Source organism: Triticum aestivum, chromosome 6D, assembly GCF_018294505.1.
Source record: "Triticum aestivum cultivar Chinese Spring chromosome 6D, IWGSC CS RefSeq v2.1, whole genome shotgun sequence".
NCBI lineage: Eukaryota > Viridiplantae > Streptophyta > Magnoliopsida > Poales > Poaceae > Triticum > Triticum aestivum.
Window position 1 is genome coordinate 359,307,411 of NC_057811.1, and position 72,089 is coordinate 359,379,499.

Consider the following 72,089-nt stretch of genomic DNA (forward strand, 5'->3'; position numbering starts at 1 on the left):
AGGGAAGAGAGATTTCACATATAAATATACTATCTTGGACATCTTTTATGGTTGTGAGCACTCATTAAAATATGACATGCTAAAAGGTTGATGTTGGACAAGGAAGACAACGCAATGGGTTATGTTTTCTTATGTCCGAAATAAAGTATATTGTCATGGATCATTCAACATGCTGAGCTTGCCTTTCCCCCTCATGCTAGCCAAATTCTTTGCACCAAGTAGAGATACTACTTGTGCTTCCAAACATCCCTTAAACCAGTATTTCCATGAGAGTCCACCATACCTACCTATGGATTGAGTAAGATCCTTCAAGTAAGTTGTCATCGGTGCATGCAATAAAAATTGCTCTCTAAATATGTATGATCTATTAGTGTGGAGAAAATAAGCTTTATACGATCTTGTGATGTGGAAGCAATAAAAGTGACGGACTGCATAATAAAGGTCCCTATCACAAGTGGCAATATAAAGTGACGTTCTTCCGCATTAAGATTTTGTGCATCCAACTATAAAAGCGCATGACAACCTCTGCTTCCCTCTGCGAAGGGTCTATCTTTTATTCTTGTCTTATACCTTATGCAAGAGTCATGGTGATCTTCACCTTTCCTTTTTACATTTTATCCTTTGGCAAGCACATTGTGTTGGAAAGATCCTGATATATATATATCCAATTGGATGTAAGGCATCATGAACTATTATTGTTGACATTACCCTTGAGGTAAAAGGTTGGGAGGCGAATCTATAAGCCCCTATCTTTCTTTGTGTCTGATTAAAACTTTGAACCCATAAATATCGCGTGAGTGTTAGCAATTGTGAAAGACTAAATGATAGTTGAGTATGTGAAGTTTGCTGAATCAAAGCTCTGACATAGACTCTTCCTGAAAATAAGATGAATTGTAATTGTTTGATGACTAATAACACGGTTTGTTAGTTTTCAAGAAAGTTTATGATCTATACTTTAACATGTGAATAGTTTGTTACTTGATCATGAAAAGTTTTATGAGATGAGCTACTGTTATGACATATGATGATGCTAGAAAAGGTGATTGAAATTATCATTGATCAAACTTGTGCACCTGCTAGCATTCACACTTCATAAATTATTTCTTTTATCATTTACCTACTCGAGGACGAGCAGGAATTAAGCTTGGGGATGCTTATACGTCTCCAACGTATCTATAATTTATGAAGTATTCATGCTATTATACTATCTGTTTTGGATGTTTATGGGCTTTACTAAACACTTTTATATTATTTTTGGGACTAACCTATTAACCGGAGGCCCAGCCCAAATTGTTGTTTTCTTGCCTATTTCAGTGTTTCGAAGAAAAGGAATATCAAACGGAGTCCAAACGGAATGAAACCTTCGGGAGAGTTATTTTTGGAATGGAAGCAATCCAGGAGACTTGGAGTAGACGTCAGGGAAGTTTCGAGGAAGCCACGAGGCAGGGAGGCGCGCCCTACCACCCTGGGCATGCCCCCCACCCTCGTGGGCCCCTCGTGGCTCCCCTGGCCGACTTCTTTTGCCTATATATGTCCATATACCCTAAAAACATCAGAGAACAGAATAGATCGGGAGTTCCGCCACCGCAAGCCTCTGTAGCCACCAAAAACCAATCGGGACCCTATTCCGGCACCCTGCCGGAGGAGGGGATCCCTCTCCGGTGGCCATCTTCATCATCCGGGCGCTCTCCATGACGAGGAGGGAGTAGTTCACCCTCGGGGATGAGGGTATGTACCAGTAGCTATGTGTTTGATCTCTCTCTCTCTCGTGTTCTTGAGGTGGTACGATCTTGATGTATCGCGAGCTTTGCTATTATAGTTGCATCTTATGATGTTTCTCCCCCTATACTCTCTTGTAATGGATTGAGTTTTCCCTTTGAAGTTATCTTATCGGATTGAGTCTTCAAGGATTTGAGAACACTTGATGTATGTCTTGCATGTGCTTATCCGTGGTGACAATGGGATGTTCACGTGATCTACGTGATGTATGTTTTGGTGATCAACTTGCGGGTTCCATAACATTGTGAACTTATTCATAGGGGTTGGCACACGTTTTCGTCTTGACTCTCCGGTAGAAACTTTGGGGCACTCTTTGAAGTACTTTGTGTTGGTTTGAATAGATGAATCTGAGATTGTGTGTGCATATCGTATAATCATACCCATGGATACTTGAGGTGACATTGGAGTATCTAGGTGACATTAGGGTTTTGGTTGACTTGTGTCTTAAGGTGTTATTCTAGTACGAACTCTTGAATAGATCGATTAGAAAGAATAACTTTGAGGTGGTTTCGTACCCTACCATAATCTCTTCGTTTGTTCTCCGCTATTAGTGACTTTGGAGTGACTCTTTGTTGCATGTTGAGGGATAGTTATATGATCCAATTATGTTATTATTGTTGAGAGAACTTGCACTAGTGAAAGTATGAACCCTAGGCCTTGTTTCAACGCATTGCAATACCGTTTACGCTCACTTTTATTACTTGTTACCTTGTTGTTTTTATATTTTCAGATTACAAAAACCTATATCTACCATCCATATTGCACTTGTATCACCATCTCTTCGCCGAAATAGTGCACCTATACAATTTACCATTGTATTGGGTTTGTTGGGGACACAAGAGACTCTTTGTTATTTGGTTGCAGGGTTGCTTGAGAGGGACCATCTTCATCCTACACCTCCCACGGATTGATAAACCTTAGGCCATCCACTTCAGGGAAATTTGCTGCTATCCTACAAACCTGCATTTGGAGGCCCAACAACGTCTACAAGAAGAAGGTTGCGTAGTAGACATCAGTGTCCAGTGACCCAGATGGCCAGTTGGGCCTACGTGCATCATGATGCTGCCAAACTCGAAGAGTTGTTCGGGGACAAAGAAGTCCCTGGATCTGATGCCTTCTCCAGTAATCAGGCGAGCCATCGATCCGTTGCGTGATCCTGCAGCAGAACTCTCAATGAAAGCACCAATGTCGGTGTCAAAACCGACCGACCTTGGGTAGGGGGTCCCGAGCTGTGGATCTAGGATCGATGGGGAACAAGGGACGACGAACATAGTGTTTACCCAGGTTCGGGCCCTCTCGAAGAGGTAAAACCCTATGTCCTGCTTGATTGTGTTGGATGTATGTTATGGTTTATAGAGTAGATCTACCTCGAGATCAATATGAGCTAAACCCTAAGGCGATGAGGTGATGAACGTAGCTCTAGCCCTAAAGACTAAAAAACCGTTGGTTTATACAGACACCGGTAGGGTTAGGGTTGTTGGGGAACGTAGTATTTCAAAAAAAATCCTATGATCATGCAAGATCTATCTAGGAGAAGCAAAGCAACAAGCGGGGAGAGTGTGTCCATGTACCCTCATAGACCGAAAGCGGAAGCGTTTAGTAACGCGGTTGATGTAGTCGAACGTCTTCGCGATCCAACCGATCCAAGTACCGAACGCACGGCACATCCGCGATCTCACACGTTCAGCTCGGTGACGTCCCTCGAACTCTTGATCCACTTGAGGACGAGGGAGAGTTTTGTCAGCACGACGGCGTGGTGACGGTGATGATGAAGTTACCGGCGCAGGGCTTCGCCTAAGCACTACGACGATATGACCGAGGTGTGTTTCTATGGAGGGGTGCACCGCACACGGCTAAAAGATCAACGTGTGTGTTCTAGGGTGCCCCCCTCCCCACGTATATAAAGGAGGGAGGGAGGAGGCTGGCCGGCCCTAGGGAGCGCGCCCAAGGAGGGGAGTCCTACTAGGACTCCAAGTCCTAGTAGGATTCCACCAAGAGGGAGAGAGGGGAAGGAAGGAGAGGGAGAGGGAGTAGGAAAGGGGGGCGCCGCCCCCCTTCCCGTTCGGACTCCAGGGGGTGGCGCAGCTTGCCCTGGCTGCCCTCCTCTCTCTCCAATAGGGCCCATGGTGGCCCATTAGTTCCCCGGGGGGGTTCCGGTAACCCCTCCGGCACTCCGGTTATACCCGAAACTATCCGGAACACTTCCGGTGTCCGAATAACATGGTCCAATATGTCAATCTTTATGTATCGGCCATTTCGAGACTCCCCGTCATGTCCGTGATCTCATTCAGGACTCTAAACAACCTTCGGTCATCAAATCACATAAACTCGTAATACAAATTGTCCTCGAACTTTAAGCGTGTGGACCCTACGGGTTCGAGAACTATGTAGACATGACCGAGACACATCTATGGTCAATAACCAATAGCGGAACCTGGATTCTCATATTGGCTCCTACATATTCTACGAAGATCTTTATCGGTCAAACCGCATAACAACATACGTTGTTCCCTTTGTCATCGGTATGTTACTTGCCCGAGATTCGATCGTCGGTATCACCATACCTAGTTCAATCTCGTTACCGGCAAGTCTCTTTACTCGTTCCGTAATGCATCATCCCGCAACTAACTCATTAGTCACATTGCTTGCAAGGCTTATAGTGATGTGTATTACCGAGAGGGCCTAGAGATACCTCTCCGACAATCGGAGTGACAAATCCTAATCTTGATCTATGCCAACTCAACAAACACCATCGGAGACACCTGTAGAGAATCTTTATAATCACCCAGTTACATTGTGACGTTTGATAGCACACTAAGTGTTCCTCCGGTATTCGGGAGTTGCATAATCTCATAGTCATAGGAACATGTATAAGTCATGAAGAAAGCAATAGCAATAAACTAAACGATCATAGTGCTAAGCTAACGGATGGGTCTTGTCCATCACATCATTCTCTAATGATGTGATCCCGTTCATCAAATGACAACACATGTCTATGGCTAGGAAAGATAACCATCTTTGATTAACGAGCTAGTCTAGTAGAGGCATACTAGGGACACTCTGTTTGTCTATGTATTCACACATGTACTAAGTTTCCGGTTAATACAATTCTAGCATGAATAATAAAGATTTATCATGATATAAGGAGATATAAATAACAACTTTATTATTGCCTCTAGGGCATATTTAGATTACATAGTAATGATTCTAACAACCATGGAGTCTTGGTGCTGACCATGTTTTGCTCGCGAGAGGGGCTTAGTCAATGGGTCTGCAACATTCAGATCCGTATGTATTTTGCAAACTTCTATGTCACCCTCCTTGACTAGATCGCGGATGGAATTGAAGTGTCTCTTGATGTGCTTGGTACTCTTGTGAAATCTGGATTCCTTCGCCAAGGCAATTGCTCCAGTATTGTCACAAAAGATTTTCATTGGACACGATGCACTAGGTATGACACCTAGATCGGATATGAACTCCTTCATCCAGACTCCTTCATTTGCTGCTTCCGAAGCAGCTATGTACTCCGCTTCACACGTAGATCCCGCCACGACGCTCTGTTTGGAACTGCACCAACTGACAGCTCCACCATTCAATATAAATACGTATCCGGTTTGTGACTTAGAGTCATCCGGATCAGTGTCAAAGCTTGCATCGATGTAACCATTTACGACGAGCTCTTTGTCACCTCCATAAACGAGAAACATATCCTTAGTCCTTTTCAGGTAATTCAGGATGTTCTTGACCGCTGTCCAATGATCCACTCCTGGATTACTTTGGTACCTCCCTACTATACTTATAGAAAGGCACACATCAGGTCTGGTACACAACATTGCATACATGATAGAACCTATGGCTGAGGCATAGGGAATGACTTTCATTTTCTCTCTATCTTCTGCAGTGGTCGAGCATTGAGTCTCACTCAACTTCACACCTTGTAACACAGGCAAGAACCCTTTCTTTGACTGATCCATTTTGAACTTCTTCAAAATCTTATCAAGGTATGTGCTTTGTGAAAGTCCAATTAAGTGTCTTGATCTATCTCTATAGATCTTGATGCCCAATATGTAAGCAGCTTCACCGAGGTCTTTCATAGAAAAACTCTTATTCAAGTATCATTTTATGCTATCCAGAAATTCTATATCATTTCCAATCAACAATATGTCATCCACATATAATATTAGAAATGCTACAGAGCTCCCACTCACTTTCTTGTAAATACAGGCTTCTCCAAAAGTCTGTATAAAACCATATGCTTTGATCACACTATCAAAATGTTTATTCCAACTCCGAGAGGCTTACACCAGTCCATAAATGGATCGCTGGAGCTTGCACACTTTGTTAGCACCCTTTGGATCGACAAAACCTTCTGGTTGCATCATATACAACTCTTCTTCTAGAAATCCATTCAGGAATGCAGTTTTGACGTCCATTTGCCAAATTTCATAATCATAAAATGCGGCAATTGCTAACATGATTCGGACAGACTTAAGCATCGCTACGGGTGAGAAAGTCTCATCGTAGTCAACTCCTTGAACTTGTCGAAAACCTTTTGCAACAAGTCGAGCTTTGTAGACAGTAACATTACCGTCAGCGTCGGTCTTCTTCTTGAAGATCCATTTATTTTCTATGGCTTGCCGATCATCGGGCAAGTCAACCAAAGTCCACACTTTGTTCTCATACATGGATCCCATCTCAGATTTCATGGCCTCAAGCCATTTCGCGGAATCTGGGCTCATCATCGCTTCCTCATAGTTCGTAGGTTCGTCATGGTCAAGTAACATGACGTCCAGAACAGGATTACCGTACCACTCTGGTGCGGATCTTACTCTGGTTGACCTACGAGGTTCGGTAGTAACTTGATCAGAAGCTTCATGATCATCATCATTAGCTTCCTCACTAATTGGTGTAGGAATCACTGGAACTGGTTTCTATGATGAACTACTTTCCAATAAGGGAGCACGTACAATTACCTCATCAAGTTCTACTTTCCTCCCACTCACTTCTTTCGAGAGAAACTCCCTCTCTAGAAAGGATCCATTCTTAGCAACGAATATTTTGCCTTCGGATCTGTGATAGAAGGTGTACCCAACAGTCTCCTTTGGGTATCCTATGAAGACACATTTCTCCGATTTGGGTTCGAGCTTATCAGGTTGAAGCTTTTTCACATAAGCATCGCAGCCCCAAAATTTAAGAAACGACAACTTCGGTTTCTTGCCAAACCACAATTCATATGGTGTCGTCTCAACGGATTTAGATGGTGCCCTATTTAATGTGAATGCAGCCGTCTCTAAAGCATAACCCCAAAACGATAGAAGTAAATCAGTAAGAGACATCATAGATCGCACCATATCTAATAAAGTGCGGTTACGACGTTCGGACACACCATTACGCTGTGGTGTTCCGGGTGGCGTGAGTTGCGAAACTATTCCGCATTGTTTCAAATGAAGACCAAACTCGTAACTCAAATATTCACCTCCACGATCAGATCGTAGAAACTTTATTTTCTTGTTACGATGATTTTCCACTTCACTCTGAAATTCTTTGAACTTTTCAAATGTTTCAGACTTATGTTTCATCAAGTAGATATACCCATATCTGCTCAAATCATCTGTGAAGGTCAGAAAATAACGATACCCGCCGCGAGCCTCAACACTCATCGGACCGCATACATCAGTATGTATTATTTCCAACAAGTCTGTTGCTCGCTCCATTGTTCCGGAGAACGGAGTCTTAGTCATCTTGCCCATGAGGCATGGTTCGCAAGCATCAAGTGATTCATAATCAAGTGATTCCAAAAGCCCATCAGCATGGAGTTTCTTCATGCGCTTTACACCAATATGACCTAAACGGCAGTGCCACAAATAAGTTGCACTATCATTATTAAACTTATATCTTTTGGCTTCAATACTATGAATATGTGTATCACTACTATCGAGATTCAATAAAAATAGACCACTCATCAAGGGTGCATGACCATAAAAGATATTACTCATATAAATAGAACAACCATTATTCTCTGATTTAAATGAATAACCGTCTCGCATCAAACAAGATCCAGATATAATGTTCATGCTTAACGCTGGCACCAAATAACAATTATTCAGGTCTAAAACTAATCCCGAAGGTAGATGTAGAGGTAGCGTGCCGACGGCGATCACATCGACTTTGGAACCATTTCCCACGCGCATCGTCACCTCGTCCTTAGCCAATCTTCGCTTAATCCGTAGCCCCTGTTTCGAGTTGCAAATATGAGCAACAGAACCAGTATCAAATACCCAGGCGCTACTACGAGCATTAGTAAGGTACACATCAATAACATGTATATCAAATATACCTTTCACTTTGCCATCCTTCTTATCCGCCAAATACTTGGGGCAGTTCCGCTTCCAGTGACCAGTCCCTTTGCAGTAGAAGCACTCAGTCTCAGGCTTAGGTCCAGACTTGGGCTTTTTCACTTGAGCAGCAACTTGCTTGCCGTTCTTCTTGAAGTTCCCCTTCTTCCCTTTGCCCTTCTTCTTGAAACTAGTGGTCTTGTTAACCATCAACACTTGATGCTCCTTCTTGATTTCTACCTCCGCAGCCTTTAGCATCGCGAAGAGCTCGGGAATTGTCTTATCCATCCCTTGCATATTATAGTTCATCATGAAGCTTTTGTAGCTTGGTGGTAGTGATTGAAGAACTCTGTCAATGACACTATCAACCGGAAGATTAACTCCCAGTTGAGTCAAGTGATTGTGGTACCCAGACATTTTGAGTATATGTTCACTGACAGAACTATTCTCCTCCATTTTGCAGCTGCAGAACTTCTTGGAGACTTCATATCTCTCAATCCGGGCATTTGCTTGAAATATTAACTTCAACTCCTGGAACATCTCATATGCTCCATGACGTTCAAAACATAGTTGAAGTCCCGGTTCTAAGCCGTAAAGCATGGCACACTGAACTATCGAGTAGTCATCAGCTTTGCTCTGCCAGGCGTTCGTAACATCCGGCGTTTCTCCTGGAGCGGGTCTTGCACCTAGCGGTGCTTCCAGGACGTAATTCTTCTGTGCAGCAATGAGGATAATCCTCAAGTTACGGACCCAGTCCGTGTAGTTGCTACCATCATCTTTCAACTTAGCTTTCTCTAGGAACGCATTAAAATTCAACGGAACAGTAGCACGGGCCATTTATCTACAACAACATAGACATGCAAAATACTATCAGGTACTAAGTTCATGATAAATTAAAGTTCAATTAATCATATTACTTAAGAACTCCCACTTAGATAGACATCCCTCTAATCATCTAAGTGATCACGTGATCCATATCAACTAAACCATGTCCGATCATCACGTGAGATGGAGTAGTTTTCAATGGTGAACATCACTATGTTGATCATATCTACTATATGATTCACGCTCGACCTTTCGGTCTCAGTGTTCCGAGGCCATATCTGCATATGCTAGGCTCGTCAAGTTTAACCCGAGTATTCTGCGTGTGCAAAACTGGCTTGCACCCGTTGTATGTGAACGTAGAGCTTATCACACCCGATCATCACGTGGTGTCCCGGCACGACGAACTGTCGCAACGGTGCATACTCAGGGAGAACACTTGTACCTTGAAATTTAGTGAGAGATCATCTTATAATGCTACCGCCGTACTAAGCAAAATAAGATGCATAAAAGATAAACATCACATGCAATCAAAATAAGTGATATGATATGGCCATCATCATCTTGTGCCTTTGATCTCCATCTCCAAAGCACCGTCATGATCACCATCGTCACCGGCTTGACACCTTGATCTCCATCGAAGCATCGTTGTCGTCTCGCCAACTATTGCTTCTACGACTATCGCTACCGCTTAGTGATAAAGTAAAGCAATTACATGGCGATTGCATTTCATACAATAAAGCGACAACCATATGGCTCCTGCCAGTTGCCGATAACTGTTACAAAACATGATCATCTCATACAACAATTTATATATCATCACGTCTTGACCATATCACATCACAGCAAGCCCTGCAAAAACAAGTTAGACGTCCTCTACTTTGTTGTTGCAAGTTTTACGTGGCTGCTACGGGCTTCTAGCAAGAACCGTTCTTACCTACGCATCAAAACCACAACGATTTTTCGTCAAGTGTGCTGTTTTAACCTTCAACAAGGACCGGGCGTAGTCAAACTCGATTCAACTAAAGTTGGAGAAACAGACACCCACTAGCCACCTGTGTGCGAAGCACGGCGGTAGAACCAGTCTCATGAACGCGGTCATGTAATGTCGGTCTGGGCCGCTTCATCCAACAATACCGCCGAATCAAAGTATGACATGTTGGTAAGCAGTATGACTATTATCGCCCACAACTCTTTGTGTTCTACTCGTGCATATAACATCTACGCATAGACCTGGCTCGGATGCCACTGTTGGGGAACGTAGTATTTCAAAAAAAATCATACGATCACGCAAGATCTATCTAGGAGAAGCATAGCAACAAGCGAGGAGAGTGTGCCCACGTACCCTCGTAGACCGAAAGCGGAAGCGTTTAGTAACGCGGTTGATGTAGTCGAACGTCTTCGCGATCCAACCGGTCCAAGTACCGAATGCATGGCACCTCCGCGATCTACACACGTTCATCTCGGTGACGTCCCTCGAACTCTTGATCCAGTTGAGGCCGAGGGAGAGTTTCGTCAGCACGACGGCGTGGTGACGGTGATGATGAAGTTACCGGCGCAGGGCTTCGCCTAAGCACTATGACGATATGATCGAGGTGTGTTTCTGTGGAGGGGGGCACCACACACGGCTAAAAGATCAACGTGTGTGTTCTAGGGTGCCCCCCTCCCCACGTATATAAAGGAGGGAGGGAGGAGGCCGGCCGGCCCTAGGGGGCACGCCCAAGGAGGGGAGTCCTAATAGGACTCCAAGTCCTAGTAGGATTCCACCAAGAGGGAGAGAGGGGAAGGAAGGAGAGGGAGAGGGAGTAGGAAAGGGGGGCGCCGCCCCCCTTCCCGTTCGGACTCCAGGGGGTGGCGCGGCTTGCCCTGGCTGCCCTCCTCTCTCTCCAATAGGGCCCATGGTGGCCCATTAGTTCCCCCGGGGGGTTTCGGTAACCCCTCCGGCACTCCGATTTTACCCGAAACTATCCGGAACACTTCCGGTGTCCGAATAACATGGTCCAATATATCAATCTTTATGTCTCAACCATTTCGAGACTCCTCGTCATGTCCGTGATCTCATCCGGGACTCTGAACAACCTTAGGTCATCAAATCACATAAACTCATAATACAAATCGTCATCGAACTTTAAGCTTGCGGACCCTACGGGTTCGAGAACTATGTAGACATGACCGAGACACATCTCTAGTCAATAACCAATAGCGGAAGTTGGATGCTCATATTGGCTCCTACATATTCTACAAAGATCTTTATCGGTCAAACCGCATAACAACATACGTTGTTCCCTTGGCATCGGTATGTTACTTGCCCGAGATTCGATCGTCGATATCACCATACCTAGTTCAATCTCGTTACCGGCAAGTCTCTTTACTCGCTCCGTAATGCATCATCCCACAACTAACTCATTAGTCACATTGCTTGCAAGGCTTATAGTGATGTGTATTACCGACAGGGCCTAGAGATACCTCTCCGACAATCGGAGTGACAAATCCTAATCTCGATCTATGCCAACTCAACAAACACCATCAGAGACACCTGTAGAGCATCTTTATAATCACCCAATTACGTTGTGACGTTTGATAGCACACTAAGTGTTCCTCCGGTATTCAGGAGTTGCATAATCTCATAGTCATAGGAACATGTATAAGTCATGAAGAAAGCAATAGCAATAAACTAAACGATCATAGTGCTAAGCTAATGGATGGGTCTTGTCCATCACATCATTCTCTAATGATGTGATCCTGTTCATCAAATGACAACACATGTCTATGGCTAGGAAACTTAACCATCTTTGATTAACGAGCTAGTCTAGTAGGGGCATACTAGGGACACTCTATTTGTCTATGTATTCACACATGTACTAAGTTTCCGGTTAATACAATTCTAGCATGAATAATAAACATTTATCATGATATAAGGAAATATAAATAACAACTTTATTATTGCCTCTAGGGCATATTTCCTTCAAGGGTTACCGAAGATAGATTACAATAAGGGTTTAAAGAGATCCTCCGCCTTCTTGACTTGGAGGGCACACCACGGCTTCATAGATCTCCTATCACTATACGGCTCCACCAGTCCAGCCCATGTACAATGGGCCATCACCCCGAGGATCCCTTAGTCCATGACTCCCTCGCCCACCGTAATATTTCAACAATCCCCTACCTGATCTCGAGGGCCCATTGTGTTCTCTGTTCCAATTGTTGTTCCGATATACCAGTGTTTCAGTGAAGACCTGTTAAGGTTGAACTTCACCTAGAGCAAGTAGCTACACTCCTTCACAACTGAACAATGGACTATGACTTGAATTGTCAGTTTGGCATAAAGAAGCTTCACCACATGTCTTACTAGTACTAGGCTACCGAAGGCTAACCCCTCGGGTGGAGCATATAAGTCATACTCCTGGCATATTCATGAGCTTACTAGAGATCACCCCCAATCTCATAGACTGTGACCAGCAGTCGGGCTCATATAGGTGTGTTCCTCCAAAGATTCCTCTGTAGGATAGAATCTTGCTTACATAAGCTTTGAAACACATTAAGACAATAGTCACCCTACCATACAGTATCGAGAGTATTGCATCTCCAACGGAGTGGGTTAGTATAGTTACTCTCCTTACTTCACCACTGGCTTGTTTTCCTAGGTTGGGTTACCACCATGGCAACTCATGTGGGTCTCATACCCATCTCCCTCGATGCATTATCTATCACAACATGCGATAGACCTTTTGTAAAGGGATCTGCCAGATTCTTAGCCGTTTGGACATACTCCAATGCTATCACTTCGGAGTTTCTTAATTTTCTGACACCTTTTAATCTCATTCTTATGTATTTGTTGGACTTCATGTTGTCCTTTGAACTCTTCACCTTGGTGATGACAGTCTGATTGTCACGGTTCATAAGGATAGCCGGAACCGGTTTATTAACCAATGGAAAGTCCATCAAAAGATCTCGAAGCCATCCTGCTTAGACAACAGATGTGTCTAATGCTGTTAATTCTACTTCCATTGTCGATCTCGTTAAGATCGTTTGCTTGCAAGACTTCTAGGAAACAACGCCACCTCCAAGGATAAACATATACCCAGTTGTGGCCTTCATCTCATCAGCACCAGAGATCCAATTTGCATCGCTATAACCTTCAAGTACCGACGGGTATCTAGTATAGTGAAGTCCATAGTTCATAGTACCTTTCAGATAGGGCATAACTCTCTCAATAGCATGCCAATGTAAATCACCCGGATTGGAAACAAACTGGCTCAGTTTGCTCACAGCAAACGCGATGTCAGGCCTCGTTGCATTCGCTAGGTACATGAGTGAACCAATGATTTGACAGTATCTCAGTTGATCCTTAGTTGTGCCTTCGAACTTTCGAACCAACACGCTAGGATCATATGGTGTTTGAGATGGTTTGCAGTCCGAATATCCAAAACGGCTCAACACCTTCTCAATATAATGGGATTGGAGAAGTGTAATCCCACCCTCATTATCTCTCAATAGCTTGATGTTCAAGATTGTTGGGAATCGTAGCATAATTTTAAAATTTTCCTACGTTCACCAAGATGCATCTATGGAGTATACTAGCAATGAGGGGAAGGGAGTGCATCTACATACCCTTGTAGATCGCGAGCGGAAGCGTTCCAATGAACGTGGATGACGGAGTCGTACTCGCCGTGATCCAAATCACCGATGACCGAGTGCCGAACGGACGGCACCTCCGCGTTCAACACACGTACGGTGCAGCAACGTCTCCTCCTTCTTGATCCAGCAAGGGGAAAGGAGAGGTTGATGGAGATCCAACAGCACGACGGCGTGGTGGTGGATGTAGCGGGTCTCCGACAGGGCTTCACCGAGCTTCTGCAAGAGAGAGAGAGAGAGGTGTTGCAGGGGAGGAGGGAGGCGCCCAAGGCTGTGTGTTGCTGCCCTCCCTCCCCCCCTTTATATAGGCCCCCTGGGGGGCGCCGGCCCTGGGAGATGGGATCTCCAAGGGGGGGCGGCGGCCAAAGGGGGGAAGGGATGCCTTGCCCCCCAAGGCAAGGGGGGAAGCTCCCCCCCAGGGTTCCCAACCCTAGGCGCATGGGGGGAGGCCCAAGGGGGGCGCCCCAGCCCACTAAGGGCTGGTTCCCTTCCACTTTCAGCCCACGGGGCCCTCCGAGATAGGTGGCCCCACCCAGTGGACCCCCGGGACCCTTCCGGTGGTCCCGGTACAATACCGGTAACCCCCGAAACTTTCCCGGTGGCCGAAACTTGACTTCCTATATATAGTTCTTCACCTCCGGACCATTCCGGAACCTCTCGTGACGTCCGGGATCTCATCCGGGACTCCGAACAACTTTTGGGTTTCCGCATACACATATCTCTACAACCTTAGCGTCACCGAACCTTAAGTGTGTAGACCCTACGGGTTCGGGAGACATGCAGACATGACCGAGACGCCTCTCCGGTCAATAACCAACAGCGGGATTTGGATACCCATGTTGGCTCCCACATGTTCCACGATGATCTCATCGGATGAACCACGGTGTCGAGGATTCAATCAATCCGTATGCAATTCCCTTTGTCAATCGGTATGTTACTTGCCCGAGATTCGATCGTCGGTATCCCAATACCTTGTTCAATCTCGTTACCGGCAAGTCTCTTTACTCGTACCACAATGCATGATCCCGTGACTAACGCCTTAGTCACATTGAGCTCATTATGATGATGCATTACCGAGTGGGCCCAGAGATACCTCTCCGTCACACGGAGTGACAAATCCCAGTCTCGATCCGTGCCAACCCAACAGACACTTTCGGAGATACCCGTAGTGCACCTTTATAGTCACCCAGTTACGTTGTGACGTTTGGCACACCCAAAGCACTCCTACGGTATCCGGGAGTTGCACGATCTCATGGTCTAAGGAAAAGATACTTGACATTGGAAAAGCTCTAGCAAACGAAACTACACGATCTTTTATGCTATGCTTAGGATTGGGTCTTGTCCATCACATCATTCTCCTAATGATGTGATCCCGTTATCAATGACATCCAATGTCCATAGTCAGGAAACCATGACTATCTGTTGATCAACGAGCTAGTCAACTAGAGGCTTACTAGGGACACGTTGTGGTCTATGTATTCACACATGTATTACGATTTCCGGACAATACAATTATAGCATGAATAATAGACAATTACCATGAACAAAGAAATATAATAATAACCATTTATTATTGCCTCTAGGGCATATTTCCAACAGTCTCCCACTTGCACTAGAGTCAATAATCTAGTTACATTGTGATGAATCGAACACCCATTGCGTCCTGGTGTTGATCATGTTTTGCCCTAGGGAGAGGTTTAGTCAACGGATCTGCTACATTCAGGTCCGTATGTACTTTACAAATATCTATGTCTCCATTTTGAACACTTTCACGAATGGAGTTGAAGCGACGCTTGATATGCCTGGTCTTCCTGTGAAACCTGGGCTCCTTCGCAAGGGCAATAGCTCCAGTGTTGTCACAGAAGAGAGTCATCGGGCCCGACGCATTGGGAATCACCCCTAGGTCGGTAATGAACTCCTTCATCCAGACTGCTTCCTGTGCTGCCTCCGAGGCTGCCATGTACTCCGCTTCACATGTAGATCCCGCCATGACGCTTTGCTTGCAACTGCACCAGCTTACTGCTCCTCCATTCAAAATATACACGTATCCGGTTTGTGACTTCGAGTCATCCAGATCTGTGTCGAAGCTAGCGTCGACGTAACCCTTTACGACGAGCTCTTCGTCACCTCCATAAACGAGAAACATATCCTTAGTCCTCTTCAGGTACTTCAGGATATTCTTGACCGCTGTCCAGTGTTCCATGCCGGGATTACTTTGGTACCTTCCTACCAAACTTACGGCAAGGTTTACATCAGGTCTGGTACACAGCATGGCATACATAATAGACCCTATGGCCGAGGCATAGGGGATGACACTCATCTTTTCTCTATCTTCTGCCGTGGTCGGGCATTGAGCCGTGCTCAACTGCACACCTTGCAATACAGGCAAGAACCCCTTCTTGGACTGATCCATATTGAACTTCTTCAATATCTTGTCAAGGTATGTACTCTGTGAAAGACCAATGAGGCGTCTTGATCTATCTCTATAGATCTTGATGCCTAATATATAAGCAGCTTCTCCAAGGTCCTTCATTGAAAAACACTTATTCAAATAGGCCTTTATACTCTCCAAGAATTCTATATCATTTCCCATCAACAGTATGTCATCCACATATAATATGAGAAATGCTACAGAGCTCTCACTCACTTTCTTGTAAACACAGGCTTCTCCATAAGTCTGTGTGAACCCAAAACGCTTTGATCATCTCATCAAAGCGAATGTTCCAACTCCGAGATGCTTGCACCAGCCCAGAGATTGAGCGTTGGAGCTTGCATACTTTGTTAGCATTCTTAGGATCGACAAAACCTTCCGGCTGCATCATATACAACTCTTCCTTAAGGAAGCCGTTAAGGAATGCCATTTTGACGTCCATCTGCCATATCTCATAATCATAGTATGCGGCAATTGCTAACATGATTCGGACGGACTTCAGCTTCGCTACGGGTGAGAAAGTCTCATCGTAGTCAACCCCTTGAACTTGTCGATAACCCTTAGCGACAAGTCGAGCTTTGTAGATGGTCACATTACCATCTGCGTCCGTCTTCTTCTTAAAGATCCATTTGTTTTCTATGGCTCGCCGCTCATCGGGCAAGTCAGTCAAAGTCCATACTTCGTTTTCATACATGGATCCTATCTCGGATTTCATGGCTTCTAGCCATTTGTCGGAATCCGGGCCCGCCATCGCTTCTTCATAGTTCGAAGGTTCACCGTTGTCTAACAACATGATTTCCAGGACAGGGTTGTCGTACCACTCTGGTGCGGAACGTGTCCTTGTGGACCTATGAAGTTCAGTAGTAACTTGATCCAAAGCTTCATGATCATCATCATTAACTTCCTCCCCAGTCGGTGTAGGCACCACAGGAACATTTTCCCGCGCTGCGCTACTTTCCGGTTCGGAAGGGGTGACTATCACCTCATCAAGTTCCACTTTCCTCCCACTCAATTCTTTCGAGAGAAACTCCTTCTCCAGAAAGGACCTGTTCTTGGCAACGAAGATCTTGCCCTCGGATCTGAGGTAGAAGGTATACCCAATAGTTTCCTTAGGGTATCCTATGAAGACGCATTTTTCCGACTTGGGTTCGAGCTTTTCAGGTTGAAGTTTCTTGACATAAGCATCGCATCCCCAAACTTTTAGAAACGACAGCTTAGGTTTCTTCCCAAACCATAATTCATACGGTGTCGTCTCAACGGATTTAGATGGTGCCCTATTTAAAGTGAATGCGGCAGTCTCTAAAGCATAACCCCAAAATGAGAGCGGTAAATCGGTAAGAGACATCATAGATCGCACCATATCCAATAGAGTGCGATTACGACGTTCGGATACACCATTTCTCTGTGGTGTTCCAGGCGGCGTGAGTTGTGAAACTATTCCACATTTCCTTAAGTGTGCACCAAACTCGTGACTTAAATATTCTCCACCACGATCTGATCGTAAGAATTTTATTTTCCTGTCACGTTGATTCTCAACTTCACTCTGAAATTCCTTGAACTTTTCAAAGGTTTCAGACTTGTGTTTCATTAGGTAGACATACCCATATCTACTTAAATCATCAGTGAGAGTGAGAACATAACGATATCCTCCGCGAGCCTCAACACTCATTGGACCGCACACATCGGTATGTATGATTTCCAATAAGTTGGTTGCTCGCTCCATTGTTCCGGAGAACGGAGTCTTGGTCATCTTACCCATGAGGCATGGTTCGCACGTGTCAAATGATTCGTAATCAAGAGACTCCAAAAGTCCATCTGCATGGAGCTTCTTCATGCGCTTGACACCAATGTGACCAAGGCGGCAGTGCCACAAGTATGTGGGACTATCGTTATCAACTTTACATCTTTTGGTATTCACACTATGAACATGTGTAACATCACATTCGAGATTCATCAAAAATAAACCATTGACCAGCGGGGCATGACCATAAAACATATCTTTCAAATAAATAGAACAACCATTATTCTCGGATTTAAATGAGTAGCCATCTCGAATTAAACGAGATCCAGATACAATGTTCATGCTCAAAGCTGGCACTAAATAACAATTATTGAGGTTTAAAACTAATCCCGTAGGGAGATGCAGAGGTAGCGTGCCGACGGCGATCACATCGACCTTGGAACCATTCCCAACGCGCATCGTCACCTCGTCCTTTGCCAGTCTCCGTTTATTCCGTAGTTCCTGCTTTGAGTTACAAATATGAGCAACCGCACCGGTATCAAATACCCAGGAGCTACTACGAGTACTGGTAAGGTACACATCAATTACATGTATATCACATATACCTTTGGTGTTGCCGGCCTGCTTCTTGTCCGCTAAGTATTTGGGGCAGTTCCGCTTCCAGTGACCACTTCCCTTGCAATAAAAGCACTCAGTTTCAGGCTTGGGTCCATTCTTTGACTTCTTCCCAGTAACTGGTTTACCGGGCGCGGCAACTCCCTAGCCGTCCTTCTTGAAGTTCTTCTTACCCTTGCCCTTCTTGAACTTAGTGGTTTTATTCACCATCAACACTTGATGTTCTTTTCCGATCTCCCCTTCCGCTGATTTCAGCATTGAATATACCTCGGGAATGGTCTTTTCCATCCCCTGCATATTGTAGTTCATCACAAAGCTCTTGTAGCTTGGTGGAAGCGACTGGAGGATTCTGTCAATGACGGCGTCATCCGGGAGATTAACTCCCAGCTGAGACAAGCGGTTGTGCAACCCAGACATTCTGAGTATGTGCTCACTAACAGAACTGTTCTCCTCCATTTTACAGCTGAAGAACTTGTCGGAGACATCATATCTCTCGACCCGGGCATGAGCTTGAAAAACTAATTTCAACTCCTCGAACACCTCATATGCTCCATGTTTCTCAAAACGCTTTTGGAGACCCGGTTCTAGGCTGTAAAGCATGCCGCACTGAACGAGGGAGTAATCATCAGCACGTGATTGCCAAGCGTTCATAACGTCTTGGTTCTCTGGGATTGGTGCTTCACCTAGCGGTGCTTCTAAGACATAATCTTTCTTGGCTACTATGAGGATGATCCTCAGGTTCCGGACCCAGTCCGTATAGTTGCTGCCATCATCTTTCAGCTTGGTTTTCTCTAGGAACGCGTTGAAATTGAGGACAACGTTGGCCATTTGATCTACAAGACATAGTGTAAAGATTTTAGACTAAGTTCATGATAATTAAGTTCATATAATCGAATTATTTAATGAACTCCCACTCAGATAGACATCCCTCTAGTCATCTAAGTGAAACATGATCCGAGTTTAACTAGGCCGTGTCCGATCATCACGTGAGACGGACTAGTCAAGATCGGTGAACATCTCCATGTTGATCGTATCTTCTATACGACTCATGCTCGACCTTTCGGTCCTCCGTGTTCCGAGGCCATGTCTGTACATGCTAGGCTCGTCAAGTCAACCTAAGTGTATTGCGCGTGTTCCGAGGCCATGTCTGTACATGCTAGGCTCGTCAACACCCGTTGTATTCGAACGTTAGAATCTATCACACCCGATCATCACGTGGTGCTTCGAAACAACGAACCTTTGCAACGGTGCACAGTTAGGGTGAACACTTTCTTGAAATTATTATAAGGGATCATCTTACTTACTACCGTCGTTCTAAGCAAATAAGATGCAAAAACATGATAAACATCACATGCAATCAAATAGTGACATGATATGGCCAATATCATCATGCTCCTTTGATCTCCATCTTCGGGGCACCATGATCATCTTCGTCACCGGCATGACACCATGATCTCCATCATCATGATCTCCATCATTGTGTCTTCATGAAGTCGTCACGCCAACGATTACTTCTACTTCTATGGCTAACGCGTTTAGCAACAAAGTAAAGTAATTTACATGGCGTTATTCAATGACACGCACGTCATACAAAATAATAAAGACAACTCCTATGGCTCCTGCCGGTTGTCATACTCATCGACATGCAAGTCGTGATTCCTATTACAAGAATATGATCAATCTCATACATCACATATATCATTCATCACATCTTCTGGCCATATCACATCACATAGCACTTGCTGCAAAAACAAGTTAGACGTCCTCTAATTGTTGTTGCAAGTTTTTACGTGGTTTCTAGGTTTCTAGCAAGAACGTTTTCTTACCTACGTATGACCACAATGTGATTTGCCAATTTCTATTTACCCTTCATAAGGACCCTTTTCATCGAATCCGTTCCGACTAAAGTAGGAGAGACAGACACCCGCTAGCCACCTTATGCAACTAGTGCATGTCAGTCAGTGGAACCTGTCTCACGTAAGCGTACGTGTAAGGTCGGTCCGGGCCGCTTCATCCTACAATGCCGCCGAAACAAGAAACGACTAGTAGCGGCAAGAAGAATTGGCAAACTCAACGCCCACAACTGCTTTGTGTTCTACTCGTGCATAGTAACTACGCATAGGCCTGGCTCATGATGCCACTGTTGGGAATCGTAGCATAATTTTAAAATTTTCCTACGTTCACCAAGATGCATCTATGGAGTATACTAGCAATGAGGGGAAGGGAGTGCATCTACATACCCTTGTAGATCGCGAGCGGAAGCGTTCCAATGAACGTGGATGACGGAGTCGTACTCGCCGTGATCCAAATCACCGATGACCGAGTGCCGAACGGACGACACCTCCGCGTTCAACACATGTACGGTGCAGCAACGTCTCCTCCTTCTTGATCCAGCAAGGGGAAAGGAGAGGTTGATGGAGATCCAACAGCACGACGGCGTGGTGGTGGATGTAGCGGGTCTCCGGCAGGGCTTCACCGAGCTTCTGCAAGAGAGAGAGAGGTGTTGCAGGGGAGGAGGGAGGCGCCCAAGGCTGTGTGTTGCTGCCCTCCCTCCCCCCCCCTTTATATAGGCCCCCTGGGGGGGCGCCGGCCCTGGGAGATGGGATCTCCAAGGGGGGGCGGCGGCCAAAGGGGGGAAGGGATGCCTTGCCCCCCAAGGCAAGGGGGAAGCTCCCCCCTAGGGTTCCCAACCCTAGGCGCATGGGGGGAGGCCCAAGGGGGGCGCCCCAGCCCACTAAGGGCTGGTTCCCTTCCACTTTCAGCCCACGGGGCCCTCCGGGATAGGTGGCCCCACCCGGTGGACCCCCGGGACCCTTCCGGTGGTCCCAGTACAATACCGGTAATCCCCGAAACTTTCCTGGTGGCCGAAACTTGACTTCCTATATATAATTCTTCACCTCCGGACCATTCCGGAATCTCTCGTGACGTCCAGGATCTCATCCGGGACTCCGAACAACTTTCGGGTTTCCGCATACACATATCTCTACAACCCTAGCGTCACCGAACCTTAAGTGTGTAGACCCTACGGGTTCGGGAGACATGCAGACATGACCGAGACGCCTCTCCGGTCAATAACCAACAGCGGGATTTGGATACCCATGTTGGCTCCCACATGTTCCACGATGATCTCATCGGATGAACCACGGTGTCGAGGATTCAATCAATCCGTATGCAATTCCCTTTGTCAATCGGTATGTTACTTGCCCGAGATTCGATCGTCGGTATCCCAATACCTTGTTCAATCTCATTACCGACAAGTCTCTTTACTCGTACCGCAATGCATGATCCCGTGACTAACGCCTTAGTCACATTGAGCTCATTATGATGATGCATTACCGAGTGGGCCCAGAGATACCTCTCCGTCACACGGAGTGACAAATCCCAGTCTCGATCCGTGCCAACCCAACAGACACTTTCGGAGATACCCGTAGTGCACCTTTATAGTCACCCAGTTACGTTGTGACGTTTGGCACACCCAAAGCACTCCTACGGTATCCGGGAGTTGCACGATCTCATGATCTAAGGAAAAGATACTTGACATTGGAAAAGCTCTAGCAAACGAAACTACACGATCTTTTATGCTATGCTTAGGATTGGGTCTTGTCCATCACATCATTCTCCTAATGATGTGATCCCGTTATCAATGACATCCAATGTCCATAGTCAGGAAACCATGACTATCTGTTGATCAACGAGCTAGTCAACTAGAGGCTTACTAGGGACACGTTGTGGTCTATGTATTCACACATGTATTACGATTTCCGGACAATACAATTATAGCATGAATAATAGACAATTACCATGAACAAAGAAATATAATAATAACCATTTATTATTGCCTCTAGGGCATATTTCCAACAAAGATAACATCAGCCACACCAAGGTCTTTCATCTCAAAGTTCTGAGATAGAAATGACTTGACCTCCTCAATGACTTTGAGGTTGGTTCCGAATATCAGTATGTCATCAACATACAAGCATAGTATAACTCCTTCGCCCCACCATGGCGATAGTATACACATTTGTCAGCTTCATTAACAATGAAGCCAACAGATGTCAGAGTTGTATTAAACTTATCGTGCCATTGCTTAGGTGCTTGTTTCAGGCCATATAAAGATTTCAGCAACCCACACACTTTTCCTTCCTAACCATCTATCACAAAGCCATCTGGTTGTTGCATGTAGATTTCCTTGTGTAGCTCCCCATTTAGGAAAGCCGTCTTAACATCCATCTGGTGGACGAGAAGACCATGTGAAGGCCGCCAACGAGAGTAATACTCGAATGGTGGTCAGTCTGGAAACAGGTGAATAAGTATCGAAGAAATCTTCCTCTTCTTTTTGGTCATAGCCCTTGGCCACAAGCCTAGCCTTGTACTTTTAAATCGTACCATCGGGACTAAGCTTCTTTTTGAACACCCACTTACATCCCAATGGTTTGCAACCATAGGGACGTTTGGTGATCTCCCATGTCCCGTTAGCCATGATAGAATCCATCTCGCTACGGACCGCATCCTTCCAGTAATCAGCTTCTGGAGAGGTATAAGCTTCTGAAATAGAAGTGGGAGTATCATCGACGAGGTACACGAAGAAATCATCACCAAAGGTCTTTCCAGTCCTTTGTCTCTTGCCCCTACCAAGGGTTTTTCGTGATCCTCGGGATTTTCATCATGTGTTTGTTCATAATATTGCATAGGAATGGCAGGCTCAGGAGTCTCCTCAGATTCCTCTCTAGAAGTGCTTTGCATATCTCTCATAGGAAAAATATCCTTGAAGAATGTAGCATCCTTAGACTCCGTAATTGTACCGACCTTCTGGTCAGGTACTTCATATTTCACTACCAGAAATCTATAGCCAACGTTAGCGTATCCCAAATTAACGCAGTCCACAGTCTTTGGTCCAAGCTTACGCTTTTTGGGGATAGGCACATTGACTTTCGCCAAACAGCCCCAAGTGCGCAAGTACGAGAGTGTTGTCTTTCTCTTCGCCCATTTCTCATAGGGAGTGATCTCATTATCCTTTGTTGGAACTTTATTCAGGGCATGACATGCCGTCAATATAGCCTCCCCCCACCATGCCTTGGATAAACCCGATGTATCTAACATGGCGTTAACCAAATCAGTTAGAGTACGATTTTTTCACTCGGCAACCCCGTTGCGTCCTCTCATGAATAATGTTGTGTTCCGCACAAAAAGAATCAAAATCACTCGAGAAGAACTCTCCACCACGATCTGATCGGACTCGTTTAATTTTCTTTTCAAGTTGATTCTCAACTTATGCCTTATAGATTTTAAAATAGGGTAGAGCCTCATCTTTAGTATTTAACAGATACACATAGCAATATCTAGTGGAATCATCTATCAATGTCATGAAGTATTTCTTTCCACCTTTAGTCAACACATCATTCATCTCACAAAGATCAGAATGTATGAGTTCTAATGGTGCCAACTGTCTTTCCTCCGCAGCCTTGTGAGGCTTGCGAGGTTGCTTAGCTTGCACACATGAAAGACACTTAGAACCTTTGGCTAAAGTGAAACTCGGGATTAAATCCAACTTAGCTAGCCGCATCATAACACCAAAACTAATGTGAAAAAACATGAATGCCAAACTTCAGATTCATTAACACTCGAATGAATATGGCTCACGACTTTATTACAAAAATCTGCGAGGGAAAGGCGGAACATCCCTCCGCTCTCATAACCTTTTCCAACAAATATTCTATATTTAGTAACAACTAATTTATTAGACTCGAAGACCAACTTAAACCCTTCTCTACATAGAAGGGAGCCACTAACGAGGTTCTTCTTGATGGCGGGGACATGTTGCACGTTCTTCAGCTGCACGATCCTTCCCGAGGTAAACTTCAGATCGACCATGCCAACACCATGAACAGAAGCACTCGCGCCATTCCCCATCAATACGGACCCGTGTCCTATGACCTGGTAAAAAGAGAACAATGAAATGTCAGCACAGACATGAACACCAGCACCTGTGTCCACCCACCAATCGGTGGGCTGAAACACTGAAAAACAGTAAATAAATTACTATACCCAGATGCACCATTCTCATTGTTGCCCACAATCATGTTGACAGACTTGGAGTCCTGTCCTGCCTTCTTATACTTGTTTGGGCACTTGTTGGCCCAATGTTCAACCGAACCACAAGTGAAGCAGTCCTCATCCTTCTTGTTCTTCTTGAAGGTCTTCTTGCCCTTCTTCTTAAAGTCGGTATTGTGTTGGACACCCTTCTTTCCCTTGGGCTTGTGGGAGTTGAAGTTCCTCTGGTTCACCATGTTGGCGGCAGAAGTTCCTTCGATCCCTTTTCCGCGTGAGTCCTTTTCCCTTGAGTTCTGCTCAACACTCAGATGACCGATGACATCCTCTACTGAGAATTCACGCGTCTGATGTTTCAGAGTGATAGCAAAGTTTCTCCACGAATTAGGGAGCTTAGCGATTATACATCCCGCGACAAACTTGCCTGATAAATCGCACTTAAGAAGCTCAAGCTCCTTAACAATGCATATTATCTCATGAGCCTGCTCCAATACAGGACGGTTCTCAACCATCTTGTAATCATGGAACTGCTTTATAATATACATCTCGCTCCCAGCATCGGTGGCCCCGAATTTAGATTCGAGCGCCTCCCACAAGTCCTTGGCAACATGCACATGTAAATATGCGTCAACCAATTTATCTCCGATCACGCTAAGAACTGCTCTGAGAAATACAATGGTGGCCTCCCTGAACGCCTTCTCCTATTCAGGAGCAATCGTTCCTGTGGAGACACCGACGACCCAGAACACATTCATAGTCGTGAGCCATAAAGTAGTCTTAGTCTGCCAACACTTAAAGTACGTACCGGTAAACTTATCCGGTTTCAGTGCAGCGGCAAAGCCACTTGCCGAAAAATTCCTACACATAATAGGTTTTTGGATTGTTGAATAAGTAGGCATTTTTTTGATTAATTTAATCCATGAATAAATCACTAGCATGGCGTTGAAAGAATTAACAACATGTTGATATTGAACCACGCAAGCACATACTACGCTAATGGCTGACACATCTACATATAACACTAGCATGGCTATAACAAAAAAATAGTAGGAACGGGATAAACGAGTTATACCCTCCAGTAGGCCAGGCAGAAGCTGCGGCGGCGGTGGCAGCAGCAGCGGCATCCTCAATTGCCTTCTTGTCGGCCTCGAGCTTCTCGGCACGAGACGGTCGGCTTTGGTCTGAGACATGGTGTTGGCGAAGACGACGCAGACGTAGAGGAAGTAGCGGATCGAAGGCGACCAGTCGCGTGGTCGCTTCCCAACAACCTATTCGCCCTCTCCCGTACATGATCCGGAGAGGCGGGATTTCAGAGACCTGCTCTCCCGTCGACCATGTACACGGCGAACGAGATGGAGTCACCGGCGGCAGCAGCAGCAACAAAGGAACGACGGTGGGCGGTGCGCGTGGAGCAGATGTGATCTGTTCATGGCGGCTAGGGTTAGAAGACACCTGACACATATATAGGCACATCCGCGTGGAGAGACGTGGGCTCAACCCACGTACGAGTCCGTGACAGCCCATGATCCGACGTCTTAGATCGTGGCCTAGCTGTCAGAAAACTCTCCGTTACTGACTGGCAAAAATAAGCGCATAGATGTGAGCTCGGCTCGGCTCATTCCGAGGAGTGTGCGAAGGCATCTTCTTTTCTCAAGTTCCAATAGCATGTGGAAGAGAAACCCAATGTCCAACTCCTCTCCAACTTTCGGGATGGGACTAAACTTCCCACTACACCTAGTGCCAATTAAACCCACATGAGCCCTTAAAGATTTTCAGAAATTGTTAGATGGACCTTAGGCCCACCATAATATTTCAACATGCCATAAACTCATACCGCAATTTTTTTGCGATACTAGTTGACGGTGCTAGTTTGCAGGATCTGTTTCGTCGGAGCCTTCGCAGTACCATAAAGTAGTTTTCTGGGAACCCTAAAATGGTTTTGTGGAACAGGATATGCTGGAGATGCTCTTGGCCAGTATTCCACTACAGTGTAATGCAAGTGTGGCTGTGTCGAAAGGCAGTTACATTCAAAGACATGGCGTCCACCACCTGGCATCGGCACCCACCACCAAGAGCAGCAGCAGCATCCAAAAAGAACATTGTCATCACAGAAATTGACCGTCCAGCCTTTGGTAGGAAACACAAACATTAAACGTAAAGGAAAGAATCTACTACTCCCTCCGTTCCTAAATATAAATTCTTTTAGATATTTCAAATGAACTGCAATATACGGTTGTATGTAGACATATTTTAGAGTGTAGATTCATTCATTTTACTCCGTATATAGTCATTTGTTGGAATCTCTAGAAAGACTTATATTTAGGAACGGAGGGAGTAGATCACAAAGGATACCGGCATATCGCATTGCAACAAGAGTTCAAAAGTTGTTCATGGGACAACAACAAAGCAAACACTATAACTCAGCCACTAACCTCTCTAATTAAGAGCATCTATATTGAGTTCCCTGCGAACTAATGTATCCCGGAACAACTCTTACTCGTTCTTGTCATCGACTAATCATAACACGGCAATTTTATACCACACTTTGCGTTATGCCGGATGACTTTTTTTCGCTTCCTTTTGCACAAATTTTAATTCAGATTCCGAATATCATCTATGATCCCACCATGAGTTAATTTATTACATATGCAGCGTCAGAAAAGGCAATGAAAGGCATAGTGGCCAATAAACAATAGATGCTACGAACTATTCTGTAGGAACCTACACGTTCATGTATCCAGAGAAAAAGGGCCAGAAAATGTAGCTGCGTCTGTGCATCTTTATCTTGAAGAAATAGAAAATTCATGTATTAACTGTCATGAAAAATATATGCCATCAAAGGGTCTCTTGGGCCTTTGCTCCGTTTTGATAGCATCAACTCAGTTTTCTCTTGAGAGATCAGCCTCCTAATTAACTCTTGTTGCCCTCTTCGGGGTTTATGGCTGGTTATGGAAATAAGTTGTCCCTATCCAGCTTATTCTAAAATTAGTAAGCTTTTAAAATAAAATTTTAGGTCAGCCTTTAAGAATAAACTGGCAAAAAGGCAACTTATTTTCACGGCCAGCCATAAGCCCCAAAAGAACTGGCCCTCATAAGCTTGGTTTCAGAGTTCTTGAGTTCTGCATTTGGATATGTTTTTCCATTTGCTTCACTTTGGGAGCTGTCATCGGTTTGACCAAAGACCAGCCCGCAGCCGGGTGGAAGGGGGCGAAAAGGCTCGGTTCCCGTCAAGTGGGGGCTCGAGACGCATAGTTTAGTTCTTGAGCTCTGCATTCGGATATGTATCTCCGTTTGCTTAACTCTGGGAGTTGCCATCCCTTTGACCAAAGACCAGCGTGCGGCCGAGTGGAAGGGGATGTTGGTCACCAACTCACCACCAATCATTCAATCCATTCATGGATTTTTCTGTTCCCTGCATGAACGGAGCTATACTAATTATTTCCAGGCTATCAAAACGGTCGGTTGGTTCATGCGTGGAGCGTGGAAAACGTAGTCACCGGACGAACAGACGGAGCAGCTACGCCACGTTGTGCATCAATTGAAACTGACGTAGAGGCCGAGGATCGAACTTTAGTCATGTAAAGAAAAGTTAAGCTTAAAAGGAGGATTAGTAGCATGTAGAATGCCGATGCTTTGTTGAGTGCCTTACCGCTTCTCCGTACCTACTAGCCATTTCTTTTCAGGACTAGGAAGCGTGCACATACATCACCATTCTTGACTAGACAGAATACTCGAACTATAGAAGCTATATGATCCAACTCAAAAGACTAAGACAACTAAACAAATCAACATTTGAAAATATAATATCTAGTACCAAGGACCCATCAGTGGCATTGGGTGCACGATGGAGTTATACTTACATTCAGAGATGCTTGGCATATCATTAGAAAAATAGTCTGTTAAAGCCATATGAACCAACTCAAGTGATACATACCGCATTCTCATCTGGTACTAACCGGAGCCACCAACTGACTTGTTGCATATCCCACGCATCAATATTCGTTTCATGGTCATTCAGAGCATTTTCTTCAGTAAGACGCATTCTCATCCAATGATGAACATGGTCACCAAAATGCAATCAACAAAGAATCCTGACAGCAAACTTGGCGTGACAACGTGACTACCACCAGGCCACATCACCCATTCATCGTTGACAGCAAACTTGGCATAACAATGACTGACCTAGAACATTTAAATGCAGTTGAATGCATAACAAGCATTAAGAACTGAGAATCGCAAAGTTAAATCCAATCTGCAAGTCAGTATGACCATTACAATTTGAAGCAATCCACGCAAAGCAACTTCCCCAATCATGGATATGAGGTTAAAGGATGACAATCGAAATACTAGTACATATACCAGGATCGCTCAATTTTAAATAAGAAAACTCTACGCAGATCAATAGAGTGTAGGCAAGAGATACATTAAATTCTAACTGTCGTCCAGGCTAGATGATAAGAGATGAAGCATCACAAAATGTCAAACAATTTCAAATAGATGATTTAGCTTGTGCTTCATAACCAACAAAATAATCGCATGAGTGCGATTTCACAGACTGAAATAACTGTAGGCTTTAGGACCAACTGAGCTAAAAAAAAAAGAGAAACCAGAATCATGCTACAAGAATATCCTCAGCCAACGACAGATCAAAGGCATATATCCCCTTACATGAAATAAAAACTAGCAGGCATATTTAATTTCGTACTGCAATTTCTGGTTGCCTCAAGGAATTAACTGGCAAATTTAAATATTTAATAAATAACAAGTCATATATTATTCAATACAGAACACATGTCAAAAGGGAAATTATTCCGACATCACCTAGATCTGTACATCCCACTAAGCAATAAGCATATAACCAAAAGCTACAAATAAGTTACGACATACGGCTTGATTTGGAAATTGAATTGTTTGCAATACAATTATGAAGTTTGGAATAACGCTCATCCAGATTTTCTAAAGTTCTCAAGTACAATTACAAAATCTAAAATGAGGGTAAGAAAAAGGAGGTGAACCCATAATGTTAGTCAATAGTACAACCATATAGAGTTAAAAAAGGAGGTGAACCCATAATGTAACTTTAATAACAGTGCAAGACTTCAGAAATTAAGGAAAAACCTGAAGATGTCACAGGAAATCAAAATCTCTATAGCCTGTAATACATAGAACAACATGTCAACACAGGGGTGCCTATTTATTCTTGCATTAAAGTAGACTTGTCAAAAGGACAAGAACCATATGAGATGTTTATCTTGAGGCAGTCAAATTAGGGTATCTCTCCTTTAAAAAATCTTTCCTGTAAATTGATCAACAGTGACAATAGAGCACAAAGATTTCGTGGTGATATTTATACTGCAGAGTGTCAGTAATGCAAACTTAATAAGAATAATTACACAATGAGCTAAATAAAACCAAGAAGATTAACCTTGTAATGTCACTTATCAAACCAAGAGAATGGAAATTTAAATTATTTACTTCACTTGAAAGCCACAAAAACTATAAGAAAATAAATAACTGAACAAATATGGTGTTATAGGGTAAGAAACAATTTAAGGGCTAAAATTTTGTAGTTGTCTACTATATAGTGTGCCCTAACTAAAATTGCCAACCATGAAAGCTAGTAGCACTTGGCTCCTCAACAAAACGAAATAATTTACAGACATGAGGTGTTGCTCCCCTTCTGGGGTGGAACCAAGATTCTGTAGGAACATAAACAGTTCACAATTAATTTTGTATCCTAAGATGAAATACAAAAGAAAAAGAAATAATCTTCGTGATTCCAGGTAAAAGAAATATAATTGCCTTAAGATGTGACTTGCAGTGTCATGACATCACACCAAAAATTAAAGCCTAAAAAATATAAATTTTGAGGAGCAGCCACGGATTTCACCTGGAAAGGAAGACAGAAGAGAAAATTCAACATCCTGCAACTCCTATGTCAGACGGAATATGTGTAGAATGAAGTTCCAACATTTCTACCTAAAAACCTCAGTGCCATCTACATATGAAATTCCAATGGGGCGCTGACCATGACCAAATAGCAATGCAGCTCTTTTATTTTTTTGTTATCTCAAGCAATCAAAGCATACATGATATAAACAAATTAATTTGCATCAGAGAGTGGAAGTAGAAGTCTAGAATTAAACAAGGTACATATGTATATGTACACTTTTTAAACATGAATTTCTACTGCAAGAGTGTCAATAAAATCATACTACCACCGTTACATACAGGCACCGCTGCCCGGCCCTAGCCTCATGAAATTTTCTTTAGGGGAGAAAATCTCTCCTGTGATCCTACTACCGCCGTTACATACAGGCACCGCCACCCCGCCCTAGTGCCGTGGTGGTTCAGATTCAGAAAGGGGATGCAATGCGGGGTTAGTATGGTTGGAGGAAATCAGCCGAGTTGGCCATGGAGTCGGTGGTCGGCCAGGCAGACCGGAGCAGCTTCAGGAGGTGCTGCGCCTTGCGTTTGGCACGCTCCGAGCAGCCGCCTTGCACCATCATGAGCAGCTGACTCATGGCACCTGCTCGGACGGCCTCCAGCTGCAGCACCTCAGACCCGCCCACCACGGCCACCAATGCGCCCGCAGCATGCTCAGCCGCGCGCCCGGACATGGCACGCACTAGCGCGATCACCAGCGCGGCACCACCTCCAGCGCCAGAGACAACCGCCTCGCGGCCACCCTCTGTCCGGGACAGCCGCTCCACCGCTGCCAGCGCGCGCTCCAGCTCGCCGGCGCAGCCGCCCTCCGCCACTCGCCGGGCCAGAGCTGATGCGGCGCCAGCTGATACGGCGCGCTGTCTGTTCTCCTTGGCCAGGCAGAGAGCAAAGACGCCTCGGATCCCAATGCGCACTGCACGGGCATTGGCCTTCTCGTCCACCAGCGCGACCAGGCCTTCAATGACTCCATCAGCTGCGCCAAGCACCACCCTGGCCTCCGCCCCAGACACCGCAGCAGCCGCCTCCACGACGGCACCTGCATTAACCTTGGCCTCCAAGGTCGTCCCCTGGCTGCCAAGAACTTTGCCAAGCCTGGTGACCCTGTCTTCCCTGCCCACCACATCCACAGCTTCCGCCTCCCCCATCCCTACCAGGGCGAGGACCGCCATGGCCTCCGCCTGAGCCTCCTCGGCGCTGCCCCCGAACGCCATTTCCACCAGAGCCGCCCTGGTCTCGTGCGTGGCCATGACGAGCCTGTTCTTGTCAGACTCCCTGGCGAGCGCCCTGAGCTTCCTGAGCACGGGGAGGGCAGGGCCCTGGGCGATCAGGGAGCGGATGAGGTCCGGGTCGGCCGGCTGCTTGGGCGTTGGGATGCGCTCGACGCCGAGGGATCGGTGCGCGACGCACCATTCCTGGATGAGGCGGCGGAGGGTGTGGTTGGGGATGAGCGTGAAGTCGGCGAGCGGCGCGCGGGTGACGGGGCAGGTGGTGTTCCCCGTGGCGACCCACGACTCGATGCTGGCACGGTCGTAGGTCTGGCCGGTTGCCACGGTGACGGGGTCCTGCATGAGCTCCAGCGAGATTGGGCAACGGAAGTACCACGGGACCTGCAGCCCTACCGTGTCCAGCCCCAGCGCCAGCGGCACGCTCCCTGGCATTGGCGAAACTCGACTGCTCCACGCCGGGCGGCGTTGTGATTTGGATCTGGCCTACTCTAGCTAGCTAGCTTGCGATGAAGATGTGATGCGCGTGGGTGTGGGTGGGTTGGTGGTGGGTGGACACGAGACGGGGTTGGGGGTGGGGGGTGGAAGGAGAGCGAAAAAGTGGACTGGTGGAGAGTGGAGATCGAGGGAGACGAAGAACGTAGGTGCATGGGCCGGGTCGGGCCAGCACTGTCGTGCCTCGGGCCACGTCGGGCTCAGACCAGTCGGGCCGGACAGCCCGCCGGACGGCACGGGTGCCTCGCCGGAGCGCCGAAGCACGGCACGCAGCACTCCGGGCCGGGCCGCTGTTAGGTGTGGTGTCGTGCCGGGCTGCCGTGGGTCTGCTCGAGGACGATGCCGTTGAGGACCTGGCGGTGGAGGCGGAGGCGCTTGGAGTGGGGTTGGTTCGGGTAGCGAGACCCAGAGGTGGCGGAGGAGGATCTGCAGGAGGAGCACGGAGCCAGCGCACGGGGGGGTGGAGGTAGGAGAAGCAGTCGGGGTCGGGGCAGTAGATAAAGGACAGAGAAAACGTGATTTCGAATCTGATTTTGACCGGTCAAAGCTGGGTTGCTGGCTGTTGGTTGGCCTCACGTGCGTTAGAGAGAGACAGAGAGGTTCTCGAGCCCTCCTATTTGCCGGTCGCTGCGGCGGCACGCAGTATTTTTTTTCTTTTTTTTCATGGGGAAAGCTGTCACTTTATAGATTAACTATGTTATCATTGATCACTCTCGATTGACCAGGAGCAGCTGCTTTCGTCGAGTTGTAGCACTCTTTTCTTTCTCTATTTTCGAAAAACTCAATACTTTTTAAAAAAAAATACTAACGCCCACACGTATGGGCGTTTGCATCTCGCCCACACGCACTCGATGCCGTCCATCAGCTGCACAATTTTTGGAGCACTGAAAATTGCCACGTCAGCCCACGGACTCGTGCGGGCTGAAACTAACCTGACCGAACGCCGCCGACTCCTTTACCTCACCTTATCTTCCCACTCCTCGCCTCACCTTTTCTTCCCCACACCCACACCAGTACGTCACTCCTATTCTCTCCTCCCCCGCCAGCCTCTAATCCGGCGAAGCCCGGCGGCTCCCGGCAAGGGCTGCGCTAGATGCGCGGTTGGAGGGCCCCAGATGGCAGTAGATGGCTGGATCCAACCCAAGCACGCCAAGGCACGGAGACCACCCGCACGACCGTCTCCATGAGCGGCGGCTTGCCGCAGGCCGGGCGGCGGCGTGGCTACGACCAGGTCGAGGCGTTCGCGCGGCCCTGGAAGAGGAGAATGAGTCCCTCCACGCGCGACCGATGGGCGTGTCAGCGGCGGGGCGATGGAGATGACGAGGCGGAGCTCGAGGAGGTGCGGCAGAGCCGAAGCCAACGAGACGCTGCTCAAGGAGGCGGGGCGCAGTCGGAGAGGAGCATCTACGGATCAACAGGGGCTCCGGCGCCGCGGGATGGTCGTGGTGGACGCCGACAGGGGCAATGGCCCGATCGGCGGGCGGTTGGAAGGCGCGGGTGAGGAGAGCAAGGCGATGAACGAGGCGGGGCGGGGACGCCATGCGGAGCTCGGGCGCTCCAACGCCGCGGCATGGTCGCGGTGGACGCCGACGGGGGCGACGGCCTGGTCGGCGGGCGGCTTTGGAAGGTGCGGCTGAGGAGGGCAGGGCGGCATTCAGCATTGTCGGTGAGGGGCCGGGGCTAGGACGCCTCGCGGAGCTCCTCCATGAGCGGGAGCACGAGCTGTAGGCAGCGGAGATATGCGTTGCGACTGCTGGAACGGGTGGAACATGCACGCGATGCCATGGTGGCGAGCAGCTTGTCCAGCAGTTTCCGTCGGAGAGCTCCCGTCCAGCCACTGGTGAGCAGGATCCCCATGACGAGCCCGGCCAATGCGCACGCCTGGATGCACCGGTGAAGTCGGGATCCACCAGATGCGCATGGAGTTCCTTGTCCCCGGCAATGATTCAGATGGTGCATTGCTGTTCTGCTAGTAGTACATTTGTTCTCATGCTCTGATTTGCAACTAGATAGCTCTATGTCTTTTTCATTGCCTGATCTGTTCTGATTGAGGCACTATTTTTTTCTGAAATCTTTGTGTGATGGCAACTTAACATTTTGTTGTGTGCATGAAAAATGGCAATTTTATTGCTTTGACATGGCAAATTCATAAAAAGATCATATGGCACTTTTATTGCATTGAAGATGGGAAATTTATTATACTATGGGGAATTCACTATTAATTGCAGATTTGTTTTCCATGGCAAATTATAATCAACTGACATGGCAATTTTTACAATGGTGTATATGTTCCATCTTTTGTTGTTAGTGAATAGTTGCCATGGCAAGTTGCTATTCAATTGTCAGAGTTAGTTTTTTGCCATGTCAAACTGAATTTTGTGTAAACATAAATTTGAAGCATCAATTTCTGAAAAGCCATTGCCATGGCAATTTTGATCATTTTTTTCGTGGTATTTCACATGCACGGCAATTTTTCATTCACACAAAATATGGCAATTTTGATTAAAAAAAACAACATGGCAAATTTTTGAACAACTTTTTTATATTCTAAACATGGCAAATTTAGGGTTTTTTGTCAACACTCCCATGACAATCTTTATGCTTTTTTTCTAACTTAACCACGGCAAATTTAGTTTGTTAATAATGGAAAATTTAGTTTATTCACCATGGCAAATTTAGTTTATTGGTTCATGGCAAATTTAGTTTACAAATCATGGCAAATTCAGTTTATTGGTTCATGGCAAATTTAGTTTACAAATCATGGCAAATTTAGTTTTCAAATCATGGCAAATTTAGTTTACATGAATTCGTCATGGCAAGTTTTGATACGAATCTGCCGTGGTAAGTTTGGATGTGAATCTGCCATGGCAACTTTTCTTGTTCATACTTTGATCTTCAAATTTTTGTGTTTTTTCGCACACGGCAAACTCATCATACAAAACACGGCAACTCTTTGATACAAATCTGCTATGTTTTCTATGATGAATTTGCCGTGTGCAAAAAAAAACTTAGTGTATGTATCATGGCAAATGTAGTTTACGGGGCATGGCAAATTTTATTTCTTTTTTTGCAACGTGGCAAGTTTTCTTTTTTAACGGGACCATGGCGATCTCATTGCATCTTTCATGGCAACGGTAGTTTATGGAGCATGGCCAGTTTTCTTCCTTCTTTTACAACCTTGCAAATTTAGTTTACGTGAATAACGTCGTGGCAAGTTTTGATATGAATCTGCCATGGCAAGTTTCTTGTTCATACTTGAATTTCCAACTTTTTGTGTTTTTCACACACGATAAATTCATCATACAAAACATGGCAATTCTTTGATACCAATCTGCCAGGGCAAATCTCTTTGTTCATACTTGATTTTCAACTTTTTGTGTTTTTTCTAACACACGGCAAAATTATCCTTCAAAACATGGCAATTTTAATTAAACTTCCATGGCAATTTTAATTAAAAATGCCATTGCATTTTTAATCTTTTATTTGTCCTGTCAAATTTTTGTGTTCACATGAATTTTTTGACTATTTTGTGTTTTTTCACATGGCAATATTGAATTTTTTTTGTCATGGCAGATTTGCCATATTTCATTGGGGGATTAAATATGTGTTTATAAACCTTTGCTATTATTAAAAAACTCAAATGGCAATTTTACTGCTATTTTTCAAAGCTGATGGCATTTTTAGTAGCTGAGCAAAATCTGGGCTTTTATTTGTCAAAGAAAGAAAACAAAATCTGGGCCTTTTCATTTAATTTGTTGTCAGTGGGCTTTTTGTTCCTTTTTTCACAGGGAAAAGGGCCTCGTGTGATGGAGAGGCGTGCGGGCTGTGTGTCCCCCCCGGCGAACGAATTCATGCGAGGGATCGATCCCATCGTGCTGAACGTGTATGTGGTAGGGTGCTCTTCGTGCCACACGTGTGGGCAGTTTTAATATTCGCCCACACAGAGTTGTGTGGGCTGCCTGCTAGATATGCCACACAGGGGCGTGTGGGCCGATGTCCATTGTGCCACACGCGTGGCAATTATCGGCGTCCTTTTTTTACCCCCTCCGATTTTTTAGTCTGCATGTAAGTTTAGCCTGAAGTCGAAGTATCTCTATTTTGACCAAATTTGTAAAAAAAAAATCAACATTCACAATACCAGATCAATATAGTTAGATTCATTGTGAAATACAAAATTAAGCACCCACAAGTTTTCCTTCCCTAACCCTAGGTGGCTAGGGCAAACTCTCTCCTTCAAAAGCATCGCCGGCGAGCCCGTGGATTCGCCTCCCCTCTGCCTGCCGCTCCGGCGGCTGGTGGTGGGGAGGGGAATCCCGATGCCTCCGCTCCATTTAGTAGTTTAGGTTAGGGTATTTTAGTCCTCGCATGTGCGGTGCTCGGGCGGATGGCAACGCTACTTCTTCGAGTTTGTCTTCCGGGCTCCGTTCCTCCTCGAGTTCGTCCGTCTGAATGTAGTTGACGGAGCTCCGACGTAGATTCCTGCCATCTCTTTGGGGCAGTGAGGTTAGGGTTTCTCGTCTTGTGGCGAGATTTGGTGTCAGGTGCTTCAGATCTATGCAAGGGTTCAACGGCGACGACTGCGACTCGAGGGCGCTAGCCCTTAGGGGTATGTGCATGAAGAGTTCCCGGCTGTCATCGACAAGGTCAAGCCGGCTCCGATAGGGGAGCGGCGACAGCAGCGCGTCGGCGGCTCGTTCTGGCGACAGTAGTGGTTGTTTGGAGGTCTTGAAATCTCAATGTAATTTTTATTATGTTTGAGATGCTTTGTACTTCTGCTGAATTTTGATAATAGATCTGGATCATTTTCAAAAAAAATATTCATTGTGAAATATAGTTTCATAGTATATATATTTTATTTTAGATGTTGATATTTTTTAATATAAATTTGGTCAAACTTTATAAAGTTTGACTTGACAAAAATCTAATACACGGAGTAAAAAGGACCGGAGGGAGTATGAATGTCTGCGTTTGCATTGTGTTAAAAAAGGATAAAAATGTGATGTCGGATTTTTAAACTTCTCGTGCAATTGCCTCGTTCGACGTGTCGGGCCATCTTTTGGATGTGTTCGCTCCACACACAGACCACGCGAATGGGCTTCTTGGCTGGCTTATTTCCCTTCCCCCACGCCTCTCTCTTCCCCACCCTTCTCCCCGACTAGATCCCGACAAGCTGCGGTGGCCAGCCCACTAATCTGACCAGATCCCCGGCATGGGTGGTCATCGAGCAACGCGAGAGGATGTCGCATAGCGCCATAGAGGGGGTGGGGGCTGCAACGGAGGGTGCTGCGATGGAGCCGCCTCCTCGCCAGGGGAGGAGCCAGTGGTGCCAGCTGATGTCGTCGTAGAGACGATGAGGGCAACAAAGGAGAGCTGCGGGAAAGTCGAGCCCTCTTTGCCGCCGGCTCTGATCTGTGTGGCTAGCATGGGTTGTTGTCATAGGCGCTGGCGTCGACGAGGTGGATGAGCCCATCGCCGACCAGGAATTGGGCTTGAGGTCGCCCATCCTTCCCCTTTCCCTTTCTCTTGTATGTCGTCACCACCAATCTCCCCCACCATCGGTATCCTCTGCCACAGCCACCGGCCCCCACCATCACCCTCGACCCCTGATACGTCTCCAACGTATCTATATTTTTTATTGTTCCATGCTATTATAGTATCAATCTTAGATGTTTTATATGCATTTATATGCTATTTTATATCATTTTTTGGGACTAACCTATTGACCTAGTGCTCAGTGTCAGTTTTTCTTTGTTTTGGCTTTTTAGAAAATCAATATCAAACGGAGTCCAAACACGTTGAAACTTTAGAGTGATTTTTTATGGACCAGAAGGGACCCACGAAGATTCGAGAGAGGACTAGAAGAGTCACATGGTAGTGACAAGCTCACCAGGCGCGCCCTAGGGGGGGCTGAGCTTGTGGGCCCCTCGTGGCACCTCTGGACCTAATTCCACCTCTATAAATTCTCAATTATTCCCCATATACCGAAGAGCCACCCGAAACAATTTTTCTACCATCGCAAGTCTCTGTTCTTCCGCGATCCCATCTGGAGGCCTTTTCTGGTACTCTGTCGGGGGGAATCGATCATGGAGGGTTTCTACATCATCCTTGTTGTCCTACAGATGATGCGTGAGTAGTTCACCACAGACCTACGGGTCCATAGCTAGTATCTACATGGGTTCTTCTCTCTCTTTGATCTTCAATACAATGTTCTGCTCGATGTTCTTAGAGTTCTATTCGATGTAATCTTCTTTTGCACTGTGTTTGTTGTGATCCGATGAATTGTGGGTTTATGATCAGATAATTCATGAATATTAATTGAGTCTTTCCTAAAGTTTATTATGCATGTTTGTTATAGCTTTGTATTTCTCTTCGATCTATCCGTTTGGTATGACGAACTAGATTGATTTATCTTCGGTGGTGGGGGGGGTGCTTTGTGATGGGTACAATCTTGCGGTGTTTTATATCCCAGTGACAGAAAGGGACAAGACACGTATTTGTATAGTTGCCGTTAAGGGTAAAACGACGGGGTTTATTCATATTGTTTAGTTTACTTTGTCTACATCATGTCATCTTGCTTAAGATGTTACTCTGTTTTATACTTAATACCCTAGATGCATGCTGGATAGCCTCGATGTGGGGAGTAATAGTAGTAGATGCAGGCAGGAGTCGGTCTACTTGTCTCGGACGTGATGCCTATATACATGATCATTGCCTTGAATATCGTCATAGCTATGAACTTTTCTATCAATTGCCCAATAGTGATTTGTTCACCCACCATATGCTATGTCCTCGAGAGAGAAGCCTCTAGTGAAAACTATGGCCCCCGGGTCTACTTTTATCATATATAAAAACACAAAAATACCTTGCTGTAATTTTCTATTTTATTTTTTCTTTATAATTTATTATCTACCACTACAATATTTAATACTTGCAAGTAACTGCCAAGAGGATTGGCAACCCTCTTGTTTGCGTTGGGTGTAAATATTTGCTTTTGTGTGTGCAGGTGCTGTTTACGAGGCTTTGTGTGATTCTCCTGCTAGATAAACTTGGTTCTTAACTGAGGGAATACTTATCTCTACTGTACTGCATCATCCTCTCCTATTCGGGGAAATCCCAACGCAGCTCACAAGTAGCAGGAAGACATCATCAAAACCTATCAAGTACCTTCGCACAAACTATCATCTACTTGCTCTTATTTTTTATTTGCCTTTTTATCTGCCTTTGCCTCTCGTTTTCATTTGTGTTTGCTCGTTTGCTTGCTTTCTCACTATGTCTCAAGAAAACACCAAGTTGTGTGATTTTTCAAATAGTACTAATAATAATTTTATTAGTACTCCAATTGCTCCTCCCGCCACTAGTGCGGAGTCATGTGATATTAATGCCGCTTTGCTAAATCTTGTTATGAAAGAACAATTTTCTGGTAGTCCTAATGAAGATGATGCATCTCATCGTAATACTTTTGTTGAATTATGCATATGCAAAAGAAAAAAGATGTGCATAATGATATTGTTAAATTGAAATTATTTATGTTCTCACTATGAGATCGGGCTAAAACTTGGTTTTCATCCTTGCCTCGAAATAGTGTTGATTCTTGGGATAAGTGTAAGGATGCTTTTATTGCCAAGTATTTTCCTCCCGCCAAAATTATTTCTCTTAGAAATCAAATTATAAATTTTAAGCAACTTGAGCATGAACATGTTGCATAGTCTTGGGAGGGAATGAAATTAATGATAAGAAATTGTGCCACTCATGGTTTAAGTTTATGGATGATTATAAAAAAATTTCTATGAGGGGTTAATCTTTGTTTCTAGAAATCTTCTAGACTCTCCTGCAAGTGGAACCTTTATGGAAATCACATTGGGAGAAGCTACAAAACTCCTTGATAATATTATGGCAAATTACTCTCAATGGCATACCGAATGAGCTCCAACTGGTAAGAAGGTAAATTATGTCAAAGAAATTACTACCTTGAGTGATAAAATGGATGCTCTTATGAAATTGGTTGCTAATAAAAAAGCTCATATTGATCCTAACGATGTGCCATTATCTACTTTGATTGAGAAAAATAATGATGCCGTTCATGTGAATTTTGTCTCTAGAAATAATTTCAATAACAATACTTATAGAGGTAGTTTTAATCCTAGACCATATCTCGGAAATTCCTCTAATAACTATGGTAATTCCTATGGAAATAATAATAATAATAATAATAAGGATACCTACTGATCTGACAGTAATATTAAGGAATTCATTAATTCTCAAATGATTTTTAATGCCATGGTGGAAGAAAAATTGAACAAAGTTGATGATATGGCTAGGAACATGGATAGAATTGCTCATGATGTTGAAACTCTTAAATCTAAATTTTTTTCACCTAGGCATGATATTAATGAGTCCATTAAAGCTATCCATGTCTCCATTAATGAAAGTAAAGAAACAACCGCTAGGTTGATAGCTAAGCGAGAATTCCTAGAAAATGCTATTCCGCCCGATTTTTACCGTAATCATGATGAGGATATTAAAATGATTGGTGTCTCACCCATATAAGCTTTGTTTAATAATATAAAATTTGATGAAAAGGGGACTGGAGATGAGTCAACTTTAGCTAGAATGCGTCCCAATTGTTCGGAGGGTGATGATCTTAATGATAAAAATAATAAAAGTGGGTTTGGAGAGGTCAAGACTTTAACTAGTGATGTGCCCACCACTTTAGATTGCAAGGACTTTAATTATGATAGTTGTTCTTTAATTGAGTGTATTTCCTTGTTGCAATGCCTGATCAATTCACCCAATGCTTATGAACAAAATAAAGCTTTTACTAAACACATCGTAGAAGCTATGATGAAAGCTCATGATGAAAAGCTAGAGTTGGAAGTTTCAATACCTATGAAATTACATGATAAATGGGAACCTACTATTAAACTAAAGATTGTGAATGTAATGCTTGTTGGGTAACGTACTAATTAAAAAAAATCCTATGCACACGCAAGATCATGGTGATGCATAGCAACGAGAGGGGAGAGAGTCGTCCACGTACCCTCGTAGACCGTAAGCGGAAGCATTATGACAATGCGGTTGATATAGTCGTACGTCTTCACGATCCGACCGATCCAAGTACCGAACACACGACACCTCCGAGTTCAGCACACATTCAGCTCGGTGACGTCCCACGAACTCACGATCCAGCAGAGCTTCGAGGGAGAGTTCCGTCATCACGACGGCGTGATGACGGTGTTGATGATGCTACCGACGCAGGGCTTCGCCTAAGCACCGCTACGATATGACCGATGTGAATTATGGTGGAGGGGGGCACCGCGCACGGCTAAAAGATCAACTGATCAACTTGTGTGTCTATGGGGTGCCCCTGGCCACGTATATAAAGGATGGAGGGAGGAGGAGGCCGGCCCTCATAGGGCGCGCCCAAGTGTGGAGTCCTACTAGGATTCCCTAGTCCTAGTAGGATTCCTCCTCCCACATGGAATAGAAAAAAGGGAAGGGAGAAGGAGAAGGAAGGAAGGGGGCGCCCCCCCTCCCTAGTCCAATTCGGACCAGTCCATGGGGAGGGGTGCGGCCACCCTTTGAGGCCTTTCTCTCCTTTCCCGTATGGCCCATTAAGGCCCAATACGAATTCCCGTAACTCTCCGGTACTTCGAAAAATACCCGAATCACTCGGAACCTTTCCGATGTCCGAATATAGTCGTCCAATATATCGATCTTTACGTCTCGACCATTTCGAGACTCCTCGTCATGTCCCCGATCTCATCCGGGACTCCGAACTATCTTCGGTACATCAAAACACATAAACTCATAATACAAATCGTCACCGAACGTTAAGCGTGCGGACCCTACGGGTTCGAGAACTATCTAGACATGACCGAGACACGTCTCCAATCAATAACCAATAGCGGAACCTGGATGCTTATATTGGATCCTACATATTCTACGAAGATCTTTATCGGTCAAACCGCATAACAACATACGTTGTTCCCTTTGTCATCGGTATGTTACTTGCCCGAGATTCGATCGTCGGTATCTCAATACCTAGTTCAATCTCATTACCGGCAAGTCTCTTTACTTGTTCCGTAATGCATCATCCCGCAACTAACTCATTAGTCACACTGCTTGCAAGGCTTACAGTGATGTGCATTACCGAGAGGGCCCAGAGATACCTCTCCGACAATCGGAGTGACAAATCCTAATCTCGATCTATGCCAACTCAACAAGTACCATTGGAGACACCTGTAGAGCACCTTTATAATCACCCAGTTACGTTGTGACGTTTGGTAGCACACAAAGTGTTCCTCCGGTATTCGGGAGTTGCATAATCTCATAGTCATAGGAACATGTATAAGTCATGAAGAAAGTAATAGCAACATACTAAACGATCAAGTGCTAGGCTAACGGAATGGGTCAAGTCAATCACATCATTCTCTAATGATGTGATCCCGTTAATCAAATGACAACTCATGTCTATGGCTAGGAAACTTAACCATCTTTGATTCAACGAGCTAGTCAAGTAGAGGCATACTAGTGACACTCTGTTTGTCTATGTATTCACACATGTACTAAGTTTCCGTTTAATACAATTCTAGCTTGAATAATAAACATTTATCATGATATAAGGAAATATAAATAACAACTTTATTATTGCCTCTAGGGCATATTTCCTTCAATGCTCTATGTGATTTAGGTGCTAGCGTTTCTACTATACAAAATAGTTTTGTGATGTGCTAGGCCCTGTTGAGATGGATGAATGTTCCCTTATTTTACACTTAGCGGATTCAGCTATTAAGAAACCATTGGGTATAATAAATGATGTGCTTATTATTGCTAATAGAAATTATGTGCCTGTGGATTTCATTGTGCTTGATGTTGAATGTAATTCGTCTTGTCCTATAATACTTGGTAGGCCTTTCCTACGAACCATAGGTGCTATTATTGATATGAAAGAAGGAAACATAAGGTTCCAATTTCCACTGAAGAAAGGAATGGAACACTTGTCTAGAAAGAGAATTAAGCCACCATATGAATCAGAAAATTCTACATTATTTCCGATCAACAATATGTCATTCACATATATTTATCAGAAATGCTGTAGTGCTCCCACTCACTTTCTTGTAAATACAGGCTTCACCGCAAGTCTGTATAAAATTATATGCTTTGATCAACTCATCAAAGCGTATATTCCAACTCCGAGATGCTTGCACCAGTCCATAGATGGATCGCTGGAGCTTGCACATTTTGTTATCACCTTTAGGATCGACAAAATCTTCTGGTTGCATCATATACAACTCTTCTTTAAGAAATCCATTAAGGAATGTAGTTTTGACATCCATTTGCCAAATTTCATAAAATGTGGCAATTTGCTAACATGATTCGGACAGACTTAAGCATCGCTACGAGTGAGAAAAATATCATCGTAGTCAACACCTTGAACTTTGTCAAAAACCTTTTTTCGACAAGTCTAGCTTTGTAGATAGTAACACTACTATCAGCGTCCATCTTCCTCTTGAAGATCCATTTATTTTCTATGGCTTGCTGATCATCGGGCAAGTGAACCAAAGTCCACACTTTGTTCTCATACATGGAACCCATCTCAGATTTCATGGCCTCAAGCCATTTCATGGAATCTGGGCTCATCATCACTTCCTCATAGTTCGTAGGTTCGTCATGGTCAAGTAACACTCGGGTGCAGATCTCACTCTGGTTGACCTACGAGGTTCGGTAGTAACTTGGTATGAAGTTACATGATCATCATCATTAGCTTCCTTTCTAATTGGTGTAGGAGTCACAGGAACGGATTTCTGTGATGAACTACTTTCCAATAAGGGAGCAGGTACAGTTACCTCATCAAGTTCTACTTTCCTCCCACTCACTTCTTTCGAGAGAAACTCCTTCTCTAGAAAGGATCCATTCTTAGCAACAAATGTCTTGCCTTCGGATCTGTGATAGACGGTGTACCCAACTGTCTCCTTTGGGTATCCTATGAAGACACAATTCTCCTATTTGGGTTTGAGCTTATCAGGATGAAAACCTTTTCACACAAGCATCACAACCCCAAACTTTAAGAAACGACAGCTTAGGTTTCTTGCTAAACCACAGTTCATACGGTGTCGTCTCAACGGATTTAGATGGTGCCCTTTTTAACGTGAATGCAGTTGTCTCTAATGCATAACCCCAAAACGATAGTGGTAAATCGGTAAGAAACATCATAGATTGCACTATATCCAATAAAGTACGGTTATGACGTTCGGACACACCATTATGCTGTGGTGTTCCAGGTGGCACGAATTTGTGAAACTATTGCACATTGTTTTAATTGAAGACCAAACTCGTAACTCAAATATTCGTCTCCGTGATCAGATCGTAGAAACTTTATTTTCTTGTCACGATGATTTTCCACTTCAATCTGAAATTCCTTGAACTTTTCAAATGTTTCAGACTTATGCTCATCAAGTAGATATACCCATATCTGCTCAAATCATCTGTGAAGGTCAGAAAATAACGATACCCGTTGCGAGCCTCAACACTCATCGGAACGTATACATCAGTATGTATTATTTCCAAGAAGTTTGTTGCTTTCTCCATTGTTCTAGAGAACGGAGTCTTAGTCATCTTGCCCATGAGGCATGGTTCGCAAGCATCAAGTGATTCATAAGTGATTACAAAAGCCCATCAGCATGGAGTTTCTTCATGCGCTTTACACCAATATGACCTAAACGACAGTGCCACAAATAAGTTGCACTATCATTATTAACTTTGCATCTTTTGGCTTCAATATTATGAATATGTGTATCACTACGATCGAGATCCAACAAACTATTTTCATTGGGTGTATGACCATCGAAGGTTTTATTCATGTAAACAGAATAACAATTATTCTCTAATTTTAAATCAATAAATGTATTGCAATAAACATGATCAAATCATATTCATGCTTAACGCAAACACCAAATAACATTTATTTAGGTTCAACACTAATCCCGAAAGTATAGGTAGTGTGCGATGATGATCATATCAATCTTGGAACCACTTCCAACACACATCGTCACTTCACCCTTAACTAGTCTCTGTTCATTCTGCAACTCCCGTTTCGAGTTACTTCTCTTAGCAACTGAACCAGCATCAAATACCGAGGGGTTGCTATAAACACTAGTAAAGTACACATCAATAACATGTATATCAAATATAGCTTGTTCACTTTGCCATCCTTCTTATCCGCCAAATACTTGGGGTAGTTCCGCTTCCAGTGACCAGCCCCTTTGCAGTAGAAGCACTTAGTCTCAGGCTTAGGTCCAGACTTGGGCTTCTTCACTTGAGCAGCAACTTGCTTGCCGTTCTTCTTGAAGTTCACCTTCTTCCCTTTGCCTTTTTTCTTGAAACTAGTGGTCTTGTCAACCATCAACACTTGATGTTTTTCTTGATTTCTACCTTCGCCGATTTTAGCATCGCAAAGAGCTTGGGAATTGTTTTCGTCATCCCTTGCATATTATAGTCCATCACGAAGTTCTAGTAACTTGGTGATAGTGACTAGAGAACTTTGTCAATTACTATCTTATCTGGAAGATTAACTCCCACTTGATTCAAGCAATTGTAGTACCCAGACAATCTGAGTACATGCTCAGTGGTTGAGCTATTCTCATCCATCTTGTAGGCGAAGTACTGTCAGAGGTCTCATACCTCTCGACACGGGCATGAGTATGAAATACCAATTTCAACTCTTGGAACATCTTACATACTCCGTGGCGTTCAAAACATTTTTGAAGTCTCGGTTATAAGCCGAAAAAGCATGGTGCATTAAACTATCAAGTAGTCATCATACCGAGCTTTGTCAAACGTTCATAACGTCTGCATCTGCTCCTGCAATAGGTCTGTCACCTAGCGGTGCATCAAGGACATAATTCTTCTGTGCAGCAATGAGGATAATCCTTAGATCACGGACCAAGTCCGCAACTTTGCTACTATCATCTTTCAACTTAGTTTTCTCTAGGAACATATAAAAAATAAACGGGGAGCTATATCGCGAGCTATTGATCTACAACATAGTTATGCAAATACTATCAGGACTAAGTTCATGATAAATTAAAGTTCAATTTAATCATATTACTTAAGAACTCCCACTTAGATAGACATCCCTCTAATCATCTAAGTGATCACGTGATCCATATCAACTAAACCATGTCCGATCATCACGTGAGATGGAGTAGTTTTCAATGGTGAACATCACTATGTTGATCATATCTACTATATGATTCACGCTCGACCTTTCGGTGTCAGTGTTCCGAGGCCATATCTGCATATGCTAGGTTCGTCAAGTTTAACCCGAGTATTTCTGCGTGTGCAAAACTGGCTTGCACCCGTTGTATATGAACGTAGAGCTTATCACACCCGATCATCACGTGGTGTGTCGGCACGACGAACTTTGGCAACGGTGCATACTCAGGGAGAACACTTGTACCTTGAAATTTAGTGAGAGATCATCTTATAATGCTACCGTCAATCAAAGCAGAATAAGATGCATAAAAGATAAACATCACATGCAATCAAAATATGTGACATGATATGGCCATGATCATCTTGCGCCTTTGATCTCCATCTCCAAAGTACCGTCATGATCTCTATCGTCACCGGCATGACACCATGATCTCCATCATCTTGATCTCTATCAACGTGTCGTTACATGGTCGTCTCGCCAACTATTGCTCTTGCAACTATTGCTATCGCATAGCGACAAAGTAAAGCAATTATTTGGCGCTTGCATCTTATGCAATAAAGAGACAACCATAGGCTTCTGCCAGTTGCCGATAACTTCAACAAAACATGATCATCTCATACAACAACTTATATCTCATCACGTCTTGACCATATCACATCACAACAAGCCCTGCAAAAACAAGTTAGACGTCCTCTACTTTGTTGTTGCAAGTTTTACGTGGCTGCTACGGGCTTAGCAAGAATCGTTCTTACCTACGCATCAAAACCACAACAATATTTCATCAAGTATGTGCTGTTTTAACCTTCACAAGGACCGGGCATAGCCACACTCGATTCAACTAAAGTTGGAGAAACTGATACCCGCCAGCCACCTGTGTGCGAAGCACGTCGGTAGAACCAGTCTCGCGTAAGCGTACGCGTAATGTCGGTCCAGGCCGCTTCATCCAACAATACCGCCGAATCAAAGTATGACATGCTGGTAAGCAGTATGACTTGTATCACCCACAACTCACTTGTGTTCTACTCATGCATATAACATCTACGCATAAACCTGGCTCTGATACCACTGTTGGGTAACGTAGTAATTTCAGAAAAATTTCCTACGCACACGCAAGATCATGGTGATGCATAGCAACGAGAGGGGAGAGAGTCGTCCACATACCCTCGTAGACCGTAAGCGGAAGCGTTATGACAACACGGTTGATGTGGTCGTACGTTTTCACGATCCGACCGATCGAAGTATCGAACACACGGCACCTTCGAGTTCAGCACACATTCAGCTCGCTGACGTCCCACGAACTCACGATCCAGCAGAGCTTCGAGGGAGAGTTCCGTCAGCACGACGGCGTGATGACGGTGTTGATGATGCTACCGATGCAGGGCTTCGCCTAAGCACCGCTACGATATGACCGAGGTGGATTATGGTGGAGGGGGGCACCGCACACGGCTAAAATATCAACTGATCAACTTGTGTGTCTATGGGGTGCCCCCTGGCCACGTATATAAAGGATGGAGGGAGGAGGAGGCCGGCCCTCATAGGGCGCGTCCAAGTGTGGAGTCCTACTAGGACTCCCTAGTCCTAGTAGGATTCCTCCTCCCACATGGAATTGGAAAAAGGGAAGGGAGAAGGAGAAGGAAGGAAGGGGGCGCCCCCTCCCTAGTCCAATTCGGACCAGTCCATGGGGAGGGGTGCGGCCACCCTTTGAGGCCTTTCTCTCCTTTCCCGTATGGCCCATTAAGGCCCAATACGAATTCCCGTAACTTTCCGGTACTCCGAAAAATACCCGAATCACTCGGAACCTTTCCGATGTCCGAATATAGTCGTCCAATATATCGATCTTTATGTCTCGACCATTTCGAGACTCCTCATCATGTCCCCGATCTCATCTGGGACTCCGAACTACCTTCGGTACATCAAAACACATAAACTCATAATACAAATCGTCACCGAACATTAAGCGTGCGGACCCTACGGGTTCGAGAACTATCTAGACATGACCGAGACACGTCTCCGATCAATAACCAATAGCGGAACCTGGATGCTTATATTGGGTCCTACATATTCTACGAAGATCTTTATCGGTCAAACCGCATAACAACATACGTTGTTCCCTTTGTCATCGGTATGTTACTTGCCCGAGATTCGATCGTCGGTATCTCAATACCTAGTTCAATCTCATTACCGGCAAGTCTCTTTACTTGTTCTGTAATGCATCATCCCGCAACTAACTCATTAGTCACACTGCTTGCAAGGCTTACAGTGATGTGCATTACCGAGAGGGCCCAGAGATACCTCTTCGACAATCGGAGTGACAAATCCTAATCTCGATCTATGCCAACTCAACAAGTACCATTGGAGACACCTGTAGAGCACCTTTATAATCACCCAGTTACGTTGTGACGTTTGGTAGCACACAAAGTGTTCCTCCGGTATTCGGGAGTTGCATAATCTCATAGTCATAGGAACATGTATAAGTCATGAAGAAAGCAATAGCAACATACTAAACGATCAAGTGCTAGGCTAACGGAATGGGTCAAGTCAATCACATCATTCTCTAATGATGTGATCCCGTTAATCAAATGACAACTCATGTCTATGGCTAGGAAACTTAACCATCTTTGATTCAACGAGCTAGTCAAGTAGAGGCATACTAGTGACACTCTCTTTGTCTATGTATTCACACATGTACTAAGTTTCCGGTTAATACAATTCTAGCTTGAATAATAAACATTTATCATGATATAAGGAAATATAAATAACAACTTTATTATTGCCTCTAGGGCATATTTCCTTCAATGCTCTATGTGATTTAGGTGTTAGCGTTTCTACTATACAAAATAGTTTTGTGATGTGCTAGGCCCTGTTGATATGGATGAATGTTCCCTTATTTTACACTTAGCGGATTCAACTATTAAGAAACCATTGGGTATAATAAATGATGTGCTTATTATTGCTAATAGAAATTATGTGCCCGTGGTTTTCATTGTGCTTGATGTTGAATGTAATTCGTCTTGTCCTATAATACTTGGTAGGCCTTTCCTACGAACCATAGGTGCTATTATTGATATGAAAGAAGGAAACATAAGGTTCCAATTTCCACTGAAGAAAGGAGTGGAACACTTGTCTAGAAAGAGAATTAAGCCACCATATGAATCAATTATGAGGGCCACCTATGGGTTGAACACTAAGAATGACAATACTTGAAACTTTGCATTACGCCTAGCTAGGGGTGTAAAATAATACCGCTTGTTGGGAGGCAACCCAATAGTTATCTTATTTTTCTTGTTTTCTTTTTTGTTTTTATGCTGACACAATTATGCTACTGTTATGATTGTGTTTTTATGTTTTAATTAGTGTTTGTGACAAGTAAAGCCTTTGGGATGATTTGGTTGATAGTTGACTTGATTATGTGAAAAAATAGAAACTTTTGCGCCCAGTACTGGAATTCTTGAAATTCACTGGAACGTGAAATTCTGAATGTTTTTACAAATTATTGATATACAAATTTCCCACATTGTGCTATTTTTTCAAAAAAATTGGAGTTACAGAAGTATTGTGTTTGTTCAACTCATTACTAACTGTTCTGTTTTTGACAGATTCTATTTTCGTTGCATAGTTTGCTTGTTTTGATGAATCTATGGATTATATCGGGAGGTATAAGTCATGGAGAAGTTAGAATATAGTAGGTATTATGCAATAATAAAATATGAATGGGTTTACAACAATACCTAAATTTATGATTTGTTTGTTATACTAACGGATCTCACGAGGTTTGAGTTTTGTATGCTGAAGTTTTGAAGTTTTGGGTGATATCGTGATGGATGAAGGAATAAGGAGCGGCAAGATCCTAAGCTTGTGGATGCCCAAGGCACCCCAAGGTAACATTCAAGGAGAACCAAGAATCTAAGCTTGGGGATGCCCCGGATGTCATCCCCTCTTTCGTCTACAATCTATCGGTATATTACTTGGAGCTATTTTTTTATTCATCACATGATATGAGTTTTGCTTGGAGTGTCTTGTATTATAGTAGTATTTGCTTTGTTTGCTTTTTAGTTTGCCACAATCATTTTTTTCTGCACACACACACCTTTAGAGAGTGACACACATTTATTCGCGACTTGTTAGAATACTCTAGCTGCTTCCCTTATATCTTTTGAGCAAGGCATTTGCTCTAGTGCTTCACGTATATCTTTTAGAGCACGACCGTGGTTATATTTTAAATAAATACTTGTACTCTCATGCTTCACTTATATCTTTTTGAGAGTCTAATAAATATTAATGCAATATGCACATGTTATGAAATTGGTCCTGATATGATAGGTATTCAATAGGGATATAATAAAAACTTTCATGTAGATCACTGAATATGATAAGTTTGATTCCTTGTAATAGTTTTGTGAAAGTGCAACTAATCCCCGGGTGGTTTTGGTAATTTATAACAACATATAGCTCATTGAACTAATATCCATTCAAGTTTAATATTTCATAAAGTTCATTGAATGGCATGGCATGGACTAGAGATGTGGACCCCTCAAAATGCTAAGGACACATATTGGCAAAAGCTCAAGACTCTTCATTTATATTTTAGTGATCCAAGATCACATTGAGTCCATAGGAAATCCAATAATATTAAAAGGGGACGAGGTGTTGCTGAATGGCTTTCTTGCTCAAATGCTTAGTGATATTGCTCCAAATCCCTCAACCATTTTCTCATTCCAAATATGTCAAAACCCTAAACTCCATCTCGGCCCCACCGATTCTTTCTATCCGGCGCCACCGAGTTCATATGACATAGCCACTGCTAGAAACCCTAACAGTTCGGTCATACCAATACGGATCTCGGTCTCACCGAGATGGCCTTGCCAATGCTCTGTGACTTGTTGCATTTATTTCGGACTCACCGAGTTGGCTTGACATTCGTTCTATTGCCTTATTGCTTCACTTCGGTCTCACCGAGTTGATGCAATCGGTGCCACTGAGTTGATGTTTGCTCTAAGCCCTAGCACATCGGTCCCACCGAGTTGTTCCAGTCAGTCCCATCGAGATTCCTAACGTTCACATTTTGAACTAAATCGGTCTCACTGAGTTCTTCTATTCGGTCTGACCAAGTTGGGTCAAATGTGTGTAACGGTTGGATTTTGTGTGGAGGCTATATATACCCCTCCCCCTTCTCCATTTGTGAGAGAGCCATCAGAACATGGCTACACTTCTAGCATACATTTTCTGAGAGAGAACCACCTACTCATGTGTTGAGATCAAGATATACCAATCCTACCACAAGAATCTTGATTTCTAGCCTTCCCAAGTTGCTTTCCACTCAAATCATCTTTCCACCATATCCAAATCTGTGAGAGAGAGTTGAGTGTTGGGGATACTATCATTTGAAGCACAAGAGCAAGGAGCAACACAACATCTATTACCTTTTGGAGAATGGTGTCTCCTAGATTGGTTAGGTGTCGCTTGGGAGCCTCCGACAAGATTGTGGAGTTGAACCAAGAAGTTTGTAAGGGCAAGGAGATCACCTACTTCGTGAAGATCTACGCGAGTGAGGCAAGTCCTTCGTGGGCGATGGCCATGGTGGGATAGACAATGTTGCTTCTTCGTGGACCCTTCTGATGCGCAACTTTATTCTCGTAGACACGTGTTGGGCCTCCAAGCGCAGAGTTTTGTAGGACAGTAGCAATTTTCCCTCAAGTGGATGACCTAAGGTTTATCAATTCATGAGAGGTGTAGGATGAAGATGGTCTCCCTCAAACGACCCTTCAACCAAATACAAGAAATCTCTTGTGTCCCCAACACACCCAATACAATGGCAAATTGTATAGGTGCACTAGTTCGGCGAAGAGATGGTGATAAAAGTGTAATATTGATGGTAGAAATATATTTTTATAATCTGAATAAATAAAAACAGGAAGGTAGCAATTAGTAAACGGGCACAAAAACGGTATTGCAATGCTTGAAAACAAGGCCTAGGGTCTGTACTTTCACTAGTGCAACCTCTCAACAATGCTAACATAGTTGGATCACGTGATTATCCCTCAAAGTGCAATAAAGAATCACTCCTGAGTTCCTTTTAGCGGAGAACAAAACATAGGAATTGTTTGCAGGGTACGAAACCACCTCAAAGCTATTCTTTCCGTTCGATCTATCCTAGAGTTCGTACTAAAATAACGCAAGCTATTCTTTCCGATCGATCTAATCAAGAGTTCGTACTAAAGTAGCACCAAAGCAAATTCATATTCATAATACTCAATCCACACAAAGAACTACAAAGAGACCCCAAAGTTTCTATCGGAAAAAATATAATAAAAACATGCATCAACCCCTATGCATAGATTACCCCAACGTCACCTCAGGAATCTGCAAGTTGAGTGCCATAACATACATCAAGTGAATCAATATGATACCCCAATTGTCACCTCAAGTATTCATACCGCAAGACATACATCATGTGTTCTCATCTCTAAATATTCAATCCGACAAGACAATACTTCGAAGGGTAAAGACTCAATTCATCACAACAAGAGTATAGCGGGGAGAAACATCATATGATCCGACTATATTAACAAAGCCCATGATATAGATCACGAGAGAGAGAGATTAAACACATAGCTATTGGTACAAACCCTCAACCCCGAGGGTGAACTACTCCCTCCTCATCGTGGTGGCCGCCGGGATGATGAAGATGGCCACCGGAGATGATTCCCCCCTCCGGCAGGGTGCTGGAACGGGGTCTAAATTGGTTTTTGTGGATACAGAGACCTTGCAGTGACGGAACTTCTGATCTAGGTTAACCCCGAAGGGTTTCAGAATATTTAGGAATTTATAGTGCAAAGAAGGGGTGCGGGAGGCCACCGAGGTGGGCACAACCCACCTGGGCGCGCCCTGGGGGGTTGTGCCCCCCTCGGGGCACCCCCCAGGTGCTGCTCTAGCCCAAAGGATGTCTCCTGGCCCATAAAAAATCATTGTGGAGTTTCGTTGCGTTTGGACTCCGTTTGGTATTGATTTCCTGCGATGTAAAAAACAAGCAAAAAATAGGAACTGGCACTGGGCACTGGGTCAATAGGTTAGTCCCGAAAAATGATATAAATTTGCTATAAAATGATTGTAAAACATCCAAGAATGATAATAAAACAACATGACTACTTCATAAATTATAGATACGTTGGAGACGTATCAGCATCCCCAAGCTTAATTCCTGCTCATCCTTTAGTAGGTAAATGGTAAAAGAAATAATTTATGAAGTGTGAATGCTAGCAAAGTGCACAAGTTTGATCAATGACAATTTCAATCACTTTTCCTAGCATCAAAACAGCAATTCTTTCTTATAAAACTTCTCATGTTATAGTAGCAACCAATTCACATGTTAAGGTTCAACCAATGAACCCTCTTGAAACTCAACAACCTATGTTCTTAGTCACCAAGCAATTGCAATTCAACTTATTCAACAAAGTTTAAGTAAGAGCTCCACATACTCAACCATCATATAGCCTTCTATGATTGCTAACACTCACCGCATACTCATGAGCAAACACTACAAAAAAATACACTTCCGTGATGATACGTGTTTGTCACAGTAGGTCACGTTTTCTGTCATGCATGTACATCCATGACAAATTTATGACAGAATCAAGATAGTCATACCTGTGCTATCGTAGAAGTGTTCCATGACATTACCAAAATTATCATCACGGAAGTGTCCACTTCCATGACGATAAATCGCGCGTCACAGAAGTGCTTTCGTCAAGGGTGACCGACACGTGGCATCCACCGTAACGGAACGCCGTTAAGCTATCGGGTCCGGTTTTGGATCCGATAACCCGTTAACAGCCTCGACCAATGGGGATTTTCCACGTGTAAAATCATCATTGGTTGGAGGAAACACGTGTCGGCTCACTGTTGGGACAGATGTCATCCACTCATTGGACCCAAAGCGCCCATGATACGTCGACATGTGGCACGGCCCAACAGAGGCCCATTCCTGTGAAAAGGCCAGCCCGTTTGACTTGGTCAAAAGGTGGCGGGCCGGCCCACGGCAAGCCTGTTAATGGCCTGTTCGCATATAGCCCATTTACAGCCCGCTAACCCAGGGCCCGTTTACGGCCTATCCGAATTAGGCCCAGTAGCGTCATTTGGGCCGTCCAATATAATTCCAGCCCATTTTAACTTTTGGCCCATGTATGGCCCATGACGTCTTTTGGCCCATATGAGGCCCTTAGTAACCCTCGGCCCATTAACGGCCCATGGTAAAACTGGCCCGTAATTGTAAGTGCATCTAGTGCCACCCCTAGTTGGTTTTGGAGTATTGACGACAAACCTGGTTGAGGGACTAATGTGTTTGTGAGAATTGCAGGATAACACATGTAGTAGTCCCTTATTGATTCGGTTTACCTACCGGAGATGACCCCTAAAAATGTATGAAGACATTGACGACAATGGTGGTATGTGAAGATATTCACATTGAAGACTATGACAAGAGAAGACATTGCGTGAAGACTTTGGAGCGTGAATACTTAGTTGTTTCGTTGTTTCCTTTTCTTCTTTGTTGAGTCATAGGAACCACCGTACTGTTAAGTGGGGTCCCAGTGAACAAAGTCAGAGTGACTGAAGTGATGCTCAGCCAAAACCCTATGTCTTCGAGCGAAGATAATGAGAGCAAATCTTATCCAGAGCTGGATGAGTCAGCTTACTTGCAGCCCAAGTCAAGCTGTCGCGTGTGTTTGAAATCTGACCGTTGGAACACGTGTCAGTTCCTTAGTGACCCAGGGTCATTTCGGACAAATCAGGTCGGGTTGCCTAGTGGCTATAAATAGCCCACCCCCTACACCATAAATTGGTGGCTTCTTACAGTTAGTGCACGGCTTTTGTCGTTTGAGAGCAACCCACCTCCGAAGCTTTTGAGAGAGAGAAATCCTTGCGAGGACAAAGCCCAAACACCCAGAGCCAAAGAGTGTTAGGCATCACTGAAGTCTTTCTGTCTGCGTGACCTGAAGACTTGTTACACTTGAGGACTGTGAATCCTCCAGCCGGTTAGGCGTCATGTTCTGAGCATCCAAGAGTCATTGTGGATCGCCGGTGAACGAAGTCTGTGAAGGTTTGGAAGTCCACCTTGAAGACTTACCAGAGTGATTGGGCAAGGACTGGGTGTCCTTAGCTCAAGGGAAATAAGGTGAAGACGTGGTCTTCTGAGTTGAATCTCAGCCTCCCTAACCAGACGTACAATTGTCACAGCAACTGGAACTGGTCCAACAAATCCTGTGTCCTCACCAAGTGACTGGTTCTATCCTCTCCCTCTCTTTACTTACAGTTTGTCTTCGTGAAGTCATTGCCTGCTTGCACTACCTGTTTGACTTCATTGTGTGACTACTATCATTGTTTGGCTTCATACTATCTTCCATCCTGATCTTTACTACCTAGCTGCTATTAGTCTTCGTGCTTTCACTTCATTGCATACTTGACTATGGCTTGCTTAGTGTAGTCTACCTTCCGCTGCATATCAATGGGTTCATTTCTATTGTTTGTCTTCGAAACTCTCATGTTTTGAAGACCTTCATAAAAATCGCCTATTCACCCCCCTCTAGTCCATAACTAGCACTTTTAATTGGTATCAGAGCAAGGTACTCCCTTGTTCTGTGTGATTCGGTTTAACCACCTGGAGTTTTAGCTATGTCGACTACAAGGATAATCAAAGTCTCCGCTGCTTGCCCCGTCTTCGATGGAACTGAATATCCCTACTGGAAGAATAAGATCGCATGCATCTTGAAGCCATTGATGTCGACCTCTGGCATGTCGTCAAGAATGGCGTTCCCAAGACTGGTGAAGGTGTCACCCCTGCTGATGTCAAGAAGTTCATACAACTGGATTCTACTGCCAAGAACATCATCTATGGTCATCCGACCAAAGGACAGTATGGCCGTGTGAGTGCTCTGGAAACGTCGAAGCTAGTCTGGGACTGGCTCTCCAAGGTCAACGAAGGTGTCTCAACCCAGAGAGATCAAAGAATCAGTGTTCTTCGCAACCTCTTCAACCGCTTCAAGAGAAACGACAATGAGAATGTCCAGCTCACGTTTGATCGCCTCACTGACATCACAAATGAGCTTCGTGCTCTCGGTGCCACTGAGATCACCAAGCATGAGATCGTCAAGACACTGCTGAGATCACTTGACAGCTCGTTCGACACCCTTGCCCTGATGATACAAGAACGCCCTGACTTCAAGACACTCGATCCGTCTGACATACTTAAGAGGCTCAACACACATGAGTTCCAGCTATGTGAGAAAAGAGATATCTATGGTCCCAACTATGGCCGAACTCGTGCTTTGAAGGCAAAGCTGTTTCCTCATCTGAAGAAGAATCTGACTGCAGTTCTGATGATCCTGAAGACATTGGAAAGGAACTTGCTATGCTTGTGAAGAAGTTCCAGAAGTTCACTAAGAAGAAGGGCTTCAGAAAGTCTTCACGATCCAGCTCAAGAAATGATGAAACTTCCACTCATGACTACAAGAAGAGAACATGTCACAAGTGCAAGAAGCCTGGACACTACATCTCTGAGTGTCCACAGTGGGACAATGAGAAGAAGAAGAAGAAGAAGAGCAAGGAATATGATTCTAATGACAAGAAGAAGAAGAAGAAATCCTCAAAGTCTTCTTCCAAGTCCTCATCCAAGTCTTCATCTCATAAGAAGAGCTCATCTGGCAAGGCTCGTGCTTTTGTTGGCAAGGAGATGGATTCAGAGGAGGAGTCTGCGTCTGAGGAGGCGGAGGTGGAGTCTGAGGAGGAGTCCGGCCCTGGTGTTGCAAGTCTGGCTCTAGCTACAGCCTACGTTGCCAAGTCCATCTTCAACACTGAAGACAATGGCCCCGTCACCAACGCTGATGCTAATGACAAGGACGACTCTGCTCCCACCTACTGCTTCATGGCACGTGGTGCCAAGGTAAAATCATGCGATGCTTACTTTCAAACATCAAGTGAAGATGACTCTGATTGTGAATCCAAACCCAGCTCCAAAACACTTGCTAAAATTGCATCTGAACAACAGAAAGCTATGGAACATACTCAAAAACTGTTAGACAAAAGCGATGACCTGTTGGACGCGGAAATGACCCGTTCTTAGTGCTTAATTGAAGACATAAAAAATCTTCATGTTAAGTACCAGGAACTTGAAGGACGTCATGAAACGCTCTCAACCACTCATGAAAAGCTTTCCTATGATTATCTTCAAAGGAAGCAAGAGCTTGAGAAATTGAGAGCGGCTCATGAAGATCTGCAAAAAGAGAATGAGTCACTTCGCGCTCAACAGACCAGTCCCACTCAGGAAGGATTTGAACCACCATGTCTAAAATGCCTTGAGCGTGATAATGCTACTTCTGTTGCTGAATGTTCTACTGCTGCTACTGTCGCAATATCTTCAACAGTTGATGTGGTAACTAACCCCTCTGCTGAGGATACCACTACTATTGCTGATGAAAATGCTAGGTTGAAGACATTGCTTGCAACAGGGATGTACAAAAGTCTCAAAGGGCATCAGACACTGTGCGATGTCCTCGAAAAGCAGATTCTGAACCGAAACCCTAGGAAAGAGGGTGTTGGGTTCGAGAGGAAAATGAATGTTGATGGCTCCTACTGGAAGCCTGGGCAGTATCCCAAAACCACATGGGTTGCTGCAAAGGGACCTTCAGTGGATCCATCCACCTTATCTGGCTTCACTTGTGCTAACCCTATTATCATTGATGAATCCTTTGATGCAAACTATAAACTGTTTAAGAATCAGAATGGTGAAGTGTTTGCCAGGTATATTGGTACTAACTGCAGGAATGGGCCACCTATGAAGAAGATCTGGGTTCCCAAAAGTTGTCTTGAGAATCTTCCTGTGAATGTCATCATGACACCACCTAGGAAGAAGACAAATCCCAGACCAAAGGCTTCATATGGTCCAACGGCTTCATACAGATACATGACTCAACTGAGTCACCCTAACGCCAATGTTTTGCAGGGAAATCGTACTCAGACTTATGAATATGAGCGTGTGTCTTCAAACCGCTACGTTCATAAAACTAAGAACTTTTCTGCTTATTCATATGAGTATCATTCATCTCCTGCAAGGCTATTTGCTAGGGCTCCAAAGCCGAAGTTCTCAGATGCTGCACTTAGACTCATTGCTTCTAAGCCACCCCTGAAGATGTGGGTGGTTAAGAAGAATTAACTTTCTTTTGCAGGGAAAGGTCTCCAGCCGGAAATCAAAGGCGTCTGATGTTATTGCTGGGGACCTAAAACATCTTGTAGGGCGCAAGATCAAATGCCCAAATGGTCTTACTATGTATTTTGTTCCCGAATCACTTGCCAATCATCCTATCAGTCCTAATCTTGATCTGAGCTTTGATAATCCTCTTGTGCGTCAAATGTTTATGCTTCACAATACTCTTGGTGAAGCCTATCCCCCTAATTGTACTGTAGGGTATGACACCTCATGCTTCATAATGGATTATGGACAGCGGATGCACTAATCATATGAATGGTGATCGAAGTCTTCTCATGGACTCAACTTTACGTCCATCTGACAAGAGTCACATCACATTTGCTGACACTGGTAAAAGGCTCTAGGTAGAGTTGCAATCTCAAAGGATCAGCACATGGATAAAGTGATGCTTGTTGAATCCCTTGGTTTCAACTTAATGTCTGTCTCAATGCTTAGTGACTTGAACATGATTGTGGTATTTGGAAAATATCGTTGCCTTGTACTAATGGAATCTAACAAGTCTCTAGTCTTTGAAGGGTACCGGAAAGATGATCTGTACATGGTAGATTTCTCAGCAGGACCACAGCTTGCCGTATGTCTTCTTGCAAAAGCTTCAGAGTGCTGGCTCTGGCATCGGAGACTAGGGCATGCTGGCATGAGGAACTTACACACTCTCGCAAAGAAGAAGCATGTCATAGGCATCGAGGGCGTCAAGTTCAAGAAGGATCACTTGTGCGGTGCCTGCGAAGCTGGAAAGATGACAAGGGCCAAGCATCCCTCAAAGACAATCATGACGACATCACAACCCTTCGAGCTGCTACACATGGACTTATTTGGCCCTACTCACTACTACTGCTTGTCTTTATGGCTTCGCCATTGTTTATGATTACTCAAGATATACATGGGTGCACATAATTCTCTACAAGACTGAAGTGCAGGATGTCTTCAGACGATTTGCCAACTGTGCCATGAACAACTATGGCGTCAAGATCAAGCACATCAGAAGTGACAACGGCACAGAGTTCAAGAACACCGGCCTCGATCTTTACCTGGATACATTGGGCATCACTCATGAGTTCTCAGCTCCGTACACACCTCAGCAGAATGGCATCGTGGAGCACAAGAACAGAACGCTCATTGAGATGGCACGGACAATGCTTGATGAATACAAGACTCCAAGAAAGTTCTGGCCTGAAGCTATTGATACTGCATGCCATGTCATCAACCGTGTTTATCTTCACAAGCTTCTGAAGAAAACATCCTATGAACTCCTCACTGGTAAGAAGCCAAATGTCAGTTACTTCAGAGTATTTGGTGCTAGGTGCTGGATCAAAGATCCACATCACACTTCAAAATTTGCACCGAAAGCACATGAAGGTTTTATGCTTGGTTACGGAAAGGATTCACACTCCTACAGAGTCTTCAATCTCTTTCACTATAAAGTGGTTGAAACTGTGGATGTGCGGTTCGATGAGACTAACGGCTCGCAAAGAGAGCACCTGCCAAATGTGCTAGATGAAGTTCCACCTAGTGAATCCATCAAGCTAATGGGAACTGGAGAAATCATACCGTCTGATGCACAGCCTGAAGAGGAACTTATCATTTCTGCACCTAATCAACCTGAAGACAATGCTCAGCCCGAAGACAATCCTCCTAACGATGACAATGATCAGCAAGAACAGAATCTTCGTCCAGTTCATCCTCATGTTGCAAATGAAGTACATATTGAGAAGATAATTGATAGCATCAATGCGCCTGGTCCACTCACTCGTTCAAGAGCAACACAGCTAGCAAATTTCTGTGGGCACTTTGCATTTGTCTCAATATCTGAACCCAAGAAAGTTGCTGAAGCCTTCATGGAACCTGAATGGATTCAAGCTATGCAAGAAGAGCTTCAACAGTTCAAGCTGAACAATGTCTGGGAACTTGTCAAGCGTCCTAACCCTCACAAGCACAACATTATAGGCACAAAATGGATATATTGCAACAAGCAAGATGAGCATGGTCAAGTTGTCAGAAACAAGGCTCGCCTCATTGCTCAAGGATACACTCAAGTTGAGGGGATTGACTTCGATGAAACATTTGCTCCTATCGCTAGGCTTGAAGCTATTCGCATATTGCTAGCCTATGCAAATCATCACAACATCCTGCTGTATCAAATGGATGTGAAGAGTGCATTTCTCAACGGAAAGATTGAAGAAGAAGTGTATGTTGCACAACCTCCTGGCTTTAAAGATCCAAAACATCCTGATATGGTGTACAAGCTAAACAAGGCACTGTATGGCCTCAAACAAGCCCCTCGCGCTTGGTATGATACACTCAAAGACTTCCTGAAGAGCAAAGGCTTCAAACCTGGTTCCCTGGATCCCACACTCTTCACGAAGACATATGATGGTGAACTGTTTGTATGCCAAATATACGTGGATGACATTATCTTCGGCTGCACCAACCAGAAATACAGTGATGAATTTGGACACATGATGCAAGAGCAATATCAGATGTCCATGATGGGTGAGCTGAAGTTCTTCCTTGGTCTTCAAATCCGTCAGCAAAGCAATGGCATCTTCATATCTCAAGAGAAATATCTCAAAGATTGCCTGAAGAAGTTTGGAATGCAAGACTGCAAAGGTTATACGACGCCAACGCCAACCAAGAGTCATCTGGGTCCTGACGCCAATGGTAAAGAGTTCGACCAAAAGGTATACCACTCCATGATTGGTTCTTTACTTTATTTATGTGCATCTAGGCCAGATATTATGCTTAGTGTTTGCATGTGTGCTCGATTTCAAGCGGCACCAAAGGAATCGCATCACTTAGCTGTGAAGCGAATTCTTCGATATTTGGCTTACACCCAGGATTATGGTATCCAAAGGGCTCAGAGTTTGATCTAGTTGGATTCTCGGATGCTGATTATGCTAGTGACAAGGTGGATCGCAAGTCTACATCAGGCACATGTCACTTTCTGGGACGATCACTTGTCTGTTGGTCTTCAAAGAAGCAGAACTGTGTATCACTCTCCACTGCTGAATCTGAATACATTGCTGCTGGATCTTGCTGCGCTTAGCTTCTATGGATGAAGCAAACACTCAAGGACTATGGCATCCATATGAAACAAGTACCACTCTATTGCGACAATGAAAGCGCCATCAAGATTGCCAACAACCTAGTTCAACACTCGAAGACAAAGCACATTGAAATTCGTCATCACTTTCTTAGAGATCATGTTATGAAGGAAGATATTGACATCATTCATGTCAACACTGAAGAGCAATTGGCAGATATCTTCACAAAGCCCTTGGATGAGAAAAGGTTTTGCAAGTTGCGGTGTGAGCTAAATATCTTGGAATCCTCGAATGTCCTGTGATCAGGCACACATCCGAACACTTATGCATGTTGATGACTTAGATGTGCAACACACGAAGTAAAGTATATCTTCAATCAATGAAGACTTACACTCTAAGTGTGAATACATTAACGCGGAATTTGACTTCGGAGCACCACAATAATTGTGCACCGTGTCTGGGTCTAATACTTCCTATACGGTGGGTAACGCCACCACCAAATTCTTCTTTTTGAAGTGTTTTTCTCATGGCGTTACATTTGCTATGTCTTTGCATTTGGTTTGTCTTCAATATCAACATGTCTTCATGTTTATCTTCACAGTGATGATTTCGTTTTATTCTGATATATACATATATTAGTGTTCTGTCCTCTACAACATTCACTTATAGCTATGTCTTCTCGTTTGAATCCTTTGAACTAAGTGAATGTGATCGGACCCTAACCTCTGTATGCTTTCTACCTCAAACTCTATCTATCCAAATCATATGCATTCGGTTGAAACTGTCGAATGTCTTCTCTGCGTCCTTGTCAGCAGAAGATATAGAGACAAACATTAAAACTGTTTTAAATGCTCAATTCTTATTGTGTGAAACCCGGAGAAGCCAGAACGACCACCCGACAGTCCAGGCGAGCGTGGGAACGTGGGACAACTCCAAATGTGTTCCATGTTCGCCACGTGTCACTCAGATGTGAACCGCCAGGGGCACCTGCGTAATTGCACTGTGCCGTCCCTTTCCCTATAAATGCACATCCAATCGCTGTCAAAATCTTTCTTCCACCTCTCCACCTCGACAAACCCTAGCGCCACCGCTAGCTCTCGACGACGCCGGCGACGAAGCGCTTAGCTGCCGCGACCTCTCCGACGCCGTCTTCACGCCGGCCGCGGACATCGTCTTCTCCGCCGCCACCGTAGGTGTCCTCCATCGCCAAGTTAGGGCACGGAAGATCGAACTGCTCGGCCTCATCTTCTACTCCGTCTAGCAGTTCATCGTGTGGTAAATTAAAACCCTCTTTTACCGTCTTTTTGATCCTATAGATTCATCCTTTCTACCAAAAGTGGTTTTTGCCTCCACAAATTTGGATCTATCCTGTCTGCATCTCATATGATGCCTAGTATATTCACTTATGCTTCACACGTAGTTAGATTCCTCACTTGTACTTATTCTTGGATTCATACAAATCTGGAACCAACTCTCAACATATAAGTGAATGTCTTCGCGCTATGAGGTCAATGTCTTCTAAACTGATTTATCTTCAAAATGTTCTGAGAATGCATATGACCTCTTCCCCTTCCCTCGCATCTCTAATGCTATCACAGGTACATGTCCGTGGGACAATCCCTTGGTTCTCATAGTCTGCATTCATTTGCAGAATTCTTATAGCATCATATCAACTCTCCCGAAGCCAGTTCCTGTCTGACCAGCAGACGGAAGCCTTTGATAGTGTTGAAGCCATTCAGTCTGAAATTCATGGCAACAGATAAGTTTGCAAGGAAGGGTGGCAGACAGCGCCGTGGGAATACATCGAAGGATTTGCCACCATACCTCTATGAGCTATACAAGACAGATCCAGAGGAGGACTACAATCAGCGAAAAACCCGAATCCAATGGGTTCGAAGATATTGGGCAGAACAATGGTACAAGTACAGGTTCGTGACCCAGGAATATGCTGAGAAGAATGCCATCAGGCGACCCTGGGGAGACATCTTGTACAAAAATCTTCCACCCAGGTCCAGAGCTGAAGCCATTGAACAAGGTTTCTACCCTTGCATGGTCCGTGGACCACAACCTGTAGATGCCGACCCATCTTCATTGCTATGGTGTCATGACAACAATCTGTTCAAGCGCAGCTTCCAGTTTGCCAAGAACTCGGCCAAAGAAAACAAGAAGTCGCGGGGATTAGACTTCAACCCAGGTTCCTCTACTCCTCATGCCGATGGCACACACGAAGCTGAACCCAATCTTGTTGGGCCCTTCTACAACCTAGAAGGTCTCATCACTCATATTATGGTTCAAGGGACAGACGTGGATCAACCTGCAGATGACGCTTATTTTGATGAAGCGCCTGCACCACCGAAGCCTAAGAAGCTGAAGAAACCCAAGGCTTCGAAGCCTTCCACTGCACCAAAAGCTTCATGAGCGAAGCCTCTGGCCACTGCTCTTCCTGCACCAAGTGTGCAGTCAGAAGATCTCTCACGCATCTCCAAGTCTGAGAAAAAGAAGAAGAAGCCCATCCACACTCCTGGTCCAGCTCTGACCCCTGCTGCTATTCTGAGGAATGAGAACGACGCCATTGATCTACCGAGTGATGACGATCTTGCTGATGACGCTCTTGAGCAGCTGATAAAGAGCAAGCAAGAGGCGGAGATCTTCAATGATTTGCCTCTCTTTGACGTGGAAGTATTGAACAACTTCATTGATGAGTGGTTTGACACCCCCAATCTCAGCTTTGATGATATGCAACTTCCCATTGGGCTAAGCGTCTCCTTTCATGGCGCCATTGCTCCTGAACTGGCTCTTGCACAGAAAATTGTTGAGCTGAAGCACAAGATCGACTATGAAAAGGCTCAGTTCAAGAAGCACATGGCCAAGCTCAGCGTAACAGACGTCCAGAACTTCAAGGTCATGCTGCATGAGCTCAAGGAAGCGTTTCACAAGAAACGTGAAGAAGCGAAAGGTTCTCGAGAGCGAATGAAGCTTCTGGCCGCAAAGTGTGTTCAATCTTACAATGAAGCTGAGAAGCGCAAGGCACTTGGGCATCCTGGCATCGACCCTAAGATGGCTGCCAAGCAGAAGAAGAAGCCTACTATGGACCAAGATGAACCATCCAGGCGGGAAGAACCTCGCATTGTCTTCCCCGCCAGTATGACAGGCGTGAAGCCTAAGGTCCCCACAGTGGCTTCAGAGCTTCAGAAGACAAGGGCAGCTGAAGCCAAAGCCCGAAAGCGCAAGACCAAGAACACCACTGACGATGCTCCAGCCACCAAGAAGCACAAGACCAAGAAGAGAGATCGGGTTGCTCCCACAGAGCCCCTTGTCGTCGAGCCAATTTCTGTTGCTCGTCCTGCATCTGCACAACAAGAACGTCGTTTGATAGTTCATGAGCCTACTTCCCCAGAGGCTCCTGGAGCTGAAGACATTCCAGCTGTTGACCCCACCGCAGCTGAAGACATTGGTCATCAAGACAATGTTGAAGATGATGAAGTCCTTCCTCAGATCAAACACAATGTGGTATCATCGCCTGTTCTTACGAACAGCGAGCTCATCAGCATTGGTCGTCCTTTGACGCCAATTGCTTAGGATGACTCATGGGCTGACCACCCACAAAACACACCCCGTGAAGAAGAAACACCAACTACTCCCCCAACTCAAGTCACCGCTTCGGTGCTTGAAGATGATGACTTTGAGGCTCAACCTACTCCATCTCCACAAGCGTCGCCAGCTTTCCGCAGGCTTCACAAGGGACCAAGGGCTCAAGTCACCTTGTCGAGTGTTCCGGAAGGAGAAGAGCGCCAATCGATTTCATGCCAAGTATTTCCTGAAGCCTCTCCAACTATGAACAACCCTGAGTCTGAAGCCAACACGGCTGAAGATATTCTAGCTGCATCAGCCGATGACCAAGAAGAACCAAGAGTTGAAGAAGTTCGTGTTGCCACACCCCCAACCTACCCTGAAGTTGTTCTCGAGGAGAACGTGTCCGACCCTCCAGCTACTCAAGTGGAGGTTAATAACATTGAGGCGACCACCAACACTGAAGCCAATGACGTTGTCATGGCTGAAGCTAATGTGGCGCCAGAAGTCAATGTGGTGCCCGAAGTGATAGCACCTGAAGTCAATGCTGCACCTGATGCAAATCTGCAGCCTGAAGTCACTGCCACTGCTCCTGTACCACCTCCCAGGCCACATACTATCGAGCAAGCATACAATTATGGTGAGCTGGTCACTGTCGGATGGCCTATTCTGGTTCCTCCACCTGCTGCTGGTCCGCAATTTGATTACCATGTCGAGCACAGGCCTCAGGTCCAGAAGCCTAAGACAAGACTGCCCAGGTTTCGAGGTACTGCCACTTCACCAGGGTCCTTCAATGCCAATGGCTTCATTGCGCACAACACCTTCTTTGATAGCACCAAGAACCCCTATTCCAAGCCAAGGATTTCATCAGATCGGTTCTGGAGCTATCAGCAGCGCAGTTATTATTCTTGTGTTCTTTATGACGAAGGGCGCATCTTCCCTCATATGCGTCTTGACTGTGAAGCCATTGCTGGACTGCCATGCCTTGAAGAAGCCCTTGACTGCTTCCGTGATGCTGGATTGCTGAATTTTGTGACTGATAAGGAGCATTGGAATGAAGAGCTTCTGCTGCAATTCTATGCCACCCTCCACATTCGCGGCTACAACAGGGATCCGAAGACATGGGTCCTTGAGTGGATGATAGGCAACGTACACCATGAAGCTAAAGCTGTTGACATTATTGAGCTTACTGGTCTGCCCACTCCAGGTGAACTGTATGAACCTGGTTGTCAGCTTCACCGCAATGCCTTGGAGAGCATCTTTCAGAAGCCAGAGCCCAACATGAGCCAAATGCCGAGCATGATGAAGCCTCTGCCACATGACGCTGATTACCCAAAGGAGTTCTTTGTTGAAGACCTAGAGTATCTGCCCCGCACTATTTATCATATCATCAGGCGAACTCTATGGCCTGTCAAAGGACATTCTTCTGCAGCGAAACTTGAAGGAGAAATGAAGACTTTGGTCTTTTATATCTTCAATGGCATCAGCTTCAATGCTCAAGACTTCTTTATCAGGCAGTTGGCTGCATCAGGCTCTGATCTCTTTGGACTGAAGTTCTACGCTCCATGGGTTATGCGCCTCATCAAGCTTCATTCAGCTGTCAACTATCAGCCCTCTGCTCGCAACCATCTGATCTTTCTGCCAGATGTTGATATGTCAGTTGAAGCCATATACCCCGAGCCTGCCAAGGAGCCGTTTATCTTCACAATGCTGATCACCAAAGCTTCACACAGCCCATTGAAGGAGTCCAGGCAGTCACTCGCGTTTATCCGTTGGCTGGCAATACACGCTTACCTCATCGTGCTCAAACTGAAGCACTGAAAGCACTATTGCTCAAAGGCCTCGGAAGCGATCTCGTGTTCTCAATGACAGAGAGCTTCTCGTTGCCCTGCATCAGAAACAGGATAAGCATCACTACTGGCTGAAGCGGCCGATGCAAAGCCTCTTGGTGGACGTCAATCGCATTCGCAATCTTGCCACCAAAAATGCCTTTGTTACACATGAAACCTGTCGGAGGTCATGGAAAAGTTTGACATTGCTGAGTGCTGAAGCAGATCTTCAAGACGATGGCTTCACTGAAAGATTCAAGTTTGACTCCACTCCTCCTAGGAATGCTGTCTTGCATCGAACTCCATCTCTTGAAGACTCTGACTATTCCTCCTCAGCTGCAACGGTGAATGCCAGAGTTATTGATGATCAAGATGATGCTACCTCACCACCTCCAACTTCAGCGCGTATCGACACTGCACCAAGTTCTTCTGTACCGCCAAACCCCAACGCCGACCCTGCAGCTTCTCCTACTCCTTCTGGGAACGAGTAGAGGCTCTATGTCTTCAAACGTTTTTGGTCCTTACTGACAAAAGGGGGAGAAGCATATGAGTTGATAGTCTTCAAGCGGGTCCATATGGGCGGTTGCTTTATATTTTGCTTAGTGTTTACAACTCTCGCTTTTGATACATTTGGTTCTTTGAGTTGTAACACTTAAACTTGATGGTTGTCTGCTACTTGTTTGCTATTATGTGATGCGATGATAAATTCCGCATGTGCGATGATAAATCCCGCACGAAGTCATATTGCAGACGTCCATTTTTCATTATGCATGTCATTATCTTCGTTATATCAAATCATGCATGATGAATTGTCTTCATAAGTTGAAGAGGATCTCCACAAGTACAACCTGCCATGTGCATTTGCATTCCAAAAGCAAATTACTTGTATGCACATCTTCAGGGGGAGCCTTTTGCTACTTATGAAGACAATACCTAAATCCTTTACAATTCCACATACTTTTATCCCGTTGAAAACTTCAACCAGTTTGTCATCAATCACCAAAAAGGGGTAGATTGTAAGTGCATCTAGTGCCACCCCCAGTTGGTTTTGGAGTATTGACGACAAACCTGGTTGAGGGACTAATGTGTTTGTGAGAATTGCAGGATAACACGGGTAGTAGTCCCTTATTGATTCTGTTTACCTACCGGAGATGACCCCTAAAAATTTATGAAGACATTGACGACAATGGTGGTATGTAAAGATATTCACATTGAAGACTATGACAAGAGAAGACATTGCGTGAAGACTTTGGAGCGCGAAGACTTAGTTGTTTCGTTGTTTCCTTTTCTTCTTTTGAGTCATAGGAACCACCGTACTGTTAAGTGGGGTCCCAGTGAACAAAGTCAGAGTGACTGAAGTGATGCTCAGCCAAAATCCCGTGTCTTCGAGCGAAGACAATGAGAGCAAATCTTATCCAGAGTTGGATGAGTCAGCTTACTTGCAGCCCAAGTCAAGCTGGCGCGTGTGTTTGAAATCTGACCATTGGAACACGTGTCAGTTCCTTAGTGACCCAGGGTCATTTTGAACAAATCAGGTCGGGTTGCCTAGTGGCTATAAATAGCCCACCCCTACACCATAAATTGGTGGCTTCTTAGAGTTAGTGCACGACTTTTGTCGTTTGAGAGCAACCCACCTCCGAAGCTTTTGAGAGAGAGAAATCCTTGCGAGGACAAAGCCCAAACACCCAGAGCCAAAGAGTGTTAGGCATCACTGAAGTCTTTCTGTCTGCGTGACCTGAAGACTTGTTACACTTGAGGACTGTGAATCCTCCAGCCGGTTAGGCGTCGCGTTCTGAGCATCCAAGAGTCATTGTGGATCGCCGGTGAACGAAGTCTGTGAAGGTTTGGAAGTCTACCTTGAAGACATACCAGAGTGATTGGGCGAGGACTGGGTGTCCTTAGCTCAAGGGGAATAAGGTGAAGACGTGGTCTTCTGAGTTGAATCTCAGCCTCCCTAACCAGACGTACAGTTGTCACAGCAACTGGAACTGGTCCAACAAATCATGTGTCCTCACCAAGTGACTGGTTCTATCCTCTCCCTCTCTTTACTTACAGTTTGTCTTCGTGAATTCATTGCCTGCTTGCACTACCTGTTTGACTTCACTGTGTGACTACTATCATTGTTTGGCTTCATACTATCTTCCATCCTGATCTTTACTACCTAGCTGCTATTAGTCTTCGTGCTTTCACTTCATTGCATACTTGACTATGGCTTGCTTAGTGTAGTCTACCTTCCGCTGCATATCAATAGGTTCATTTCTATTGTTTGTCTTCGAAACTCTCATGTTTTGAAGACCTTCATAAAAATCGCCTATTCACCCCCCTCTAGTTGATAACTAGCACTTTCAGTAATGAACAGTGTATCACTTTATACCCATTAACGGCCCATTATTCCGTTGGGCCGTTTCCAGCCCATGTTATCTTTCGGCCTTCTCAGGGCCCATTTATTCTTGGGCTCATTTCCAGCATTCGGTTACTTACGGCCCGTTACTGTCATTTTCTGCTTGTGGGCCAAATTCAGCCCGTGCTTACAGTCGGCCCGTTTGTGGCACGTTAATATGTTGGGCCGTTTTCATAGCGTCATCAAATACGGCCGATTAACGACGGCCCATTATGGTCGGCCCATGAACGGACGATTCCTACTCTAGCCCGTTTACGGCCATAAAGCGGTATGTTATTGGCCCATGTTTGGGCAATCGATCATACAGCCCGTAGAAGGCCAATTGATGATACGGCCCGTAGAAGGCCCATTGTTTCTATGGCCCGTAGAAGGCCCAGTGTCACTACAGTAAATATGTAGCCCATGGTTAATGTGGCCTGGTTTAAAAAAAAGGTTATTGCGGCCACTAGCAAACCGCGGAAAAAGAACAGCACTGACTACAAGCAAACAAATAAACAAGACAACAAGGAAATAAATAAGCAAGCAACTTACGCTAGGCTATCACGGCTATTACACATATTACATCCACTGGGCATCAAAGTTCGCCACCAGTGCAAATATAGGGAACAAAGCAGCATATCATATACACTGGTTGTCAAAGTTGGCGACCAGTGCAGATAAACGCCGCAGCAAAACAAGTCCAGAACTGAAACCACTTCAGAAGATCTCAAGAAACAATATCCTGGGTACCCATAATGCTGGCAAGATGCTTAGCAAGCTTATTAACTTTCTCTTGTTTCGCGCTTAAATCCTCCAGCGCTTGCTGTTGCACCAGAAAGTATGCATCTGAATTCTGCAGGGACTTCCTCAGTCCTTCAGCTTCCTATCGTAACACATCTGATCGATGTCTTTCAACTTGAAGCTGAGACTCAAGAAGACGAACTGATTCAGGCAGCGAGTTCAAAGAGCTTGTGCCAGCAGTAGTGGCCAGTAACTCGAACACTACATCAAGACAGGACTTCTGGGTTCTCTCACTGTCGTCAAGGTAGTTTTTATCAGCTTTCTTGGATACCAACAGGGATGTCTCACTATCTTGAACCTTATCTGCATTACTTCCTTCACCATTGCATAACGGGGTACTGTTCTCCAATACTTTGTCCTCATTCTAAAAGAGAAACAAGCAGACACATCACAGGTTTACCATGTTGTATATGAAACTCATTTTGGTAAATCAGTTCAGTAGTAAAGTGCACAGGATAACAGCATGAAACAAACATATATCTATGTACCATGGTCACTTTATGGTCTATATCATTCTAGTTTTTGTTGCCAAATCAAGATAGAGACACAGTTCAAATAATATTTGTTCAAGACAAAGCAGAATAGACAGAATATAAGTGTGGGAAACTATAGAGACACTTGTAATGTGCATGACATGAGAACATAACTGTTTATCAATTGAAACTGAAATCAATATAGAGCAAGTTACAACAGCAAACCAGTTAAAGAAACAAGTTTAAAACATACCTGTTGCGCCATTGGAGTTTCAGTTCCATCCTTCAAATTTGAAAATAGTTGGTCTGAGTAAATACAGTGATGCAAGAGCAAAGGAGTATGAACCATAGCTACAGAACCTGACCTGAGAACAATTCTTCTTCAGCTTTAAGCGTTGAGTTGGGATTCAGAGTGGTGGTCCTCGTGCTTTGGGCACTGCAGTTCCCTTACTAATTGCTCGTGTTTGGGTGCTCTGTGGTGGAGACGGTGCTGTGTCAACTGGAACTGGGTTACTATCTGCTGGGGTTGGGGTTAGAAGGGGTGTAGCTGGTTCTCTGTCCAACTGGGTAGGGGTACAATCTGCGAGAGTCTGGGTTATGTGTGGTGGGGCTGGTTCTTGGGCAAGTACAACCGTGGTTCTATCTGCATCAACTAGTAGCACTATCTTTTCTGAAGACCGTGTTGTTACTCCCTTAGATACTGCCATCACCCTCTCCAATTCAAATGGTTGATAAACAAGAAAAGTAATTGAATGTACAGACATTGTATGATAGACAGGTGCAATGGATAGTGGGGAATAAAAGAGGGCATGAAATAATTCACATTTATGTTGTCTAACCAAACAGGATAGCATGACACAATTTCACATATATGATGGCTAACTAAACAGGATAGCATGATACAATTTCACGTTATGATGGCTAACTAAAAAAGATGGAAAGACATAGTTCAAAATATGATGACTATGTAAACAGGATGACATGATATAACTATATAATGTGTTTATTAAATAGGTTGGCATGCCATAATTCACATACATGCCGCCTATGGAAACATGATAGCATGATATAATTCCCGGATAGAATGACATAATTCAAAATATGATGACTATAAACACTAAACAAGATGAGATGATATAACTATATGATGTCTTTATTAAATGGGTTGCCATGCCATAATTCAGATAGATGTTGTGTATGTAAACATGATGGCATGATATAATTCAAATATATGATTTATATAGTAAGCAAGTAAGCAGATGGCAATCCATATATGATGTAAAAACTAAGCAATGCAAGACAACATGCATGACATGGGTAATATAACCCTGCCAAGTTTGAGCATAGACCTCAGGGGGGAAATAGGATTGGTCATCAGTCTCTGAATCCTCCTCTGAGGAGCTCTCTGTATCCAGCAAGATGTCTACTTCAGCAGGTAGCATTATCTGCTCTGA

The 72,089-nt window shown here is 44.6% G+C and overlaps 1 protein-coding gene across 1 annotated transcript; it reads right to left on the reverse strand.

Annotated features, from left to right (window-relative positions):
• Window positions 1-30,527: 30,527 nt before the first annotated feature.
• Window positions 30,528-32,558, reverse strand: LOC123145088 (U-box domain-containing protein 26). Its single transcript, XM_044564403.1, has one exon. It carries the CDS (start codon window positions 32,008-32,010, stop codon window positions 30,787-30,789), a length of 1,224 nt encoding a protein of 407 aa, XP_044420338.1. The 5' UTR covers window positions 32,011-32,558; the 3' UTR covers window positions 30,528-30,786.
• Window positions 32,559-72,089: the final 39,531 nt, after the last annotated feature.

Bases quoted from the DNA above. Each gene is read 5' to 3' on its own strand.
- LOC123145088 (XM_044564403.1), bottom strand. From the start codon at position 32,010: ATGCCAGGGAGCGTGCCGCTGGCGCTGGGGCTGGACACGGTAGGGCTG.